This window comes from Megalops cyprinoides, chromosome 4, assembly GCF_013368585.1.
Source record: "Megalops cyprinoides isolate fMegCyp1 chromosome 4, fMegCyp1.pri, whole genome shotgun sequence".
NCBI lineage: Eukaryota > Metazoa > Chordata > Actinopteri > Elopiformes > Megalopidae > Megalops > Megalops cyprinoides.
The window spans coordinates 22,107,513-22,167,127 of NC_050586.1; the positions used below are offsets into that span (position 1 = coordinate 22,107,513).

The 59,615-nt window shown below is 42.0% G+C and overlaps 4 protein-coding genes across 5 annotated transcripts; 3 read left to right on the forward strand and 1 right to left on the reverse strand.

Moving 5' to 3' along the window:
- The first annotated feature begins 302 nt into the window (after positions 1-302).
- On the forward strand, positions 303-34,835 carry gak (cyclin G associated kinase). 2 transcript variants are annotated; one of them, XM_036526351.1, is made up of 29 exons: positions 303-638; positions 5,451-5,512; positions 6,889-6,948; positions 9,306-9,420; positions 9,631-9,773; positions 11,182-11,307; positions 12,532-12,621; positions 13,007-13,142; positions 13,775-13,887; positions 15,651-15,747; positions 18,696-18,819; positions 19,941-19,946; positions 20,930-20,979; positions 21,230-21,378; positions 21,848-21,970; positions 22,427-22,560; positions 23,164-23,358; positions 24,124-24,241; positions 24,533-24,612; positions 25,571-25,764; positions 27,654-27,812; positions 28,578-29,057; positions 29,463-29,621; positions 30,109-30,240; positions 30,681-30,767; positions 31,539-31,775; positions 31,924-32,072; positions 32,687-32,863; positions 33,078-34,835. In XM_036526351.1, exons 1-29 carry the CDS (start codon positions 497-499, stop codon positions 33,177-33,179), a joined length of 3,939 nt encoding a protein of 1,312 aa, XP_036382244.1. In that variant the 5' UTR covers positions 303-496; the 3' UTR covers positions 33,180-34,835. The 2 variants fall into 2 exon arrangements, with proteins under 2 accessions (XP_036382244.1, XP_036382245.1); XM_036526352.1 differs by lacking the exon at positions 19,941-19,946.
- A 2,642-nt stretch (positions 34,836-37,477) lies between these two features.
- On the forward strand, positions 37,478-44,198 carry acaa2 (acetyl-CoA acyltransferase 2). Its single transcript, XM_036525893.1, has 10 exons — positions 37,478-37,569; positions 38,915-39,081; positions 39,765-39,893; positions 40,109-40,225; positions 40,614-40,761; positions 41,149-41,324; positions 41,470-41,599; positions 42,096-42,166; positions 42,803-42,957; positions 43,506-44,198. The coding sequence occupies exons 1-10, from the start codon at positions 37,554-37,556 to the stop codon at positions 43,588-43,590; spliced, it is 1,194 nt and encodes a 397-aa protein (XP_036381786.1). The 5' UTR covers positions 37,478-37,553; the 3' UTR covers positions 43,591-44,198.
- Positions 44,199-47,243: 3,045 nt separating this feature from the next.
- Positions 47,244-49,691, forward strand: rpl6 (ribosomal protein L6). The gene is made up of 6 exons (XM_036527256.1): positions 47,244-47,413; positions 47,684-47,782; positions 47,912-48,055; positions 48,765-48,813; positions 49,021-49,205; positions 49,502-49,691. Exons 1-6 carry the CDS (start codon positions 47,267-47,269, stop codon positions 49,652-49,654), a joined length of 777 nt encoding a protein of 258 aa, XP_036383149.1. The 5' UTR covers positions 47,244-47,266; the 3' UTR covers positions 49,655-49,691.
- Positions 49,692-52,204: 2,513 nt separating this feature from the next.
- On the reverse strand, positions 52,205-58,935 carry polb (polymerase (DNA directed), beta). Its single transcript, XM_036527123.1, has 14 exons — positions 58,744-58,935; positions 57,343-57,400; positions 57,107-57,173; positions 56,796-56,870; positions 56,569-56,627; positions 56,162-56,211; positions 55,613-55,664; positions 55,450-55,504; positions 54,781-54,853; positions 54,437-54,507; positions 54,150-54,236; positions 53,819-53,883; positions 53,374-53,513; positions 52,205-53,166 (listed from the first exon to the last, which is right to left on the reverse strand). The coding sequence occupies exons 1-14, from the start codon at positions 58,802-58,804 to the stop codon at positions 53,072-53,074; spliced, it is 1,008 nt and encodes a 335-aa protein (XP_036383016.1). The 5' UTR covers positions 58,805-58,935; the 3' UTR covers positions 52,205-53,071.
- Between the last annotated feature and the right edge of the window lie 680 nt (positions 58,936-59,615).

A 59,615-nucleotide genomic window follows, 5' to 3' on the forward strand; every position in this document is an offset into this window, starting at 1 on the left:
AGAGATTGTTCCTGGTATCTGTCCATTTCAATGAAATTCTCCTGTCCACACTAAGACTGATTTAATTTAATTTTGTTTTATGTCAGAGGCTGCTATATTTCAAGAAACGTTTTTTTTAAAATTCTATATAGATGTCGCCAATGATTCCTACAATTAAGTCTGTATTACATTTGAATAGCCTAAGTCTATTCAAGGATACAAAGGATCCGCCGGCAACCCGTTTCAGTTTCGAAGTACGAAGTACGAACTGTTCGTGACATCATGTTACGTCATGGCCGTACGGAAGTGCAGGGAAGATGATGGCCGTCCTACACCAACAGGAAGAGAGTGTTTATGCAGAGAGGGGAATCGAGAACTAGGCTCCACCATTTAAAATCACCTAGCAAGCTAAATATCGTAATAGTTCATTTTACGATTTTTTCCCCCAGCCTTTTATATTTTTTGGAATTCTGTAGGATAGAGTTGCGCGATCTCCCTGTGGGGGACGCCGGACAAAATGTCCCTCTTCCAGTCAGCACTTGATTTCCTGGCAGGGCCGGGCTCCTCTGGAGCCGCCAGCCGGGATCAAAATGATTTCGTAGGGCAAACTGTGGAACTTGGTGACATGAAGCTTAGAATCAAGCGGGTTATTGCGGAAGGTAAGAATTTTTTACAGTACAATTATTCTCCTAATTAGTTTGTTCATTGCCCAGCCTTAATGTTATTTTGTCTGCTGCCAAACGCCAGCTAGGGGAGCTAACGTGGCTAGCAAGCGAACGAGTGCTTGCTGCGTCTACGTGGGCAGGTATGCAAGACAGATATTGTATTGGCCCGATCAGTTTTGTTTCAGCAATGTATACTACCTCTTATTCATGAATATAGCTGACTGGAAATGTAAAAGCAAAGCTACAAGAAACAAAACTCTCAGCTAGTTACGTTCTACATCATCAACAGGATTTGTGTTTGTTTGATGACCATCACTAAATGCATTGTTGCAGGCTTCTTTCTAGCGAGCTCGCAAGCGAGGAACAGTCTAGGCAGCTAGGCTCATGTGACTTTAAAAATGGCGATTTTATCGACATGTTTACGAGTTTAGTACTGGAAACACTGCAGTTTATGTGGATTTATGTGCTTTTAACAAAAGTTAATTCAATAAATGGACTCACAGGTGCAGTGACAGTGGAAATTGGATTAAAAGTGGAGCGGCCTTTTGGGGCATAACCAGCTAGTGTCAAGGTAGTTAGCTTGCTAACATAAAAAAGGTAGAAAGCAAAACCCCGCAGTGATTGTCCTCTAGTGAGTTTGAATGTTTTGGGCATTAGCTTGCCAGTTTTGGCCTACATATTCATATGAATGTTATTAATAAACACGCAGCCAGAGCGTAGAATTTTTCCCCCAATAAGAAATGAACAACTGGTATATTTGCTTTCTTTTCCATGTCAGATTATTATTAACATGGCTGAGAGGTTGCAAATTCAAGAAAGTAAACCATCAAGTGGTGAATGAAGCTTGGCACAGGGGAAATGGCTGATTTGTTCTGCTCGGTTTGCTGGTGGCAGGGCAGTGTCTGTCACTGCTGTGTGACAGAGTGACTCTGTGATTCAGCTTGTAAGACTCTGCTTGTCACAGGCTCTGCCTGTCACATCAAAGATGAGGGTCCACACACTAGCTTACTCATTTGTTGTCTTTGCTGGTAGTGATTGATAATGTATAAATTTCACCCGAGAGGGTCATCAAAGCATCCATAGTGAGATTGTATTTTTTTTTTTGTTTTTTTTTTAATCACACAGTGTGATGTATATCTAAACTGGAAATGACACACAGGGACCTATATCAAACAAGTATACATTGTGCTCAAGGGACAGGCAACACACTCCATCTTATGCTTCTCATTATTCTTCAAACACTGAGTAAGGCTGAGAACTCTCTAGTTGTTGAGATCTTAAGTGATTTTGTGATTAGGCTAATTTTGTTGTGTTCCATCATGTAATAAACCCACTGAGGTTTCTGTTTCCAACTTGGGGCTAAATGAAAGAATATGTAAAAAGCATGAATCGCTGTACTACATATTGTTTCAGGGTGTACTGTACATGTTGTGCTGTTCTCATCTGCACTAAGGAGGATTTTTTTTTCTTTCTCAAACTAGTTGTTTGACCCTGAAGGCTGCAGTTCATTGGGTTTTAAACCACTGTCACTCTCTAGACAGAGGAAGGAAGATAATTTGGTGATTGGTTGAATCTGGTAGTTGTATCTTGACTATCTTGAATTGGGTAGTTTGGCTGTAAGGAAAGCCTGCCCACACCCCAGGACCAGTGGTGAATAGTGTTTCCCTGGATCGAAAGCAGACAAATGTGGTCAGGTTTTCTGCTTCAAACGGGGGACATTGATCAAACATTAGTGCAGAAACCAAGTGGGTCCCTCTTTGAAATTTGGTGAGTGGATTCTTTGCCCTATGCCCTCCTTGTCAGAGGTAACACACCTAAAATTTTGCCTGTAATATTGGCTGGCTTGATGCATAGTCTCAAACATGACATAAATGGGTGGTCACTCACTGTAGCAGTAGGCTTTTTGAGCTGAATTTACAGTCTTCCTGTTGGGCACGTAGTCCACATAGCATTTGTGATCACACTCTGAGTTGTGGAGAGTTTCTGGGATTCACGTCACATTATTGAAGAATTTGTTCATGGGAGTCATTGAGTGGAGAAAAACTTGAATCACCTGTTTACCCAGGTGTTATGAAACCTCTAAAATATGCTAGAGTTTGACTTTTCAAGAGTGAACATGGAATGATCCATGACTGAATCCATCACAGATCAGCCAATATTTTGGGGATGTGTACACTTCTTGGCAAATATTCCAAGTACTTAATTTTATTTTAAATTTATTCATATTTAAAACATATTCCCAGATGTCTTTTTAGATAGACCTGTGTAAATCTAGCCTAATTTTTGGCTGGCATTTTTGAAATATTTCCAGGTCCCAGCATCTCAGGTAATAATGTACATATAAGCCTTTTTCATGACGGCAGGCCATGAAGACATGCAGAAAAATGCTAATGTCATTTAAGGGGGGCACCATCCTGAAATCACAAAAATACATTTTTTGGGACATTATCAGCAGGAGGAAGAATGCATGTCGGCATATTATCTGAATCATACAATGTTCACATTTTAATGCTGGTTATAGCCCTAGTTAATGTGTTCCTTGGTGATGAACTTCATTCTTTTTTTTTAATTCATTCTAATATTCTTATTTACACATCATCTGTTGAGCTTTCCACCGGACATTGCACAGTTCTAAACGGCTGAAACACTAAAATGCCGTAGCCTTTGCAAACAGTTCTACGCAATCAGTGAGAGCAGTGGCTGATGACATTCTAATGAGTTTGCAAGTGCTTCAACAGATCCAGTGGGGTGAGGCATCAAAGCTACTGACTGAGTGCTCTAGTCAGGATTTAAACCAGTAGCCTCCTGGCTGCTGTCTGTACCCTGTTGATTGAAGATTGTTCTGTGTCACACACTCTGTAGAGAACATATTTCACAATCATGTTGCCCATACCAGCCAACCCCCCCCCCCCCCCCCATTTATCCACAAGCTGCCTGCAAAGCCTTACCCACAATGCCCCACCATAACCTTTAACCAACAACATATGGTTTGAGTAAAGTTTTCGGGTGGACTCTGTGCTTCCAGAACTTGCTAAATAAAACTCAGACTCTCCTGTGTCACAGTAGAAGTCTGGGATCCAGAACATGCAGAGGAATTTTGTTCATATGATGTTGAGTCCAGGGCACCTAGTACTTTTTGCTTGCACAAAATGGAGGACTTAGGCCTAAATGTTTCAAATATGGCTGCCCCATTTTCTTTAAAATAGGTGCCTCATAAACACACTACCCTAGCCTGAAGCTTTTTCATTTAGACAGGATGGACCATCTTTCCTTGAACATTTTCTACTCTGGCAAAGAATCGAGCCTAATTTGCAAGGCCTAAAGTGGTTCTGCAATGCCTCCCAGTATCTGTTAATGGATTAATAACCCTGGGTTCCATCAGTCTGCTCATTAAATACTACAGCTAAAGCATGCCAGCCTTCAGCTGGCTCTGTCTCAGTGTAGTATAAAAACATGCTAATTTAGGAGGTCTCTCTGTTTATTTGCCTGAACCTGTGTGACGCCATTTGACTCCATGTAACAGTGCTGCAAAAAGTGTCAGTCTCACCATGTAGGATGGAATACTTTTTGTGCACCAAGTGTATCCAAAAACAGTGTGCAGAATTTTAAACCTTCAGTGTTTTTGGATTAGGATGCTCATAAAGGGGGCGCTTTGTTGTCTTTTGAAGCTGTTCCCCCTCAGCCTGATCTGAAAAGGGAAGCTCAAAAACGTGAGACATGAAGGGCCTTTTCATTCTGGCCTGCGCAAGACAGCCCTTGCAATTGAGTCCCCGGTCGCCATGACTACCTTGGCCCGGTTTAGGCCGCTCCAGAAAAGCTTCCAGCTTTGCCGCAGTGCCGTGTGACACCTGAAGCCGCATCGGCCGCCTCTCCGCTTGTTGTGTCTGAACAGATGATTCTTTGTGGGCTCTTGATTGGAGCTGAACAGCACCACACCATTTGTTACGCAAATAAAAGTGAGGCTGTATAGGCCTGAACTGCTTGTGCTCAGATCATGTTCACCTTACCTGTGGACATAATACGATAAGATTCCATTTTACTCCACGCCCAATGATAGAAAGGAGAGTTGCAATTCATGATTGGAATCCAAAACTCATCCAAAAGGCAAGATTTGCAGATCCAAGAGCAGGTCCAAATATCGTGGTACAGGAAAAAAGCTGATCTGAGTAATCACATCAGTTGTTTCTTGCTGACAGCAATGAAAGTGCTGTGTTGGATAGTGTGTTCTTGGACAAGGACCTGCCTACAGTGGAGGTATTGTTATCAGATGAGTAGAAGAAGCCCTGCCCCAGGGTAGGGTGGCAGTAGTGGTAGTTCTCTTGCAGAACGGCACACCAATGACAGCCCTTTTCCAGCCACTCAAGAGGCCTTCCCTTCTACCGATGTGTGGGTCTTCCATTTAGCAAGGCAAGGCCTTACCTTAAGTTATTCATTAACCGACCAGGCCCCCTCTTCTAGGGAAACTGATTTTACGCACGTTCTCGGTCCAAATTATTTACACATAAGCCTTTATTGGAACACTTTAAGTGCAGCAGCAGATATCTCCCTTCAGGATTCAAACTTATGTCACACTTCCTTATCTCAACATAAAACATTTTTAGCAGTGGCCCCACCTCACATAAAAATGTCATGGTGTTGCAATAATATGATGAGTTTGGGGTAAATTAGCTGTCTCACGCTTTCGTACAGATCATGCGTTTTGCTGATGTTAAATTACAATCATGCTCTAAGCAGCTGTCTGTTTCCAAAAAGGAGGTGCTTTACTGCTGGTTGATTAAGCAAGGTTTTTTTCTCTTTATTCCACAGGTGGGTTTGCTTTTGTTTACGAGGCCCAGGACATAGGCAGTGGAAAAGACTACGCTCTGAAGGTAACGATACCCACCTTCAACCCCAGTTCCCCCAATTATGGATACATAACCATGGTAGAATGTAACTGCTTATTTGTAAAAAATGTTTTTCCTTTTAAATGACGTAGTACACTCATGGGCACAGTGTAATCCTTGCCTAATCATTTTGGTTAATGGTTTTGACAGTTTTGCTGCAGGTGGTTGCATTGGATGGTTGCAGAGAATGTTGAAATGTTCCACGCTAGTTGGCCTTGTTATCGATGCTAAGGGTGGTTTTGCTTATACCTTTCTGAATGCTGCAGATTATTTTACTGCTGAATACTGGGTTCAAAATTTATGTAGGTGAATGACTGCCAACTTTAGTGATACTTGTCATGTCCAATTATAGCAGAAAAGACAGATTATTTCTAATGTGTAATGAGACATTGAAGCACAGTTTCATAAGATAACAAACTAATATTTCACAATTCCTGTTGTGCCACTTTCACCATTTAACAAATAAGCTACATTTACATTTACATTTATGTACTATACTACATACTACATATACTATACTGCATATATAGTACTTGCAATGAGAAACTATGAAAGAACATTGTGGGCATAGATATTGGTTAGCTGACCGAGATATAAGGCCATAAGCCATATATGGCACACTTTAGTGATGTTCCATTAAGATTTGTTGGGAAAACTATCCCCTATTGACATGTTACACACTACGATGGATCTGTTACTAAGATATATACACAGTATACCATTAACACTGCCATGGGGAGCTCTGATACCCATCAGTCATGATGATTTCACAAAGACAATGACTTTGGTGGTGACCAGTTGCATTTCCAGCAAACATATCATGCCTGAGCATGATGTGCAGCTTTAGAGAGCTATTGTGTAGTTCACAAGTTTAGAGCAAGCTCAGATGGAGTCCATGGACCATGGTCGAATTCTTTTGAATACTAACTGCTTGCATCAGTGGAACCTAAAATATGGCTCAAGGGTGAAATATGAGCCATGGCACCCCTAGGTTTGGTCTCTTCAGAGGCACAGATGGGATTTCTGTGGGGAAAATATAGCCCTGCAAACATTTTTGCTTTGATATATCTCTGCTTTTACAAATATTCCCTCTAAGGCCCATTGGCTCACTGCACTGTGTGTTTGGAAGGCACACCCAAAAGCAGTTCTACTAGTGTATTTACCCTGGAGCTTTTACTGACTTTCTCCAGACAGCCTTAAATTAATATCAAGCTCCAAATAGGTGTGCATGCTTTCTGTCCACTGCCCTTTGTTCTAACCTGAGAACAGCTCCTCAAGCTGAATAAATCAATATTTTGCCCATCTTTTCTGCTTGATATCACATTGGTGCAGTAATTAAATTAACCTATGTGTCTTTGCAGAGGCTCCTTTCCAATGAAGAGGAGAAGAACAAAGCCATCATCCAAGAGGTGTGCTTCATGGTATCCTTTAACCAAAAGGTAGACAATGGGGAACCTAAAGCCGTGTTCTGCAGTCATCTTCATGAGAGCCGAAGCATGAAGTTGTGCTTTTCCACAGTTTTTTTCCTGTCGTGTCGAATGAATAACCTGCCAAATGTAGAACCAAACCACTCCAGTTGTGGGAACTTACAATCACATTGCTGTGTGCTTTATATGACCAGGAGACAATAGTTTCTTAGCCATCACTCACTAAAGCTAGAATGGCAGAAGTGCTTATCTCACTGCTTAGAGCAGAGACCAGCAGAGACCGTTGGCAGTAGGGATTTGACAGACAGCAGTCATTTCCTAACATCTACGGCCACAGCAAACTGCTGTTTTGTGACTCTACTAAATTACAGTGTGAAGATATATTTTAGCTGGATAAACTCGGGGCAGATCAAAGATAAATACTTCAAACTGTTAGCAACCGGCTGCCAGCTGGACACGGAGGTGGTGGTAGGGAGGTGTTCCCAGTCGGGAAATCCTCAGGAGGTAAGCTGATTCATACTAACACCCACTCAGTCACTATTATAGTTAACAGGAAAATATTGCAATTAATATCTGCTTGCTGTCCATCTTGGATTGCTGAATGAAAGCGGACCAATGTCAACTCTTTGTTGTGTCACATATATAAACTCCCAGCATACCTGTGTCCAATGTCCATATTACATTGTTGTGTTTCATGATACAGACCTATAGTGCAGTTACAGACCTGTTACTGGTTTAAAAGTGAAGTATTGCATTAAATCTCTTAGACAGAATTGCTCATTGGATTTGCCTGCCATCGGTGTCTCACTGTTGGTCCAATCTGCCTCCCCTCTGATTTTTTTTTTTTTTGAAATGTTGAAATCAGGGGGTGGTATATGTCATCACCCCAGGTCTCCGCAACAATTTCTGAGCCAGATGGTGTCAGCTACTAGTCAGCGGTCCTATAATGCATAACACTTATGACACACAAAATCTATGACTATTTCTACCAAGCTGTCAGCTGTTACTTTCCATTCATTGTGTTTCTATTTTTTTTTTCTGTGGTTCTATAGGAATCTTTGTAGAGGGTTGTTTATGTATTTTGTTATTTTGAATGATTTTTTTTGAATGACTAGCTTTTGGCAGTATGCGCTGAGCATGATTCAACAAAAGTTTGTAGTGATCTAGAAATTGGCAGTTTGTAGACACTAATAAGAGCAGTTATCGCACATAAGCAACTGCCCACACCTCAAATGTTAAGGTAAAGTTTAATTTCAGGATGAATTTTGAATTTCAGCACTGTAAAGAGTGTGAAAAAAGCTAAACCAGGACCAAAATGGCCTAAGACACCTGCAGCTGCCACTGCATTACATTACCATAGCAGGCACTCTTATTTAGAGCATCAGATATATCTTATAACTGAACAGAATGTTAAAATTAACATGGATATGTACTGAGGCAGTTTGGGTCAAGTGCCATCCTCCAACTCAGAAGTCTGCCTGCTTGGAATTAGGTGAAATGTAAAGAATGCTCTCAGTTTATAATATCTTTACATGTATTTTCATACATTTTCTTTTATATCCATTTGTGTAGTACTGAATCATAGCCTAGCACACCAGCTTACTTCATTGGCGCAAAATGGATTCACACCGCGAGCTTTGCAGTTGTTTACAAAATTTGGTCGTTCTTAACCACTGTTATGATGAGTAAAGGTATGTGCATAAGAATTTTCTGAAGACACTGCATATTGTTCTGTTTTCACACCCTCCTCAGCTGCGATGTTTGGAACGGTAAACTCTACGGTCTTTGCCATTTTTATAAAAGCTCTGAGGTTTCTATGGAAACTGTTGGAATCTCCCTCATCCCCCCAGCTCAAGTTTACTTTGCCAGGCCCCTGGTGGAGGAGAGCACTTGGAGTGTTTGGCCTCCCCTCTGTCCAAACAGAAGCACGTTTTGCTTTTTCACTAGCTTGCTTACTTCACTGGTGGTGAAGGTATGTTCTCACGTTCACACATTTGCGGACGCCAAAAAGGCTGGTGCAACAGCCAATACAAAATGATACATGAGCAAGCCAGAGGCAGTCTGTCGATTTTACACTGTTCGTTCCTTGTGCACTTTTCTGTGCGAAAAGTGGCTTTTAACCCATGTTAACTCTTGTAACCCTTTTAACCCAGCAAGTGTGGACTACCTCTTAACAGAGCACATTTTGGTTCGTTTGAAAAGCCAGCCCCTCCATATTTCTTTTACCCTTAATACAGTTAGGTGTAACTTCCTCTTTGCTTGATGATATACCAAAAATGTAAGGGAAGTTGACATAATGCTGCATAGCATCAGGCCCAGCAGTCACTCTTTCCTTCACTCCTGGCACTCAGAAAAAGCTCTCGGGTCACCCCAACGTAGTACAGTTCTGCTCAGCAGCCTCCATAGGAAAGGAGGAGTCGGACACCGGCCAGGCCGAGTTCCTCATTCTCACCGAACTCTGTAAAGGTAAGAAGGTTACCACCTTTTTCGCCTTGTTTAATCTCATTAATGATTTACTCAACTGAAAGGGTTGTCCGAGTAATATGTGGTTTCACATTTTCTCTCTCGGGGTTTTTCCTGGAGCAGTGAAGTGACATAAACCGTTTCCTTCATTCCCGCTTCCTGTTGCTCCCCTGTCTGTGCACTCCTTATCTCTCCTGGCATGCCCTCTCCCAGGTCAGCTGGTCGACTTCATCAAAAAGGTGGAGCTCAAAGGGCCCATGTCATGTGACACCGTGCTGAAGATCTTCTACCAGTCCTGCCGGGCAGTGCAGCACATGCACAAGCAGAAACCCCCCATCATCCACCGAGACCTCAAGGTAATGCATGCGCCATCCCCGTGACAGTGCTCTGCAGCATTTGTCCTCCGGAATGAAAGGACACTTTTTTTTCTGCTCGGCCTGCTTCCTATCCAGTCTGATGTGCGTGTCTTGAATTCATTAACAGATATTATGATGTCTCCTTTCCTCTTGTATGACCCTTGGAAACCTGTACTTTGCTGAGCTGTGCAATGAACTCAGTAACGTTTGGAAAGGGGAGAAAGCTGCAATATGGTGCCCTCTATGGGACTCGAGTGGAAACACAAGTGGTGGATGGTGAAAATATGAATGACCTTTCAGCAGTACATTTTATTTAGAAGAATCAGTGATAGAAGTATTATGATTAATTTTAATCCTAATAAATAAAAGCCAAATTTTAACATTTTTGATAAGATGTGGGGCAGCATGATATGCTTTGCAACACATGGGTGACATCAGGTCTCTCAGTGCATAACCATTTTAGCCTTTTCAGGCAGGCTAGTTTTGGAGGTTGGTGGCTTTCCCACAAGACACTAACCTGCTTCTGCTAAGACCTGGAGTGGTCCAAACTCCTCTGCATCTGCAGTTATGCTTCTATCTATCTTCTATCTATTAAGACAAAGTGTTCATTGCAATAATTTGGTTTGATTCTTATATGTTTTTTGTTGTTTTTTTATTGAGTTTGTAAGTTTTTTTCAGACAAACAAAAAGTCAAGTCATTAACAATAGTAATAAAGAAAGAAAAAGGTACATAGATAAAAAAACATGTTAACAAATACTGTTTTATTATCGTACATGATTTGGGATTTAAAAGTAATGTTTTGACTTCTTCAGGAAGCAGGTAATTTAGCGAGGTACTGGGAAGTATCTGTACATATCTCTTTTCTGTGGTGTACACACACTATTTTATGTTTTAGTGAAGAAATACACTGATTTTGTAGGATGGATTCTCTTTCCTTATATGGTTTTTACTCATCAGTGCCAGGATAGCTATTGAAAGCATGTGGAGAAAAATGCTGAGGCAGAACCCCGGTGCTTCCTCTCTGTCTTTCCTCGGATTTCACAGACTCATAAATGTTTTCACAATCCACCCTTGGACTGACATAGCAGTGAGAAACCGGAAGAGAAACTGAATGAAAATATATCAAAGAGATAGAAAGAAGAAAAGAGAACCATTTTGTCCCATGGGCCATCGTTTTATGAATGTAAATGCGTAAATTTTACTCATTCATATAGACATGGTCCGTGACCTGCAAATAACCAGCAAATCAGATGCAAAGCTGTGCTCCAGGGTACGAAAACAACATCGTGGAACTGTCAGCTGAGATTCTCCTGCCCTGTGTCCAAATCCCCAATTGTACTTTTAGAACTCTTTCACAGCAGCACATGCTGTTTGTCCTCAAATAGCTGACGTACGCCTTTCTTCCAGATTGAGAACCTGCTGATCAGTCACCAGGGCACCATCAAGCTGTGCGACTTTGGCAGTGCAACCACAGTAGCGCATTACCCTGACTACAGCTGGTCGGCACAGAAGAGGTCTATGGTGGAGGATGAGGTGGGTGGACCTGCGCTTCTCCAGAGTGGAGTCTTGGCATTCACCTGATAGTCCTTTAAATTAAACTTTACATACATGTCAGGGCAGTTCAGGTATTTTTATTCTGTTGATAATTGTGCAAAAATGGTTAAACTTGAATAAACGGCCAATAAAATGTTTCTTCACTCATTGATGTTATTGTTATTACCCAAGCAGTTGTTATAACATTGCCTCAAAAAAAAACTGGACAGAGGCTGAGTTTAAGATGAAAACTGTCCTGGTTGTTATAGTTGGACTGCAGTGGAATTATGGCCCTGTTGTTTTTTGGTTACAATACTGGAACTTAGTTTATTTGGAAGCAGTCTTTGGGTTCTTGCCAATATATGCATTATCGACAAAAGCTAATAAAAATGCTTCCATCTTAAATCACTGACTATCAAGATTGTAATAATAAAATGGGTAATAAGTTTTCAGTAGTTAAGGTGTTTGTAGGAGTGTGTTTGTAGGAGTGATGCCAGAGGTCCTGTTGCCGTACGAGGGAGCAATTGAGTGACAGAGACCCACATACAGGAAACCACTGAAATCTGAGGGTCATCCTAACTGTGGGACTTCGATTTAATGTATTATTTTATTTTTGGTATTTTAGTCTGTCATTTTTCTGTATTTGTATGCAGCCCCTACTGGCTCTACACCCAACAATATTACACTACCAAACATGTGCCTAGTATGTCACTGTATGTGTTTGCTGGTCAGTGTTTACTGTAACAGAATTGGCAAGCCCTGCAACTTGTCTCTTAATGATTTGTAAATGTGCCCCAATAAGTCTCCAAATTAGTACAGTCGCTGAGGTTGGTCATTTCCTTGCCAAGTGATGGTTAATCGAATTACGACCTGCTGGTTTACCTCAGGCTGCCTAGCCTGAATCAATTACCACTTGTCAATTCATTAGAGGAGGAAGCCGCCATAGAAAACCAGGTCCTGAGTCCTGACTATTATCTTGTGGATTTGCTGCAGAAATTTGATGAGGAGCATCCAGGCACTTCCTGATCATTGTTTGTACTTAGATAAATTTAGATATTTTCCCAAATCGCTGCTTTTCAACTTTCAGCCTCCATTCCATGAAAGAACGAAATGTGAATTGGACAAAATATCACATGTTGAAAGCATGTGTTACTGTGTGTGTATGTTTAAGAAAAGTGGTAGAGGGAAGGACCTTGTCCTAACGCTGTTCTTCTGCTTTACTAGATAACCAGGAATACCACACCAGCATATAGGACCCCAGAGATGATAGATCTCTACTCTAATTTCCCAATCAATGAAAAACAAGATATCTGGGTGAGTTGCTATTTATTGTATATTTGCTTGAAATTGCAGAACTGAAATGAATGCTTTTGTGTATTTTGTGTGTGGGGTTTTTTTTAAGTCTGACTCAATGCCTTTGTTATGATTTTCAGTTTTTAATAAAACTATCCAGGTTGTGCTCTGTTGAGTGGGAGGTTCAATCAGTATTCATATAATAGTGTCCTACACAATCTTACTGGAGTGGACAATGTTAGGGCCTTGTTTCCAGCCAATACAGCAGCAAATATGCACTGCGTCCCTGTTTCCTGTCCCAGCATGGGCTCTTGCCCATCTGAACGGAAACATCACAAAGTATCACTTAAGCTTGTAAGTGGCCATTCCTTGTTGACGTGTTCGTCTGGCTTTCTGCCCCTCCCAGGCTTTGGGCTGCATCCTGTTCCTGCTGTGTTTCAAGCAGCACCCCTTCGAGGAGGGGGCCAAGCTGCAGATCGTGAACGGGAAGTACGCCATCCCGCAGAACGACAACAAGTACACCGTCTTTCACGACCTCATCCGTAAGCCCTTTGCGTGTCCGCCGCTTTCTCCCCGCTGTTTTCCCAAAGGAACATCCCAGCAATTTCCCAACATTTTGACACTAAACATTTTTTTTATATGCTTATCCTGATTTGTAAAGTATAAGTAGGACTATATTTGCTGTGCAATTACGAGTTCTTCATGGAGGAGTTTGTATTTGTGGCCCACTCTGCTGCTGTGTGGGTGGTAGTGGGAAAGTAGGCTGACCCAGTTGGCAGATTTATTGAAGAATGCAACAGATTGCTTGTGGGGGGAAGTCGTGATCAGTGATGTTGATGATTTTTAACGAGGGGAGCCAGTGCTCAGATAGATCATATAATCATTGTGCTACATGTTTTTGGATGGACAGTAGAAACACTGCGGACTTTAATTGACTCAGGACTGCTACATGCATAAGATGACCATTGTCAGCTGTTTACATGGTGAGCAGCAGACAAGCAAGAAGTTGTTAATCTTTAGTCTAAGCCCGTGGTGTTGAAGGTAGTGTGACGACATGTCATGTGCTCAGATGAAGACAGCGGTGGCTGTGTTCAGAGTCTCAGATCGTGCCCTGGAAAGGCGGGTTCAGTTACGGTGCAGCTTCGGTGTCAGCGCACCTGTTTGTCTTCCTCAGGATCCATGTTGAAGATCAACCCAGAGGAGCGGCTGTCCATCACTGAGCTGGTCAACCAGCTGCAGGAGATCGCTGCTGCCAGGAATGTCAACCCGAAGTCCCCCATCACCGAGGTAACAAAACTTCACAGGCCCGCCCCCCACCCCTGTCCAGCAGGGGACGTGTGTGTATTTATAGCGCAGGTCGTTAGGTGTTAATCTCTTTTCAAAGGGAAGACGCCCTTTGCCCTCATCTCTGGTTTGAAGATAAATGATTTTTATTCCAGCATTTGGAATAAACTTGTTTGTGCTTTGAATAAAATAGGGTCAAATCTTTTTTTAGCTTAAGATATTGATCAGCCTGTTCTAGCTACAGTGGACCCTGAGAGTTAAAAACACCCGGGAGAAGCAGGGGTGATTTTAGTGAATTATATATGAATGTTGACCAAAGTACTTATTGTACTCTAAAAATAACCATTTGTGTCAGAGGGGTACAAAAGATGTCTGTATGTGCTCTTTAAATAAATGCAGCCCTGGGTACCGTGGTGATCTTAAGGTTAGTTCAGAGGTCACTTTCCCCACCCGCAGCTGAGGGGAGATTGACATTATTCGAACCCCATCTGGTCTGTGGTGTGGCAAACAAGAGTTAGACATTGCAGAGTGTTCCTGGAGGCATTGGGAATTTGCACTGCTGTGCTACAGGTGGAGGGAAGGGGGATGACATATAGTGAATGATTTGTTAAGTTGTTTGATGTTTATAGCGAAGGAACCCTCATGGTCAAAGGTTGATGTACAGTATGCTTTGAAAGGGTGACTCATGAACATTACCCTCAAAAACTGTCTTTTCTGAGAATTGCATTGAAGTTTTAATGCATTTTTATATTAATAAAAGAAAGGAAAAAGGGGATCTTGGAACACTTGCAATGTTTCATCCATAATGTCAAGCACCCTGCTCAAGGTTAAAATGGCACCATTCTACCACTGATTCACAGAGCTGACCCAGAGTGGCCTTAAATTGCTTTGCTGTAAAGAATACCCCACACTGCTATTCCATCAGGCTGTAACACTTGGTTACCTTCGGTCACGAGCTTGGTTTCTTCTTAGCATCACCAAAACAACCTCCCCCACCTCCTTCCAAAACAAAATGGTCCTGTCCTCTCCATGCAAATGTAGGCGCTTCCCTGTATCACCATGGCCTCTCTGAGGAGCCATTCAGTGCCCGCCGTGCTCCCTCCTCCCCCCAAAACAAAGGGCCGCCTTATCTCCGGCCAGGGCTGTCTGCGGCGCCATCTCTGACCTAATGGCTGGTGATCTCACGCGATCGCAGCAGGCGGGCGTGGAGAGAGAGAGAGGGAGATGGGGATGAGAGAGAGGGAAGGGGAGGGGGTGCCTGCTCTGCATCCCTGGCCCTCTGACCGTACATCACCGCGCCCCCCCCCCCCCCCCCCCCCCCCCCCCAGCTGAGACAGCTTCATCCTGGTAGTGCGGGAGACCCGGCCGGAGGAGGAGGGGGGATGTGGTGGTGGTGGGGGGGAGAGAAGGAGCCTCAGTTGTTGTTGTGTGCTTGCGAGCGCAGTTTAAGACGAGCTGATCTGGGTTAAGCTGGGGTTTCTCACTAGGCTAAGGAGCTTAGCCCCACAAGAGGGAAGACGCAGACAGGTCTATTCGGAGGAGCCAGAATAGGGAGCTCTGGCCCCCCAAGGCGACACTCGCGGTAGACCTGGCGAAATGGTGTAGACCAGGGGCGCTCATTCTGGACTCCTTGCTTTGCTTTGTCCGTTCATCTGCTTGTTTGTATTCCGTCCCTTCCCACCAATCGTGTGGGACGCTTTGGCCCGATGAGTCTGCTGAATGCCTATTGCTGGAAGCCCACTTACGATGGCTATGAATCGTTGCAGTTGCTGGAGCAGAACGGAGGGTTCGGGAACAACGGGGCCCCCCGGGGCTCCCTCAGCAGCCCCCAGCCCCCTCAGATCAACAACATCCACAACGCAGGTAAGACACTTTCGTTTCGGAAATCACAATTTTTTGTCGCGTCACTTGTAGTTGTATTGGATTGTATTTTGCATAATGAAATCTGCCTTACTTTTACTTTGGGTTTAGTGTGCTTTTGAAAGGAGCAGTCAGTGAAAGTCTCAGTAGAAGCATTATTCAGTCTCTGTACAAGTTATTCCGTGTGTGAGGGATAGGGGATGTTGGGCATGTTGTCTCAGCCCTGTAATTCTGCAGTTAAACTTCTAATGTTTGGAGTTGGTCATCTTATTGAAAAATTGCATATTTTATTGCTTGGCGGTTTTTGAAAAGGCATAACATTGTACAATGCAGACACATTGCCTCCTTTTCCATTTCCTCACAGACTGGTTGTCTGTCAGTAGCTGTATTGCCTCTCCATATGCACGGTTCACTCGTAGCTGCCACTGTGTGAAGTGAGGTCTCACAGCGCTAGACTGGAAAGTCTGTGAGCAGTCCTGCTGTGTTTGCGATTGCATTTGTAACAATCCACAATCTGGGGCTCTGAAGAAGAGCTGGAGAGAGCTCAAACAGTCATGCAGTGGGTAATTGAGTTAGGTGTCCTGGGAGGGCCATGAATGTGCATCTCTGCTGGGCTGAGCCGAAACTTCAAGGCCCCTAGGGTCACCAGTGTCTCGGTTGGCAACGTTTTTGCTTTAAGTGCATGTTGAGCCATACGGAGTTTGGAGGTCTAAAACAGGTTGTGCGGTTTTTCAGCAATTACAGTGACATTCCACAGGAGCAGAATAAACTGATGGTGGAGTTTGTTCCAGTGGACACTGGCTCTGCCACGGTGGGCACAGGGATTTGTGGGTGGGTCACCACTCTGACACCTGCAAGGTGCCTGGGTAATGTCATTCGAGATGCACCTCTCACTCACTGAGTGCCTACTTCTCTGTAGTGCGCAGTGTGAGTTGTTTTGTGAAGAAATAACCCGTGCGCTATGTGCAAGTGTGTCAGAGGATGGCATTCGCCTCACTTCAGTGCTGCCGCACAAGAGCAGAGCTTGCCACAGTGAGACCAGCCCAATATACAATTTGCAATTCCAAAACAGGGTTATGCAGATGGGAACAAATAAGGCCACGCCAGACCGCGAGAGAGTATTGCCCTAACTGCCAGACCGCATCAAAAGATACATCCACGGGATTGGCTGCTGGACAAGGCCTTCCCATGTCCTCATCCCCGTTCCGGCCGCTCCGTTCTATGGCCTAAGAGCTCCAGCGTTCCCGGGCCCATCCCCACCAAAGCCACTTACCCTGCGATTTATTTCCTCCATATGTCTGGAATTGCTGTCAAGGCCAGTTGACATGTGCTGGCCCTCACCAAGCAATCCACCCTGGCAGCTTAATTTCCGTCTGTGCCCACAGCTGCTGCCGCCACGCGTGCCAGCTCTGTATTGCTCCTGGCACGCCTGGCACAAGGGAACTCACCTATGCTTTTATATCTTACATAGTAAGCAGCAGCGCAGCACCTTAGTCCGGCCTCCAACACAGTGAAGGCAACTAGGCGATGTTCTCTTCATAAGCAGAGCGTATCGGCCATTTTCTTTGTTTTTCACCAGGCTGTACATTGAGCAGGACAAATCGCTTTACCACTTGGAAGGTAAAGCTGTATCAGGTTTCCTGCTGTTTGTGTTTTGACAAGTTTCTGTCTGAATATCCAGTGGATCCAATTTGAAAGGGTTCTGCTGTGGACGACTGGTATTAGGTGAAATGTAGTCAGAAATGTCGCTGGCGTTGTGAATTCTGAACAAAAGGAATGTGAAATATGCAACTGATCAGACCCCTCCCCCACCAAGTCTTACCTTTTTTTATGTGATTTCCTACTTGGGACTGTATGATGAGGGGCTGCAGCCAAGAACATAACGATGAGCCCATGAAGTCCTGGGTTTGTTCCATTGTCCTTCTGAAATGAGACATCTGACCCCTGAAGTCATACTTGTGCCCACCCAAGTGGAAGGGAATATGAAAGCCTTCTGTTTTGCGTAGGCTACTATGCAGTAGCCTGGCTCCATGCTTTGGTCCATTGTCTCATCTTGGCTCAGCAGCACAAATAAGGCTTAAAGCACCGAGTTAGCCTCAGTCGCAGCCTTAATAAGCCCTGAAATTTGTAGACGGGCCATCAACTGTAATTCCCCACAGCCTTGTGCTCTGTCAGTGGATAAGGGGCCCATGTCTGTCAGATGTCCAGAAAATCAATTTGCTGCAGTTGTTGCAGGACAGGACAAGTCTACAGTTTTCAGACACTATGGACCTTCTTCACTCTGTTTTAAAATGCAAGCTAGGGCCAAGGCTACACTCTGAACCTCTCCCTGCTTCCCTCCGCAGCACTGCTGTGTGAGCAGTGCCTCTGCGGGGACTGTGGTGCAGGCAGGGATTTTGAGTGCACGGTTAGCAGGAAGACTGCAAATGGGAGTGCTTTGCGCATTACTCCATTCCACCCGGCCCTGATGAGATGTCAGGGGCTTCATTCTTTACCTCAAGCCTTAAGAGGATTTTCCCTCCAATATCCAACTATCTGCTGTTGGAATTCCCGTGTCTTGATTCCCATGAACACCAGGCCCTGTTATTTGCAGCACTCCATTGAGTTTTTACACAGAGTTTTCAGTCATTTAGCAGTCTGTCCTGTCACAAAAACTAACCCCCAACTCCTGCAGTTTAAGACACCTAATTAAGGAAAACAACCTTGAACATACCTGTGGTGTAACAGCCCACTGAGAATATCCAGGGAATGGTCTAACCTAAGCACTGACTGTAATCCCCTTTTCTCCTATCCTGCATATCAGCAATTTACAACTCCTATGACGACATTGTATACATTGAAACCTATGAAGGGTCACTCTTCTTTGTTACTTTTACATTTTAAGGAATAATTGTAATGTAAATGTTTTGCATATCTGACTTTCCTAATCTCCTACTTTGTGTTTCCTCCAGGTCTATATGGGGATAATGACCAGTCCATGGGCGGTGGGTTCCTGGACATCCTGAAGGGAGGCACAGAGCGATTTCTGACCAACATCAAGGATACATCATCCAAGGTTATCCAGTCAGTTGCCAGGTAAGGTCACACACCAGGAGGGTGGGGCGTGACTGCCGTGAAAGCAAGAATGTAGGAGTAAGATGTTCAAGGATTCGGCCTCCAAAGTAAAAGGCACCCTTTTTGTGCTGGGTGAAGTCTGTCTGTCATTTTTTCCCCAGTGTTTAAGGTTTTAGGAGGTTCAAATGCATTTAATGTTCTTTATTTTGTAAAGAAATTGATGATTCTTTTGATTTTGGAAGCTATCTGTGTGCCTCTGTGAGCTCCATCATTCAGTCAAGGCAGCTATTGTTTAATAATCCGTTGCTAAAGAATTTAACCACTACCAGCTACTAGCTTGTGTTGCTGCGCGTAGTTCAGCTATCAGCATGTTGATCTTGCTGTTGAAATATTCAGTGCCTGTTCCAAGGCATTTTCGCCAAAGGTGTTCATTTCTGTGCCCAAGTCTCGGCTTTGATGGTGCGTTAGGCCCAATGCCTTAATTTCACTGAGAACACCTCTCAATCAAAGCCTTGAGATCTATTAAGGCCTTGGGAGCACTTTAATTTCAAATAGAATGCAGAGTTTTGCTTGCTGATGCTGATAGGCATCGCTTGTCAGTAACAGCTGTATAAAAACAAGTATTGTGTATAGAACTGCAGTGAATCCAAATTGAGTCCATTTCAACTGCCTTTTTTCATAACGCTATACAGTCTATAAAATGTATGGTGGTACAGTTATTAAAAGTATTAAAAGTACAGTAATTAAAATCATAACAGCTCAGCATACTGTGAGAGAACACCACTGGTACAGTTACTTGATTTCTAATCTCATGTTGAAAACTTGGATTGCCTAGATGATCTCCATCACCTCTCTCCCTGTTTTTGAGTACAGTGACATTATTAGAGGCAAAGTCCACATACTGTAGGCAGGCCACGTAACAAAGGAACATATGTTTGTTTTATTTGGGAAGGGCACAGACTGTCATGGTACACTGAAGCCAAGGCACTCCCCCAGGTCTCCTTAGCCCCTCGCCATTTGTCTTTGATTTATCAGTTTATCATTTGCCCATTTGTTATGTTATGTTGTTGTTTTTTTTTGTTGTTGTTTCTCCACACCACCTGCACAACCTCTCACGGTCCTTTAACCACACCTTCTTGCAGCCCCAGGTAAATATGGGTGCCACCGTGTGCCTCTGTGTGTGTTCCGTGTGTCTGCTCATTAGGCTAACGAGCTCGGCGTGCCTCAGTAACCCCGGCTTGTTGGTCGTGCTCCCAGCATTACAATTAAAATAGCCACGTAGTAACAGAGATTAGATCTAATCCCTGCCTACTAAAAAAAACTAGCTTCTTGTTTGTATTCTGCATAGCATGTTTGTGTTCCTCAAAATAAAACCATATTGTACATCCAGTCAAGATTCTGTGTGGGGTTCAGTTATGTTAAATAAAAAGAAATGGTTGGAATGTGTCCTGGCTTCTCATGCGTTACATTCTGTATCAAATCCTTTCGCGTGGGGCTGATGCAGTGTTATTGTACTTCTTAAAATTACCAGAAATAATGTGAGGCAGTTCTTATCCAGGGAGTTCTTTCGGGCTTTTTATTATTTGGCGTGAAGAAATGATTACAGTTTTGTCAATTGAAATATTTGAGGCATTGCTTTAGATCATACCAGACTATCACACTCCACATAAAAGCTGATTGCTCACCACTTTTAAGGTGAATCAGTAGATCTGTCTTCTGAACAAGGAATGAAAAACAAGCAGGTCTCAGCTTGGGAAATATCTGAAATAATTTGTTTGAACAGAAGGTAGTGTATATGACCCTGGACATGTAAACTTACATGGTGTACATGTAACACTGAGTGTGTGGTAAGGATGTGATAATGGAACCTTTGTAAGAATGCTGTATGGGGGCTGCTACATTGATACCATTGTCACAGAAATGCTGTGCCAGAAATAACCACCAGCTGCAGGCTGAGCTGATGTGTCGCTCGGTGACTAACTGAGGAACATTTCCATTTTACGGAACAGGGGCGCGTTCCAAAAATTTAGACAACCGTTACTGTGAGAGGGAACATGGGAATAAGAACTCCTCTGTCTGCTGTGATCTTGGACTGATTTTTGTTTTGTTTTTTTTTTTCCCCCCCCTACAGTTACGCCAAAGGCGACCTGGACATTTCCTACATCACCTCTAGAATAGCAGGTGTGTATGTTCACATTTAATCTTGGGTCTTTTTTTCTTTTTAATTCATTTTTGTAATCCATTCATAAATTGATAATTTGACCATTAACTGAAAATGTTAAGATGTGAGGCTTCATTGAGGCAACCATTTGATCAAAGTGGTCATTTGCCTTTAGCCTCAGCTTAGCTCCTTTTTGTGGTGCGTGCATGTCTACGCAGGGGCATATCTGAGTATGCGATGTAGTAGTCTCTTCGTCTTTTCTCGGTACAGTCATGTCTTTCCCCGCGGAAGGGGTCGAGTCAGCAATTAAGAACAATATTGAGGATGTGAGGCTGTTCCTGGACTCGCGGCATGCGGGTCACTATGCTGTTTACAATCTGTCCAGGCGCTCCTACCGGCCCGCGCGATTTCATAACAGGGTAAGGCCAACCGCCAGAGGGGAGCAGTGCCATCATCAAACTCACCTGTTCTCTTTCACTGACACAGCCAGTGGTGCTGTCATTTGACATACTGAAAGCTGGTCCAGCATGTCCTGAAGAGCTAAGTTAATATATATAGTTTTATCGTGTTTATTAACTCCAAACACCTTAGAAGTCTAATTAATTTCTACTTATTTTTCTACTGTGGTTAAATGGGTGGGTGTTTTTGCAAGCTATAGTGAATGTGAAGAAGAAACTTGGACCAGCATCATTTTACAATTAAGATTAATAATCTTAGCAAACCTGTTAGTTTTCTGTCTTGTGTTGTACTCTGCTTCTTATAAGTCGCTTTGGATAAAAGCATCTGCCAAATGAATAAATGTAATGTAATGTAAATGGCACATCAGGGCTTCACCCTCGACCTTGGCACTGAAGGTCAGCCTCTTTCTTCCCTCTTTCTCTGGTTAAGGTTTCAGAATGTGGCTGGCAGGCAAGGAGAGCGCCCAACTTAAGAAACCTGTATAGCATCTGTAAGAGCATGCATCAGTGGCTGAAGCAGGACCAGAGGAACATCTGCATCGTGCACTGCTTGGTGAGCAGCTGTCTGTCTCTGCCATGCCTCCCAACATCTCTCTGTCATGCACTTCCTTTTGCCTTCTTTTGTTACAGTCCTTTGCTATTCATTGACTGAGGTTGAAAGTGATCCCTCATATATTTTTGTATATAATTTTTAATAGTTCAAAGGTGTTTAAATGAAGTTTTGTTGAATGGATTTCAGGGGCCCTTTTTATGTTAAATGTCCATACATAAATATTTAAACATTCAGTCTGATATTGACAGCACCTGGCACACAGGCATGTGGCAAATCTTAGCACCACCCTGCTGTTGCTATGGTTGCAACTCACAAAGGGAGGGGACGTTCTTCTTGTAATATCCTACATAATACAAGTAAAGGAAATAGTTTTCCCAGAGTGTCCTGCATATCTGAACTATCAATCCAAAATGTCGCCAGCCGCTTGTTATCTAAGATGCCTCCTGTTGTCCCCAGGATGGGCGAGCGGCCTCAGCAGTGGCAGTGTGCTCCTTCCTGTGCTTCTGTCGGCTCTTCACCACGGCAGAGGCGGCTGTGTACATGTTTAGCATGAAGCGCTGCCCCCCTGGCATCTCACCCTCCCACAAGAGGTGGGTCTTCTTTTTCAATTAGGCGCATCCTGAAAGCTTGTATTGGACAGGTGGGACATTGGTCTATGTGCTACAACACAGGGGGAGGCCTGTAGTAGTCCCAATTTTGTGTCCTCACCACAGTACCTCTCCTTAATGTAGTCCGGTAGCTGACTCCACATATTTTTTTGACCAACTAGTTAGACCCCCTTTCGGTCTATCAATGTTAAGGCCCTCCTTAAAGATCCTTTGATTATGGATTATGGAAAATAGTACTCTGATTGGGATTCAGCTGAAACTGTTATCACAATTTCAAAATGGTGCTGGTAAGTGTTACAGTAACACCACACAGAGCACAAGTAATCACTGCATAAATTACAGCATTTCCAGTGAAAGGATTATGATGTGGAAAAGGAGGAGGCACAGTCCCGCTAAGCAGTTTCGACATACCAATGACATGATTTACAAACAAATGTGAACAAACAAGATCTGGACTGGGGCAGAGGTCACAGACCCCATTACTAGACTGTAGAGTCCACCCACTCTCCCTTGGGAGCACTGAGGGCATGTTGACTGATTGGCTGGTGGTTCCTTCTCACCCCCCCCCCCCCCCCCCCCCCCCAGGTACATCGAGTACATGTGCGACATGATGGCAGAGGAGCCCATCATCCCCCACAGCAAGCCCATCCTCATCCGTGCCATCGTCATGACGCCTGTCCCACTGTTCAACAAACAGCGCAGTGGGTGCCGGCCCTTCTGCGAGGTGTACGTGGGGGAGGAGCGTGTGGCCACCACCTCCCAGGAGTACGACAAGATGAAGTAGGTCACGTGACGTGCAGCGTCCTGCGGGCCACCGTATGGTGTGCATTGCCATGTTACTTTTTTACTCCTTTGCTGGTGCTGTACAGTGCTACAGGGTTTGCAGTTCGTTCTACTCTGCGTTCCATTTGTTAAGATGATCACAATCTTCAAGTAAGAGGTGGATACATAATGTTCCAAATTCAGCCTGTTGCTGAAGTAAGCTAAAACCTGCTGAACTTAAGGATTTAGATACTAGATTCCCTCCCTGTTCATAACCATGTAACACTGTTCAAAGGGTTCTCGAGAAAAGCCCAGTGGACGAAAGGTCATTTATATAGTTTAACACATGGATGGATTTGTGTAGTTTAATGTATGGATTTGAAGTTCTTCGACACTAATCTTTCCCAGTTGATCAAAATCCTGCCACTGCTCCATTCCCTTTACTGTCACTGTTACATATCTGCTGTCTTTGCCTATCCTCACACTTTGTTATTTGCACTTCTGCAACTGTGTTCAGGCTGTATATAGACTATGACTTCCCAGCCCTAATGCTGGGGCACGACATTGCTTGCTGCTTTTTCGTTCCACTAAAGCCTTTGGCCACATGGTTCAACCAAACCTCCACTGGACTGAAGTAGTTTGTTCTCTTTCCATAGCTTTGAGAGAGTTTTAATGAGAGCTGGAAAACATGCTGGATTGCAGTGCAGAGCTGGAATACTGTACAGAGCCGGAGTTAAGAGTTATAAATGGAGGCTGTTTGTTAAGGGTTGTTCTTTGTTGCAGGGACTTTAAGATGGAGGACGGACGGGCAGAGATTCCTCTAGGTATCACAGTGCAGGGAGATGTGCTCATTGTCATCTACCACGCCCGGTCAACACTGGGGGGCCGTCTTCAGGCTAAGGTATGAACAAGGGATAATGACTCACCTGTAGAATAGCGATACACAACACAAACTTAAAACAAAAAAAAACTTCACTGCCCAGAGCTAAACTAAACTAGGCAGTGATTACTCAAATGTATTTTTGGATGTGTCCAGTTTTGGACCTTTGGAGCTGTTGAACTTTATTCTAAAGTATTCATGTTTTCAGTTGTTTCAGGGGCTTATTTTTCTGTATCCTAAAATGATAGTGTACTATAAACTCAGCTCCTCATCTTATAAATACATGTCGTCTTTGCTGTCCCTGTCATACAGATGGCTTCTATGAAGATGTTCCAGATTCAGTTCCATACAGGATTTGTGCCTCGAAATGCCACCCAGGTCAAGTTTGCAAAGTAAGCACCACCATCCTCAAGAGCAGATTGTTGCCATTCCTGTCACAGCAGATTGAAATCTGGAGTTCTGCAATTGCTTTGGATAGTAGTGCCCCCAGCAGTAATCTGGGTCAGATAATCCAACCCTAATCCTCAGACTGAGCATTTATTTCAGAAATGTGAAACTTCTAGGATCAGTGCTTCGTACATACACAATTTTTTGTCCTACTTCAGAGCTTCAGAAAGTATCCAGTTTTCAGGCCATCCAGGTCACTTTTTGTCAAGTTAATTGGATGAGAATTATCTTGAAAAGTTTTTTTTATTCTGGAACTAGATTCACAAAACTAAAATAAATCATAAGAAGAATCTTTTAAAAATACTTAGTGTTCATAATTTCGGGGCAAAATAATTCAGCCTGATGTACATTAGAGAACAGCCTGATGATGATCTTTTCGTATCAAATTTTTGAAGTTTCTTTTTGTATACAAAGTAATAATGCGTATTTTTTTGTAATCTTACAAAATTAAATATACATGTGACAACACTGCCATTAATCAGTCTATCTCTGACCATTTCACTGTTTGGCTAGACAATTTAGCTTGTTAGTCTAATGAGGGCAGCTAGAGAGAAAGGTGACACATGGCCAAGTAGATATGTTGAGATTGTCAAACCACTATGTTGAATGAACTATGTTGTTTTATTGAAGAGTATGTTACCGATAATTAATGTTATGGTCTCATCTGTTTCCTCAGTCCATGTTTATGTTATTTCTCTGTTTGCTCCTCCAGCTTGGCAGTTTTCAAATGACCTTTTACCCACTGACACAGCCAAGGTTTATTCACATCGCGCTCAAGGGCACAGTGACCTTATCTCAAATGAGTGCCGTGACTCAAACCTCACAACCACTTTGAGTCCGGTGCCCGAACCCCCTACTTAATACAAGGTCCTCAAGTGTGAACCTTTTCTCTTTTACAACCAGGTATGACCTGGATGCCTGTGACATCCAGGAGAAGTACCCTGATCTCTTTCAAGTCAATCTTGAGGTGGAGGTGGAACCCCGAGATCGCCCAAGCAATAAGACCCCGCCTTGGGAGAACTTTGCCACCAAGGGCCTCAATCCCAAAATCCTCTTCTCCAGCCGTGATGAACAGCAGGAGATTCTCACCAAATTTGGTGGGTTTTCACGTCAGTTGTTCAATCTGTCTGTCATAAACATTGTTTGATATGTAACACAAGCTGCTGCTTCCTTATTTAGCTAGCTACATAATATGGGTGTTTTGGCAAACTGTAGTATTTTAATTCAGGGGTGCCTTGATTATAAATGGACTATGCTCTAATAAACCCATATTTCTTATCAGACAAATAAATCATTTATCTCTTGGTGAGACAGCTTGATGAGGCAGCTAATGAGTTATAAAAGGGTTTGTGAAAGTTTGTACAATTGCTTGGCATTGTTGCATCGGTTGTGGCATCGGTACATTTAGAAAATCCTGTTGTATGTAATTCTGTTTAATTTAATTTGTCTTCAGTGACTCTCCTGAAACTATCTATCGGAAATATGATTAAGTAGCCACGATCTTAAGGGTATACTGTTTAATTTTACACTAATTTAATTATACGCTATTCAGTTAATTTCGGTTTTAGTCACCTCACTTTACGTTGCTATGCGAGTCACCTGAGTTCCGACTTAATGCCGACTTCTTGGGCGGTCCTTTATGACGTCGCCGAGCAACCCGAAACCAGCAGTTTTTAATAGTAATTTAAGAAAGAATGAAATCACACGCATAAATATACGGTTGAGGTGGTGAAAACCAGTGTACAGATAAATGTGTGGTTAATCATACAAGTAAAAATGTAATAAAAACATCCATGAGAAAATCCACTGATACGAAAAAAAACATTGAAGTTCAGACAGGCTTCAAAGACAGGTGTGACATTATACCACTAATGTTACGGGTGACTACTTTACGAGCCGCAATTTTTTCTTTATTATGAATCTTCAGACAGTAGACCATTAGTCGGTTAGTTATCAGCTTTTTATATGGTGTGTTCATAATGAAATGCGATATAGGTGACATTCAGTTATAATTTGGCTCAGAAATCTCTTATACCCAATCAAACAGGTATTTAGAAGTGTGGTTACATTAGAGGTGGACGTTACGTGAGCATTGAATTTTATGGAAATCAGACTGGTATTTAATTTACCGTTAGGGGTGCACCGAGTTATCTGCAACGTAAACAGCCACGAAGCCGAGCATAAAACTCTGCCTGAAGCCGGAAATGATTATGCCATTTCCAGGGCGATTCGTGTCGGCTTTACTTTGTGTAGCGACGATATATCTCGACGGTATGCTTAAAAATATTTTAGAGACTAAGGTGCGTAAATATTATATGTGTCCTGGCAACTTTGCATCTCATTCCTCTTGTAAATGAAATTAAACCTTCGGCAAACCGGTGCGCCGTGCAGTCACGGTATACGGAAGAATTATGGATTGTGTAGGCTAGCAAGGAAGAAACTGAATAATTTTCCGTCGTTCAAATACCTAGATCGATTGCCAGAAATTCTCAGTACTCTTTGCTGTATATACTCTGTTTTCGTCATTAATGTCAGCGCACTAAGGGATCGAACACCCGCAGTGAGCAAAATCCACTCAACAAGTCTAAGCAGTTTATGTGCCAGAATAACGAAAAAGTGAAACAGTGAAACTATAGAGAGATTCCGACCGTGATGGAGCGTTTTACTGATCACATCACGCTTCTTCACGAGTCTTTTTCGCTGAACAATAAAATGAAGTCATTATACAAGCTTTTTGGATAAGCTCACTGTCATCGGTTGATCATCGACCGTGTGTGAACAGATATGTTGTCACAGATATTGGGTTCATTGATCACAAGCTGGCTGGTGGAACCTCTGTCCTGACTTAATTTTTATTAATCAATACTTGCAATCCATAGTAATCATTTGTTGTGGTCAGAAATACTGGTGCACTGCTGTTACCTGGGGAGGTTTGGAGGCTGGGGAGTGTGTGTGAATCATTCAGCTGATGCTTCTTCCCCTTCAGGCAAACCAGAGCTCCCACGGCAGCCTGGGTCCACCGCCTTCTACGACGCAGAGTCACCCCATTCAGACCAAACTGCGGAGGGCTCCACAACTGAGCCTGAATCCCCACAGAGCACTGACACCAACGCTAACAACTTCTTCCAGACCCTGGACTGGGATGGTGAGACGCTGCACGCTTTGAACACTTATACTTGTTTTCAAAACTGAATGAGTGTTCAGTAAATAGTAGCTGAGTTTTATGCACTTCTTTTTATTTTTCCAGGACATTCTGGATGAAATTAGACCCATTTTAGCAGGACTAAGATTAGCAGGACTAATTTTGCTGTATGGCAAATAGCTCATACAGCAAAATTTCCCTTTTTGATGATGATTATCAAATTTTAGAAACATGTTTGTTAGTCATAGTTATCTTAGCCATTATCATATCCATTTTTGCCTAACTAGATTTCCACTTACTTTTAGACTTCATAATGTTGAATACAAATGATAGATTTTATAGAAGCGGTCAGATAAAAGCTCTTGACGTTTTCCTTTATATCAGCTACCTGTAAATCTTGTTTAGCATTTATGGATGCTGTATTATGTTGCCAAGCTGCATGTCACTTGTGAGACTGTGGTTTGTGTTTTATGTGATGTATGGTGTATGAAACTGCACTGAATGTTTGGAGAAGCCTGGTTTTTGGTGTACCTCAAAGGTAATCATTTTATAGGTATCCATAATTAGATAGGTTGCAAAGTCTTCAAAGTTAGTTGTGTCCGTACAGGTTACCTGTCTTTTAAATCTTAACCATCACAGCACCTGAGGACTCCAGTTCCTGGTCCAGATTTGTGGACATATTTGTTGGCATAGTGACTGGCCAGAAGTCACCCTAGATTTGAATCTCTGTGGTGATGGCTGAATTTTCCCCCACCCACCCCTCTGCAGATGGTAGCGGGCGTCAGGATGTTCCCGATGGGCAGGCATGCCCCGGAATGATGGAGGATCAAGATGACCTGAGTGATCCCTCTGAGGAGGAGTCTTATTCTGCGGGCGGGGGGCGGGGTGGGCCCAAGCACAGCGAGGACAGTGAGCCCTTCTCCCGGGAGCCCAGCGAACCCCTCTTCGACGCAGAGTTTCAGAGCCCGCCCCAGGAGAGCCAGTCCAGCGACAGCGTGGACCTGCTGGGGCTGAACTCGGATCCTGTCGACACGCCCGCCCCTGCGCCCCCTGCTGGAGGAGGGATGAAGTCCTCTTCCAGCAACAGCGACCTGCTCAACGACCTCTTCGCCCCTGCTCCCAGTGCCCGACAGAACAGCACCGACGACCTGATCGGAGGTGGGGTGGATGAAGACCTGTTCTTCAGTGGCCCCTCTGGGAGCACCCAGGGTCCCCCAACAGCTGCACCAGCCTCCTCTGCCCACAAGTGTAAGCAGATACTCCTGTCAAATTGGGGGCCTTTTACAGAAATGCATGCAGAAATACAGACAATTGTACCACACCGTCATAGAAATAAAGAAAAAAGAAAAAATGCATTTTATAATATTAGGAGTGCCTTGCCTTGTCACTACACATCCAGCACTACACAGATTTGCAGGTCTCCTCAACTAATGTTAATTAGCACTGAGTGGATAATGGAGCATTGAATTCCTTTATGTAGTTGAAATTGGGTTGGAAATAATGCCTTCTGTCTAGTAGTCCTCCAGGAATGTTGTCCACTGAAGTAAATGAGCTTCTCAGTTTGTTACATACTGCTGTTGAAGTGACACAGCTTTGGCTGAAAAAAATATTTTGGCTCTGACTGTATTTCTCTGTACCCCTCCTTACCTACAGCCAATGACTTCTTTGACCCATTTGGGATGGGTTCAGCAGGCGCCCCTCCACGTCAGCAGTCTGGCCCGGACTTGTTTGGTGACCTCCTCAGTGCTGACAGTGCTGCTCCTAGCTTCCCAACGCCACCTCCCACCTCCAACTCCAGCTTCTTCAACCTCAGTACGTGGCTCCACACAGCAGTAAAAACAAAAACATAGTCGCATCCTTTCATTAGATCAAAACATTTCTTGAGGGAATGCATTTACAGTTCTGTAGTATGAAAAATTCTGAATTATAAGTAAGCATTGCAATAATTGCTCTCATGGGATATCCCCATACCATTATGACTGAAACATCTTATGACTGACTTATGAGATAAAAAGAATATATCGTTTATATCATGGTGAGTGAGAAAACAGATATTGAGCAGTAGCAATTACCTTAATACCTTATCATTTGAGGAAAATGACATGAGTTTTACAAAGGCTTTTATTTTATGTAGATCTCACTGCGCTTTCACTTTTTGTGCAATTAGTCTTCCACCAATCTAGCCAATTGTGCTGCAGGGTGGAAAGTCACTTGATATGGGATTGTCTCTGTCCTGTTAGAGTCACTGGCTTTTAGGTTCTGGGGACATGACATGAGGCCTGTGTATTTTGCCTCACAGATAAGCTCGCAAGCGAGCCCTCAAAGATGACCTCCTCGGCCAGCCAGCCTGACCTGCTGGGGGGCTGGGACAACTGGGCCACCAGCAGTAGCGCTGGGGGAATGCAGGCCCCCAGCAAGCCTGCGTTTGCAGGTAAGCACTCCGGTTTACCCACCACTGAGTTATACTCATACAGGGTCCTAGGCTAGGAAAAGAAGTGTCTACAGTGACCTGGAACTGTCACTGTAGATGATATTTGGTATGTGACAAGTATATGCTGTGGCATCTATGCAGCAGTGGTTAGGAAACTGAACATTTTATCAAATGGTTTCAAGTTTGAATCTATGGTGCAAAAGAGGTTCTTAATCTAAATCTTTTTAATACCCCACGAATTTGAATAAATGTGCTGGATAAATGTGTATTATAAGCAAGTAAATAATATAAAATTTGCTGGGTTGTACAGCTGTATCTCTCAGTCACTGATTCAGATTAAGATTCAGGTTGACAGCATGAATCACAACAGAAACTGAAAAGTCCAGGCTACTGTAGAAAGAACACTTCCTTGTAAAACCTTTTTATAATCTGACCCTCAGCTCCGGGTATCTCCTCCATCTCCAAGACAAAGTCACAGAGCTTTGACCCCTTCGCTGACCTGGGTAACTTGGGACCCACCCTGACAGGTAAAGATGTGTTACATTTCTGTCTGTGGTGCTGTGTGCATGTCCAATGAGAAGACTGTTAGAAATCACACATCATGCATCTAACACATAGAGGTACCTGAGAGATTTATAAATGTGAAGGGCAAATATTAAAATCCAGACAGAAAAAGATGAGCACCATATGATTTAAGATTTAAGACCGATTCTAGAGTTATTTGTTTTTACAAGTTCAGTTGCATTGCTGAATGGGGAAAATGGGTTCTGTCATAAGCAGTCATTGAAATAACAAATATGAGGGAAGGAATTTAGAGATTTGAAATTAGATTTAGTTGATATTAGACATTTTCTTGACATTAAAGTAAATTGTACTTCACAAAACAGACTGGATTTGCAGTCATTAAGGATTTTTCATTCATTATGTAATTAATTTCGGTTTTTCTAATAGCATTTGTGTTATGAAGCATTAAATAAACATAAAAAATAAGCACATTCAGAAAATTACTACATGTTTTTACATTTAAACAAGTTAGGTGGTAATTTATGTCATAAAATTGCAGTGGAAACTACAAAATTGTTTCCAGACAGATAATGTATTCAAGAGAAGAATGAGGAGGGCAGAAGATTGTCTAATGTTGGCTGTGATCAAATTCAATTCAGATTTGTATGCATAAAGCGTAACCATTTGGTTTAAAATTGCACATACATGCTACCTTGAGTCCAAAGACAACATTGAATGCAGCTTGAACTGTGTATGTGCCCTAAAGCAGCAAAAGTATTTTTTCTTGATTTTAGGTTCTTCTAGTGGAGGTTTCTCAGGCTTCAACACCAAGGCAGCCCAGCCCAGCAAGAGCGGTGGCCAGTGGCAGCCTGGATGCCCTCCGGCAGCCCAGAGCAAACCCTGGGCACAACCGAGCGCCCCTCCTAAACCACAGCCCTCCAAGCCACCCCCTCAGACTAAGCCCAACTACAACCTCAACTTCAGTGTGATAGGGGGGCGTGAAGAGCGAGGGGTCAGGGGCCCTGGCTTTGGTGAGGATCCTGTCCTGCTGATATCTGACTGGCTAACACATAGTGTTCCAACAGTCTTGCAGTGCCCTTGTGGGAGTTTGCTTTAGCATCTTCTTTCTTTAAATTGCTGTTTTACTTTGGCTTTCTTTGTGGTGACCTTCTCACATAGGACCGAAGCCCAAAGTGAAGGAGGACGACTTTGAGGACCTCCTGTCCAGTCAGGGTTTTGCATCCAAGCCAGACCGGAAGGGCCCAAGGACTATTGCTGAAATGCGGAAACAGGAACTCTCCAAAGACATGGACCCCCTCAAACTGCAGGTCAGTGTCAATGGACAGAGGGGGGGGATTTCATTTGTATTTGTACATTATGAATATTACACAAATATGCTTATGTTTACAAATGAATTACTCAAGAATATTACGTTACATATATGAATATTACTTATGATAAAAACACTTGGAAAAGCACCACTGACTGTCTCACGGTTAGGATCATTTAAATGTCTACCTGAAATGCCGTTTTTACCTTCTCTCAAAACTGACAGTAGAGGTGTTCTGTTACCTGGCAAAGAGTGAGGAGATCCCTCACAGCTGCGGTTGAAACATTGAAACAGTAAAAATGTGGAGACACTGTGGTAAAATTGTATATGAGACACAATTGCTTGATAAAAATGAGTAAGAAAATTTTGGCCACCACCGACAGGGGGAAAAAAATGAATTTCCCATCAAAGCCTATGAGGTCATCTTAATGAATCTCACTGCTGTCAGAATCTCAAAACCGAGCCACCTTGTAACTGAATGTCTTAGCAGTTGAGTTCTAGGCCACCTGCACAGTACCATGCTCTCCTTTAAGGCTCTTATGATTCAGCATGTGGGTGAGGTTTTGATATAGATGACTGAGAGTGCTTGCGTTTTCTCTCCCCCCATGGCAGATCCTGGAGTGGATTGAGGGGAAGGAGCGGAACATTCGGGCCCTTCTCTCGACATTACACACCGTGCTCTGGGAGGGCGAGACGCGATGGAAGCCTGTGGGCATGGCTGACCTCGTCACCCCGGACCAGGTCAAGAAGTTCTATAGGAAAGCAGTGCTGGTGGTTCACCCTGACAAGGTAACAGTGACAACACTCAAGCAGATGTAGGAATGACTTCACATACCACTTCGACTGTTCCATTTTCACTGTTTTCTTAACTGTTGTGTGCATGCCAGGAGCCTTTCAGTGGTGGTCTGGTTTTAATTGCGGAGCATTTTAAGCACCTATCCAGAGCCTATCAGCCTGTTGAATGATTAAAATTAACTGTTTGCATTTGTGGGTTTAATTTCAGGCAACGGGACAGCCCTACGAACAGTATGCCAAAATGATTTTCATGGAGCTGAATGATGCTTGGTCAGAGTTTGAGAACCAGGGTTCAAAGTCCCTCTTCTGAGGCTGTCGCTTCAGGGACCGTGACCCAGAGTGGTCAGGTACCCTCCCGGTTAAATCAGAGGTACCCTCATTTTTCGGATGATAGGAAACGTGCTGCGGTTTGATATTTCTGCCCCGTTAAAGAACACTGCCACCGCGTGGGAGGGGGGGAGCACATGCGACAGATTGGAGGCTTTGACATTTGTGAGACAATCACAGAAGAGGCGAGAAGTTCGCCCAGCAAAGCGGGATCATCTCCACTCACGTGAAAACGTGCGACTGCAGATTCATCGTGGAAAAGTCCGGCCTCCGGCAAAGCAGTGTTTCAGAGTCCCAGGACATGCCCCGTCGCATTGCCCCTCCCATAAGGGGGCAGGCACTCTCGCCCATCTGTCATGCAGCAGGCACACTGCTGGACTCCATGCACCCATCTCGGCGTGCGGCTTGCGCAGCCGAGAAGAACTGGTGAAGGTAAAGAACTCTAAATGCAGACAGCTGCATTACTGCTGAAGTAAATGGAAGACAAGCAGAAAAGGAATGTGTGAAGCAACCAAGCTGTTTCTTTGCTATGTGGAGCTGTGCAAAACTATTTTTCCCTTTTCTTTTATGTCTGTGTGATGATAGTTTTTCTATCACTTTAGTGTAAATAATGTGTTGATAATGTGGTTCATTTGGATACAGTTGCCACTGAGCCACTGATTTAAACACAGTGGTGTGAGAGGTTTGTGTCACTACCTTTATTCCTTTCTGATGTAACATCATGCCTTCCTTTAATTTCACATTTCCATTTTCTTTGCAATGAATGTTACAGGGACCTATAGAGTTGATCTTGTCTTACATACATGCAGGTATTGTGGGTATCCTTGCAAAGGCCTTCTTGCCCTTCATGTTTTGTTTCCCTTCTATTAACTCATGGACCAATCGTATACTTCGATTTTATTTATTTTTGAATCATTAATGTACAAGACATTTAATAGCAAAAATAAATAATATATGAGTTGAATGTTTCAACGAGAATAATTTCATGAGCCAGTAGTTCTGCTATTTTGAAATCATTCCAAAGCATATATTGACATGAATGTGCTTTTCTATGGACTGTGTAGGTTATAGAAATCTATGTTACCCTCCCTGAACATTTCCCTTTGTTCTCTTAACAGTTTAGCAACTGAGATATGAACATTTCCCCAATCTTATAATAATCAGTTGTTCTTGGTCCATCATAAAACTGGTTCATTACTTACACTAAGGTCCCCATAGCATTTGTCATTTTGAAATGGGCTGTTGTGAAGTGCTCCTGGTTTAAACTCTATCATGTTAGTTAAAAAAGCTTTACAAACCTCACTTTACCAAAAGGAATTGTACTAAAAAGTGAATGTACATTTCAGAACAAAAAAACATCGTGCTGGCACAGGGTCATAGACCGAAATAAACTGTACCAAGACAGCTCAAAGCAATTTAGTAATAGACTTATGCATGCTGTTGGTGTGTTTTAATGTCACAGCCTATGAACAAGTTGTTGTTGAAAGACAGAATCATGTGGTCCAGGAAAGGTCTTTGTTGATCATATTAATTGTTGGTCTGCCAATTTTGTATTGTTTCATCTGTCACACATTACAAGTGGCTTAACTGCTAGGTTAAATTGGAATTGTGTATGGGTGGGAAGCCCCCCCCCCCCCCCAAAAAAAAAAAAAAAAAAAAAAAAAAATTAACCACTGGGTACACTAGAAATAATTCTCACCTTAAATAATTTAGGCAAGGAGTTGCAAGTACAGCAACTGAAAAATTATATTGAAGCCTTAAACTTCCTGACATTGTACTACTCAGCTGCTAGGAGACTACCTTTCAGGCTCAAGCACATCCATACCATATTGTTACAGCGGTATAGATGCTTATTTGCAGAGAAAATTGTTTATAGCACTCCTTGGATTGCCATTAAATTATTTAAATACTACAGTAATAATAGACTTTATTTTAAAGTGGGGATAAGGATCTTAAATGGATCTATTCAGCATTTTAAAGGGTCCACTAACATAGCATTTTTATGGATATGGGTCAGATAACATTAAACTGACACTATCCAATCCAAAGGGCAAACCATTGAAGTATGAAGAGCTCACATAGGTTATTATAATGTGCTTTTGTGTATTTCCATTTGTGAATTTCTAGATTAATTATTCACAGCAATGCAGTTTTTTCCTCATTGATGTGCTGCAGTTTTCATTTTTTGTGTTTTATGTTTTATTAAGGAACATCTCAAAAAGAACACCAAACCCTTAATTCATGTATTTGGATAACCACAGGATCTGTGAACATTGGAGTCATCAAAAACCATCATGTGCTCAATTATGATGCAAACTAAAATCTTCAGTCTACCCAAGAAGGGATGCGTTTGACAGAATTGCAACATAAAAAATCTTGCTAACTTGTTTCCAAAATGACTCATGCTGTTGTGTTGCTTTCACTTCTGCAAAAGGACTTAATGAACCTCAGTCTTACTTTATTCACCTAAAGATGTGATTTTTTTATTATTATTGAAGAGTGATAAAAACATATGGTTCCTCTATAAATACATTGTGTGTATATATACTGGTATAGGGTTTAAACTATATTTCATTTCATGACATGAGAAATCTGCCAATCTTGTATGACATTTATGACCAATAAAACACAATCATCAAAAACCTGTTCTGTTTGGATTTTAAGGTATTAAGGTATTACACTTGTGTTGCTGTGACAAAAGAGTCGGAGGAAGAGCAATGAAGAGATTTGAGTCTTTCAGTTAATCTCAGTTGGAGAAGATGGTGTGCTGAAAGATGTGATTGAAAGAGATTAATGCAATAATCATTTAATATGCAATGACACTTGTACTTAGCAGCCTTTTCAGTGAAAATGTCTATTTACACAGAAAGGGTACAGATGTGTGTGTGGTGATCCCTGCATGTTGTAACAGCAGTTTGGCTCTGGTCCTGATTGAATGTTTGCGCAGCGGTGATTGAGTGCCAAGGTCAGTCATATGTCGTCATGAACTCACATTCCTTTAATGCAGTTACAATTGGTAGACTCTGTTCCTGATAAACACAAACATAGAGTAACCCCCACCATTGACAAAACTACAGCAAAGACATGAATTAACAAAAGAGATGAAAATGTGCAAGGAACCCTTTCATACCAATAATTGAAATCAGTAACATTTTAACGGTATGAACACCGCACAAGTATGATCCATAAACCCTGTGATAACTGTAGAGGCAGCACTGCCTTTGATGTCCTTTAAGGAACTATGAGGGCTTCTCAATTATATTTCATCTAGATATACCTAACACTTCAGTCTGTTGGAATATGTTGACTGCATATTGTTGCTGTATTTAGCTTAGACTGCTGTGAAACAAAATACATACACTTGTCCTACCTGCCAACATAATACTCCTCACCGCTGCTGGGACTATTTTAGAAAGCAAAAATTAGTCACCACAGTTAATTTGAGACCAACAGGTCTTTGAAGGGCTTGATGAATATGTTCAGCCGAGGTCTCAGAGAAGTAAATAACACAGTTGTAACATCAAGGAATGATGTCTCAGATTGCGCAGTGGACTTCTCATCACCGACCGTTGTTTTACCATCATGACCCTCTAGTTTACACTAACCCAGCTACGACTATTCCTGAACACACATAGATATTGATCTATTGGGGTTAACAACTATGACTAGCACGACAATAAATCGTTTTAATTAATAACAGATTCAATTACTAAGACAACGGTCTAGCTCTACTTTACCTACCTACAGCGACTGTAAAACTTGAAAATGTTTCAGCTAGCTATGGTTCATTATATCTGCATCCTTATACCTTCGCTTTCGCTATGTAGTTAGCTAGCTAACGTTAGCCAAACAGCAACGATTCCTTACCCCTGAGCTAAAACCGTTCTGAACCAACAGTGGAAAAATCTCCAGTCACCTTTTGGTTATAATCATTTCGGCACTCAAACTGAAAGATGATGAGGTCCGATCATATAAGGAAAATCAGAGATCACTTTTGAGGAGAGTCATTTCTCCCTGTCGGTTCGGAAGGATTTCAATTCGATAGATAACGTGTTTTACAATAGCACTTTCCATCGTTGGTTAATATTATCCTACAACATATATCTGTCACATTTTCATATAATAATAGCATGCATGAGCACATTTGATTATTAGTTTATTTTAAAAAACACAGACAACCATACTGCTGATTTCAGCCTCGATCGATAAACTATCTTGTTGAATGTTGTTATCCCAATGTTAAGTACATTATGATATCTAGGCAAAAGGTCAAGATTGACTGAGTGTGTCAAAAGCGCTGCACAAGCCCACAGACAGACACACTGACCTTTGAAGAGTTTGAGGTGCATCTGGCATTATGTCCCTAATCAGAGGTAAATCAACTGTTTTTTCCTGCAATGGCAGCAAGTGATCTGTTGTAACAGCTAACATGAGCGTGAACTTTAGTAGCAAAATAGGTGGCTAGCAAAGTAAGCTAGAGTATCTAGTCTAGTTAGCTAATTCAACAAAGTTAGCTACGTGCATGACTGATGCAGATATTTTGACAAAGTTTTAAAAGGCTGACATCAGTAAATTCGCTAATTTGTATGTATGTGTAATTTTAATTGCTGCTAGCCTGCAGTTTTTCCGTAACTTTCATGTGGGATTTCCATTGTTTGTAGTGTTACTCAACAAGCCTGTTTTATGGTAATGAACCTGCCGGATACAAGGCTGGCGAGCTATTTTGTGGAAATATATTTTGCTAGCTGTTTTTATTCTTAATTTAACTAAACTAAATTGGGTATTGTAAATAGTATTTTTGAAGATCTCTAGTGTACACTGAAATAGAATGAGCCCAAACCAGAATACGGAAATTAGATCTATCACCTTTGTCCATCATTGTGATGGTGATTAATGAGGGTAAAGGTGGCAGTATCACAGGTCACATGCAGATTTTCCATGCTGGAATAAGGAGATAATGTGGGCTTTTTAGTTCAGGTCAATCTGAAAAAGGATGCGATAGCCACTGGCTAGTCTTTGTACACGTTTTTTTGCAAACAAAAGGAGGCATTGTACATAAAATTATTTATATTTTGACCTCCCTTCCCTTGATTGTAACACATTGTTATACAAATGTTATGAGAGAATTTTTTTACCATGAAAGTTATGTACTTCAATGGCCACCTGTGGAGGTGCATATGGCAACTGATAACCCTACTGTAGCTCGGACCTGAGTTGGAATTGCAAGGTTGTTTTGATACTGTTTTCAGCTAACACACAAACCAATCTAGTTGCCAGCATGTGTAACAACCAAGCTACATGTTTTGAGATTGCAGTTGTTGAAAGGGGTTCAGTTCTCAATTTTTTGACAGCCTGTTTATTAGCTGCACAGCAATACTTAAATCATCACATCTCGATTTCAGTCTGCAACAGCGATATGCAAGTCTGTCATGGGGTGTTGGACAACTGTTCTTTCTCAACACAGTGGCTATTTGCGTCGGTGATTTAAACGGTGTATTTCTCCCATAGGCAAGGAAACTGTTTTTTTTTTTTTTTTTTTTTTTTTATGAAGACAGGGTTTGAGATCAGTTGACAATTTTTCATTGAATGTTACATGAGGAATTTAGCTTTCGAAAGACTTAATTTTACATGGTTCAGGTTAATAGCACAGCAATATCACAGTTTCTGCAAATATAGTATTGTTGGCTAACAAGGCCTCCTGTTTCCATGGCATTTTAGGTGTGTTTATTGTGTCTGCCAAACGGACACCGTTTGGCACCTATGGGGGGGTGCTGAAGGACCACAGTGCCACTGACCTGGCGGAGCACGCTGCCAAGGCTGCCCTGGCAGCAGGCAATGTTGCCCCGGAGCTGGTCAACAGTGTCATCATGGGCAATGTCATGCAGGTGAGCCCCATGTCACCAAGACAACCGCAGTGTTCAGCCAACAGCTTTGGAAAGTGGCCAAGCGAACATGTACTCATTCACTCAGAGACATGAAGGACAGTTGCTCAGCTCTTGGTGTCTGGGTGTTTTTGTTGATCATTATGTGTTTTTATGTTGAATCAACCTTGGTAGTGTCTTTAATCCGATGAGTACTTTCACATTCCACAACCTTACATACAGCTATCTTTAGTGGTGGCGTTTGCAGGGGTACAGTATCAGTGTCCCTTCTGTGAAATAGGCCAGCCAGTACAGAGCTAAAACCAGCACTGTGCATTGCTGCCTTCCAGCTGTTATAGAGGCATGTATGACATAATGAAGAATCTAAGCCTTGTGCTTCTTTGGTATCTTGTTGGGTCTGTCCATGTCCTGCATACTGTAGCCTGAATCAGCTTAATAGACCATATGCATTGGCCCACAGGTAGGACACTAGCAGTACCATTAACTTTAGTCATTCTTTGTGGTGCTGACTACCAAGCTGAAATCCTATGGATATCATTTTTTTCAGCCTTTGGTATGAAAGATCATCAATATGTCATCTGTAGTATATGTCAACTGTACTATATTCAACCCTTCTGTACACCCCCCAAACTGAATATAGGTGTGTTGAGAGGTGTATATTGATGTGCCATGTCCCTGTGTTTCAGAGTTCTGCAGATGCGCCCTATATTGCACGGCATGTGGGCCTGAGGTGTGGGGTGCCCATTCCTGTGCCTGCTCTGACTGTTAACCGACTCTGCGGCTCTGGTTTCCAGTCTGTCATCAATGGTGCTCAGGTATCTGGAAAGTTCCAGGGCCGCTGTTTTAATTGTATCAGCAACACATATTGAGCTGTGATATTCGCCTTTTGTATGGGACAGAGGATCACAGGATTATTGTTCTTTTAAAAAACTGGTTGGTCACACTGGAGTAACAATAGACGGGTACCTACACCCAGAACTGTGCATTATAAAAATGCCATGTTTTACAATGTACCTGTGTCTGGCTTCAGGAAATCTGCCTCAAGGAGTCAGAAGTGGTTCTGTGTGGCGGTTCGGAGAGCATGAGCCAGGCACCCTATGCTGTGCGCAACATTCGCTTTGGTACCAAGTTTGGACTGGATCTGAAGGTGCGTACATCTCTGAAATGGCAGCCCATTGTTTGTCCGCTTATAATGAATGCATTCCCAGACCTGGCTTGTTTTAGTACAGTAGAAAAGTAGTGGCAAAAAAGAAATTCCCCACCTCTGGGGTATAGAAATGTTCACCTAGGTCTAGGTGGCTGTCACTGATAAATGTTTGTCTTATTTTGGAAGACACTGTGGGATTCTTCTCCACAAACCTATTTCTTCTGCCATTGCATTCACTGAGTGGTAAACTCTTTTCCTAACCTTACCATTCAGTGCATTTCATTTCACTGTCATAATAATGTCTCAATGGTGGAGCTGCCCTCCACTGCTGTAAAAGCCTCCTCTGAAACTACCTGGAAGTAAAGGCCTGTCCTTCTGTCCCCGTCAGCTGGAGGACACCCTGTGGGCAGGGCTTACTGACCTACACGTCAAGATCCCCATGGGGATCACCGCAGAGAACCTGGCCACTCAGTACGAGATCAGCAGGGAGGACTGTGACAAGTACGCGCACCAGACCCAGCAGAGGTGGAAGGCAGGTGAGTCCCTGTGGAGAGGAGGTGTTGTGTAAAAGAGCTGCAACTCAAAGGTCTTACGGAAGCTTAAATCAAGTACCCTCTCACAAGCAAAGTGGAGCCTCAAAAAAGGACTGCAGTATTTGAATAAAGCCCATCATTAAACTGAATTCTCTGATTCAAAGTGCTTTGCACAGAACAGCAAGCTGCATGATGGGTTTGGGTCCATTAGTCATAAATGAGGTTTTTCAAAGGTCGTCATAATTTGTAATGTAATGTACCGTAGCTCAGGACTGCCTCTTGAATGAAGCATACTGCGGTGTGCATTGACAGTGCACCAGTCCAGAGCATGCTACGTTGGTAAATATGTGGATATGTGTATTATTGACCATATCCACTCTTGGATGGCAGCGCATGAGGGAGGCCACTTCACAGCAGAGATTGCGCCCATCGATGTGAAGGCGAAGAAGGGCAAGGTGCCCATGACTCACGACGAGCACCCCCGTCCTGAGACTACTCTGGAGCAGATGGCCAAGCTGCCACCAGTCTTCAAGAAGGGAGGCACTGTCACGGCTGCCAACGCCTCGGTGGGTGCAGGGAATGTACTGTGTTGGTATGGAGCTCTGTGTGTATATAATGGGGTTCTCAACATATATTGCTGCTTGTAAGATCCACAAGCCATCGAGAGGAGTCAGTTGTTTTATATCTGACAGCTTGCCTTTGCATCAACAGGGCGTGTCTGATGGTGCTGCCGCTGTGGTGATTGCTAGTGAGGATGCGCTGAAGCAGCACAACCTCACCCCGTTGGCCAGGCTTGTTGCCTACCACGTATCAGGCTGTGATCCAAGCATCATGGGAATTGGTAAATGCCCACTCTCTCAGTGACCTTCCAAGATGACAGTAGTCTTACTGCGTGCAATGTGATGCTTAATTGTCCCATTAGTGTCACCTGGGGTGTCTGTGCCAGTCGTCCAGAGCAAAGTGCAAGATGAGTAGCTGCATTTAGCAATACATTTACATTGTTGTCATCAAGTAGAAGCTATCATGAAACATATACCAGTTAGAGGTTGTGTTTTGTTCAAAGAGAAAAACGTAGATTTCACACATGAAGCATTGGGGTTGCTTGTATGAATTGATGAAGACTTGTCATGCTTGGCCGTGGCCAGTTAGCAGAGTACAGGAGGAATTCGATAGGAAAGTCTTCTTGTGTAAAATAACTCATGGTAAGAGTGTTTTGTGACCCCATGCAAAATAAATTCGCTGCACAGGTCTGTATTGCAGATGCGCTAAAGGGAGTCTTTCATAGGCTGTCAGTTTGTATTTTGCAACCAAAGATTCAATGTCCCTTCTTTCCTTAGGCCCTGTGCCAGCTATCACTGAAGCCCTTAAGAAAGCAGGGCTTTCCTTGAAGGATATGGACCTAGTGGAGGTCAGTAATCTTTTCTAGATAAATTTGATTCAAGTGATAACTGTACTGTATAAATAATTTGAGTCCCCAGTCCCCAGTAATATGTCCATTCATGCACATTCTCTCAGCACAAGAGGGAGTAGCTGTATACTGCGGCATCATCTCATACTCCCAGCTTCATTAATACAACAGAAAGAAATGCCGTTTTAGGTTGTCAGACTGTTCATAATGCTATTTTGACTATGTGATCAGTGAAAAAAATGAGTTTGAGTATGAACATGTCTGTTACCTGTTGAATATATCTAAATTTGATGTCCTGAAGTTTAGCCCTGATAATAAGGCTTGAACTCTTTGCTTGCATGTCATCCTTTCATCCTGAAGTGAATTCCTGTCAGATTACCAACTAAGCCCAGTATGTTCAAGATGATGATTTCTACAAATTAATTTTCTACTGAATACATGAAGAGAATAATACATTTTCTGTTGAATATAATGTTTTTACTCTGTAGTTTCATTGTATGTTTAATAATTTAAATAACATCTAACTGCACAGTGAAACATGGAGCACTTATTTAGAAGTTAGCTTAGAAGAATGCATTGTGGGTACCTTGTGGGTACCAGCAGGATGACCTTTGCTGGTGCTTTAACCTAACCTAGGTGAACGAGGCCTTCGCCCCACAGTACCTTGCAGTGGCCAAGGCGCTGGGGCTGGATCCAGAGAAAAGCAATGTGAATGGTGGTGCCATCGCACTGGGCCATCCACTGGGAGCATCTGGAGCCCGCATCACCGCCCACCTGGTCCATGAGCTAAGGTGGCCACCATGTTCCCATTGCTATGTTTAGAACTACAAATGGTGTCAGAAGTGATCACTTTGCAAAATGCACCTGCACATACAACTAGTTCAAGGCACACTTTTTGCAGCATGATAACATTTCTTAACCGAGCTGTTGCTTGCAGGAAATGTATACATCTTATGTGTGTATGATTAACTAGTATACGTCTTCATCCAGGGGGCATGTACAGCTTGCAAGTGTTCATTTACAAGGGTGTTCATTTACTGAAACTATACAAATTCCAGGTTGCTTTTGAGTCTAGCAGGAGTGCTCTAAAGAAAGAGTTTATATCAGGAATGCTTCATTAAAATGAACTATCCATTTCTCCATCCCATTGGTATGGCATTGAGCTTAGAGGTGTCATTTATGACAAAGACAATGGACAAAGAAATGGGCACAAAACTATCAAAATAATTGCCAGTGACAATGCAAGAACAGAATAAATGGAGTGTCTTTAACACCTCATTATCACTGTGTGTGCCTTAAACATGATTTGTAACTCCTGTCTCCTGGCTCTTTCTCCCAGGCGGCGTGGAGGAAAATACGCAGTTGGGTCGGCGTGCATTGGAGGAGGCCAGGGCATCGCCGTCATCCTGGAGAACACACAGTGAAGAGACACACAAGAGTCTATGCTGTACACACTCACACACCATACAGTACCTTGGAAGGACTGCATTTGCCCTCATGCAGATGAGGACAACATTTGTTACAGACAGCTGCTTTGTATGATTAATACCCTGCAGTCGCAACATGTTCAGTTTTTTACAGGTTTATGTAGGGAAGTCGTTGTATTGCCTTAACGATACTCACTTGAAGGGCTAACACTGTGCAAGTATGTGTTCAGGAAGAATTATCTATGGCGTTTTGTGAACGTACCCTATGGTTTGTCAGTATGGAGGTTCCAGATCAGAAGCCATATGGGAGTTGCTTTTTTCTTCCCACACAAAAAGCATGTACACGTCTATGACTGGGACATCTTTGCTAATCATAGAGACATATGTCTTGTGGATGAAGAGAAAAAGGACCTTGCCATTTGCCTTGTTTTGTTTGTTTTTTCCATGTTAGAGTTTGCATATTCACTCCACTACAGGGTCTCTCCTATCCTGATACAGGTCACATACTCAACTGAGTAGGCCTTAATGGCTGAACTTGCTGCATTGTATGGTTGTGTAACGAATCATTTGTTAATAAAGCTGGAATAAAAGCTCATGACATTTAATTCTCAGTGTTTGCTATATTAGAGTGTTCAAATGTTTGAAATAAGTATAATAACATATTCAGAATGATTTCATTTGGGGACACAAAGCTGATTGATAGCTGGGAGTTAACTGTCTCATTTCCTGGCTAAACAAGATCTGTTTGACTCCAACCGGTCTGGTTTCAAAGTGGGTTACTTAATAGAAACTACTCTGCTTTCCATAACTGAGTGACTCAACCCTACCAGAGCTACTGTACCTCCACATCCTCTGTTGTAATCTTCCTTAATCTATCTGCTGCTTTTAATACATCTGCTTGTAACATGATGTGACTGTCAAAGCCTCATAGGCTTATTGCAGGACCTCTGGGATCAATCCTCAGTCTCCTATTCTCCAACACAATTTCTAGGTTTGGTCATTTCCTCCAAAGCTTCTTCCACCATTGCTATGCAGATGCACAACTCTTTCTCAAATTGCACACCATGACAAGGATTTTACCTTATCCATCAAGGCATGCCTCAATGTTGTATCGAATGGGATGATCAGTAAACATCTCAAGATCAATCCCTCCAAAACCAAACTTCTTCACATGCCAGCTAACTCATCACCTCTACACATCCTCTCCTCCACCCTTTGACAACATGGCTATGTTATCATCCTAGTTCCCCAATAAACATAGGGGTGATGTTGTATATTGACCTAATATTCTTTGATAATTTAGAAGCAGTGACACGGAGCTGTAGATTGCTAACATTCAGAAGAGCAAGTTCCATCAGAGCTCTCGTTTAGATTCAGAATGCAGCTGCTTGATCTACACCCAAAGTAGTGTCATGTCACACCTGTCCTCATTGCTGTACACTGGCTACCTCTTTTGAGTTGGATAAAATTCCAAACTCTTGTTCTAGTCTACTAGGCAGCAATAAACACAGCACCCCCTTGCTCACAGTCTGTTCACATCCTACACTTACTATTGAATGGGTAATTGTGTAATGATCTGAAATTATTTTATGAGCAGATATTCATAATAAATATATATTTTAATCCAACTGCCAGTAACTTACTTTTGTAAGTCGCTTTGGATAAAAGCGTCTGCTAAATAAATAAATGTAAATGTAAATGTAAATGCTAACTGCCAATATCCACTAAAAATAGTGTTTATTAGTACCTTAAGCTTATAATATCTAAAGTTTACACTCAACCACTATTTCCTGGAAATTTAACAGGATTTTTTACAAGAATTTCAAGGAATTTTACAGGGAATCAATGTCAATGTGACAGACACACTGTGCTGTAGAAGACACCACCTTTCAGATGAGATATTAAACAGTCTGTGGTCATTAAAGATTCCATCACACGTATCACAAAAAGAGGGGGTTCCCTGCTGTCCTGGCTGTCTTGCAAATCGTTCAGTTTCAACCTGGCCATTTAATAACCGCCCAAGTCAGTTGAATAAATAATTCCCTCTCCCATGTAGTCATTGTAAAAGGAAATGGTTCTCAAGCGACTTTACCTGGTGATAGTAATAATAAAAATGTATGCTTTAATGAATAAAATTAAATGAAGCTGAAGCATGAAATAACAGGAGCAGCAGTGTTGTGCAAAATAAGCACCATAATATTACATAGTAGTAGCAGTTCCATTTGTACAAAGACACATAACGAACAAAATAAACAACATAAAAATACAAACAAAAATACAAAATTTAATATTATATAATAATATATTAATAATACAATATATAATATATTATATATGTATATTTATAAACCAGAACAAAGAACAGTTAGAAGCTGTGATCGAGCGAACTTAGCAGGATAGCCCTTGTGCAAATGCTTGTATGAAAGTTTGTGTACATAGTTAAATTACTTAAAATGTAGTGGTCAGAAAGACTGTAGGAATGTTTCCAAGAGTGCTCATTTAAACCATCTCAACAGGCACCATATTTGAAACAGCTGCAATATTTTCCTACTGGGATGCTCGGATTTGTTCTTCTTGTCCGAGAAACAGCATGTAATTGGCAGGCCGAGTTGGTTCAGGATACGGTGAAAACTACAAGTTCCAGCAGACGTGTCGTATACGTATGATGTCACGCCACGTCTTTATATACGTCAATGTCCCGTATGTCTGCCTTTTTTTCTGAGTAAAGGTAAGGGTGGCTTGCCTGCTCTCCAACTTACAAATTAAAATCAGTAATCATCATTATAAAACAATGATATATTCTTGTCATCATCGGTATAGTGACATTTAACATCTATTACAGTCATAATACGTTAATATTGCTTGATTTCAAAGGTCTTTTAATTGGATAAAGTAGCGTTTTGAAAGCGCAGGCCCAAAACCAGGGTGAGAGACTCTGAGGAAATGAATTGCGCCTGGCCGGCCTAGCTTTATGAAACGCGTAAACAGATTTATACCGATTTTGTGTATTTGTTATATTGTGTTGACGCTCTCGGAATTTTTCTTTTGTGTGTAATGCAAGTGATTTAGCTCGCTTGCTAGCTAACTGCGGATTTCCTGATCGTGGAACGTAAAGTAATGCAGGGGCTAGCCAGCGTGCAATATTTGTGTTAGCTCACGAGCTAGCCGCATGTCATGTTGTCTGTCAGTATTGTCCCACAGTGCTTATAGGTTATAACATTAAGTTATGTCTGGTATTTTAATGTAAAAGCGCAATACAGTATATGCAGCCAGTTAACTACCCACCTAGGTTACTCGTTGACGAAACAATGCAAAGCAGTAGGCAGTTAGCTAACGACTGTACACGTGATAATCAAATGGTAAAAAATTTCAGTCGTTTATTGTATTATGCCGAACCATCCTCGTAGATTAGCATTTTTATGTCCGTAGATGATGTGCAGTTGTTGACTGTAAATTGACGTGGTTGGATAACGTTACTTGCTATCTAGCTATCAAAGCAAGACACTTCTGTTGGACACGAACAAACGTACTTACTGTTGTAAATGATGTGCACGTCAGTTTCTTAGCAGGAACTTGCATAACTTTCGAGGTCTTGAGAATCTGTCACGTACTTTTTAACCACATGCACTTTCGAATGCTTTATGTTAGTGAAATGTCATGTCATTGTTGTTAGATGGCAGAGGGTGACAAAAAGAAGGTGGCGAAGAGGCACTGCAGCCGCAACCCGGTCCTGGCACGCGGGCTGGGCCGGTATTCCCGATCTGCCATGTTCGCCCGTAAGGCTTTGTACAAGAGGAAGACCAAGACAACTGAGACCAAGGTAAGGATGTGTGATCTTGTGTGCTACCTGGTCAGGACTTGTGGCCTGTATTCTTCCATGTGAATATGCAGGTTAGGTTTTTGTGTCAGACCTGGTTCTGAGGCCTGCAGTGTGTGTTCTCTTTGGTGTACTTTCACTTTAGAAAGCTGATTAGGAAATTGCATTGTATGAGCGGTGTTGCATTCTTGTGAGTAATGATTATTCTGTTGCCTCAGCGGCGTCATGTTGCCCCTGTTCACCAAAGGGTCCTTGTTGGCTTCTTTATCGCAGGTTGAGAAGAAGCTGAAGGAGAAGGTGCCAGCCACTGTCACAAAGACTGTCGGAGGAGACAAGAATGGAGGCACCCGTGTGGTCAAAGTGCGCAAGATGGTGAGCTCATACCCTTTTCTTTTCCCCATGCCGGTTGGCCATGTTGCTGACCCCACCTGTGCCGCAGCTTTTCAGTATCACCCAGGCACACCCGTTTGAGTAGTTTGTCTATGTCTCTCTGTCCTGCAGCCTCGTTACTACCCCACAGAAGATGTCCCACGCAAGCTGCTAAGCCACGGCAAGAAGCCCTTCAGCCAGCACAAGAGGAAGCTGCGTGGCTCCATCACCCCTGGCACCGTGCTCATCCTGCTGACCGGCAAGCACCGCGGAAAGGTGAGGGCGCAGCCTCCTACTCATACACGGTACAGCCCGTGGTAGCAGGGAATGGACCCCCGCATTTACCGCTAAGGTTCTGGACTGCAAGGAGGGCACACACCAGTACAGGCACGTTGATGTTTGACGTACTACATTTCTGGGTTGCGTGTTCACGGCTGTGCTGTTGAAGAATGCAGTGTTGATGCTGGGCAGGTCCCTACAGCTGATGCATACAAACATATGGACTGCTTATTTAACTTCAGAATTGTGTGGTACCTGTCAGAATATGCCGGAACTGGAATGTGTAGGGAAAGGTCTGGTTGTAGGTGATTGTGTGGAGGAAATGTAACCTGGGTGAAATGTAGCCTGTCATCAGAGGGTTTTTTTTTTTTTTTTTTTTTACAACCTGCTGAGTTGGAACTGTAACCACTTCAGTGCAGACCGTGAGTGGTTCAGTTTGCATTCAGAGCTGTATTGTGACAGTAGTGCTGTCAGGGAATTGTATTTCACTAACATTATGGCAATGTGGGTGACTAGCATGGAAAAGCCTTGCTGTCTGAAATACTAAAGGGGATTTTAGAAGCAGCAGTTGCTTTTGACCTACATTTCCGGTAGTCATTACTTGCCATTACTCACCATTCCAACATGTTTGGATTTCAGGCAGCATTTTACTGTTCCAAATGGAACATGGGAAGTTCAGAGTGTTAATATTGTTTCTCTCTTTCAGCGTGTTGTTTTCCTGAAGCAGCTGTCCAGTGGTCTCCTGCTTGTTACTGGTGAGAAGTGATTAGTTTTAAATATATAAATGCACATCCTTCATAATATTTAATGGATGCTATAGAGATAGCCATGCAGAATTGTTAATATTCTCTGAGGTTTACATTATACCTTGATTAAATGTTTGTTTTGATTGCAGTTACTGGTAATGCGTGGTATGTGTGCTTGGGTCTTAAGCTGTTTTCATGGCACCCTCCTCCCCTCAGGTCCCCTGGCCCTGAACCGTGTGCCCCTGCGCAGAGCACACCAGAAGTTTGTCATCGCCACCAGCACCAAGGTGGACATCTCTGGCGTAAAGATCCCAAAGACCCTCACCGACTCCTACTTCAAGAAGAAGAAGCTGAGGAGGCCCAGACACCAGGAGGGAGAGATCTTCGACACAGAGAAGGAGGTAACCTGTCCCAGTTCCAGTCCAATCTAAACACTGTAGCCACTCTGCCTGTTAAAACGAGTAGCCAAATCAGCGAGTGAATGGGTTTTCTAGCTCTGCGTTTTGATTCCAGCATAAGGCCAAACTAAATGCCGTAGTCACTGTTAAAATAGCCAGGTCAGTGAGTAACCTCTCCTCCCTGAAGGTGTACGCTTTGTCAAAGTCTGTGTGTTTGATGGATTCTGTGAGATGGGTGGTGTGTGTGTGTGTTTGTGTGAGAGAGAGTCTCTAAGATGGATCTGGCCTGTGTGTTGCAGAAATACCAGCTGACTGAGCAGCGCAAGGAGGACCAGAAGGCAGTGGACTCTCAGCTGCTGCCCCTCATCAAGAAGGTTCCTCAGCTGCAGGGTTACCTGCGTGCTTCCTTCAATCTGTCCAATGGAGTCTATCCACACAAGCTGGTGTTCTAAACACGTTGTAATAAAGTCCTGCAGTGTATTACTGTTACGCCGTCTGTGTGTGTTCATTTTTACTTTGTTTTGTGTAATGGTAGTTGATAGTCATTCTGCTGCCAATATTGTAGCAAGCTGGTAATGGTAACGGCAGCTTGATGGTTGCGCCTAGTTGAATTAATATAAATACAGTATTAAATGCAAGTATTGGCATTTCATCAGTGTTACGCAGAGTGAGGCCTCCAATCTAAAGGTGTGTTATTGATTTCCAGGGTCTTGCTGCAGTGAAAAATTGTAAGATTTGATTTAAATAGGGTCGAAATTTGTTAATGCGATATGCACATTGAAAACAACCGAAAAGCTAATTGTAGTGTATATCTAGGATATGTTCATAAAGGCCATTTGTTTTTTTCATTCAACATGGCATTCATGACATTTGAAATGTCATTTCAATATTAAAAGCACAGAAACCACTTAATGTGACAAAGCACTGCTTTGAGACCATTTTAATTGTGTAGTATGAGCATGACAAATGTTGGAGCAAGGTGGGTAACAGAAAAACCCTCTGCTCTGTAACATGTATTTTAGGAGGTGCTGTTGGTTATTTTGAAGATCTGATTACTAAACTGCATATTACATGTTGCCCCTACTGCCTTCCATAACACTACTCCAAGAACTGGATTACACAGTACCATTGTGCTGTAATAAAAGGAAAAGGGCAGTTCAGAGCTAGGGTCTCTTCAGCTTGTGTTTGTGAAGCAGCTTTCCAGTAGTTTTATCACTTAAGGCTTAATACTTTTATATACTGTAATGGACAATGCTATTCGTGAGTTTCAGTTCAGCTCTCAAAAATGTTGGATAAAAAGTTAAAATGAGCTGGTATGACAAATACATTTTGTGGCCCATGCCCTAAAATTTTACTGTATTTCATATCCTATCTAACCTTTTTTGCAAGGTTGACTGTACTTTATGACCTCAGAAAAACTGTCCATATATTTCACCATCTCTCCCCTAGTTGACACTGGAATCTACAGTTCAGCTGTTTCCACATTTTAAAATCTGTGGATGCAAATGATTAAATATAGATATCTGGTGTGATTTCAGCCAAACCTTTATGAAATGATGACAGTAGAAATGACATTTTAGCAAAGTAGGTTTTCAGACAGGTTAGTCCAGCATATGGGTGGGAATGGGCACAAGGCTGTTAGTGCATCACTCTGATACATCTTAATGGCAAGGTGGCAAATTGTTTTATTTCTCAAAAATGTACACATTATATAAAATCCCCATAAGTCATATAAAGGCAGTTCCATTTAGTATGTTTAGCTATTTTCACCATCAACACGTTACATTCACAATACAAAACAAATACACCAATATACAGCTAGCTAAAAACAGTAAAACGAGATAAAACTATATTTTCAATGTTGTACCTCACTAAACATTAAAAAACCTTCCCTGTGAATAATAGTGGTAGTTATTGAAATATGAGGAATGGGAGTCAATTGGTCTCACCCAGCAATATTCAAACTAAGCCAGGTCAGCTTTGATTATATAAATTGTTTCTCTGTCATTTTTTGATGTAGCTAACTCCACATATGTTACAAATAAGTCTGGAATTGACGCACCCTCAAACGTACAAGGTGATTTCCATTGTATGAACAGTCTTTGTCAATGTCTATGTTCTCCATAGACAAGCATTCTTTCGCCATTTTCCTTTTTGGCAATGTCACAAATGACACAATTTCCATCACTCATATCGTTTATGTCATTCTCGGAAGCATTCTTGGTTGACTCATCAGCACCAGCTATACTCTGATAAAACTATATAATCTGTCAAAACTTTGAGTTTAACTGTTTGGAAATACTGACCTGGAAACAGTTCAATTGATTGGCTCACACCCTGCATGTGATCAATGCGAGCCAATCAAAATCAAACATACAAATGTTTATCGAAGACAAATGATCATCCATGATAATGTGTTCCCTCACTGGCCACCTGTACCACCCTTCTGGTTACATCAGTCATAAATAACAAAAAATTAGATTTTTTTTAAACCAACAAAAGTTAAGATTCAGTGGATTTGTGACATCACTATAACGTGAAGCAGGAGCATAGTAGTGACAGCTTTAAAAAGGTTCAAACATATGATGCTATTGAATCAAAATCCAAACCATTCTCAGCAAATACACTGCAGAGATACCTGTACACGAGAAGTCTTACTGTATTGCACTGATGCTAAAGACTTATGCACAAAGTGAAATTTGCTCTCAGCAGAAATAAAAAAAACAAACAAAAACACAACATACATACATATTTATCACTTATGTATTGGAATTGTCCAGGAACTGGGAGTGCGTCCTGAAGCCAACAGTCAAAACTGCAAATGGCACTTTAATCGTTTTGTAGCAAAAGGCAAGATCAAGAGGGAATCCCTTAGTTAGCCATTCTATGTATTCCACTTGAAAATAATACTTTAAGGCATCATTCCTCAAATGGCTTTCTATATGAAAAATAACCAAGGTCACATTCCATTCACAGAAAAAGACATGAGAGATGATGTACATGTGGTATGAACTGTACACCTTTATGGTGGAAGTTCAAAATTTGGTCTAACATCTGGCTGTTGGGTTGAGAGCATTGATATTTTCTTGGGCCACTGAATGCTGCCCATTTCTCTGTTAAATATAAGTCTAGAATAACATGCCTTGGTAGAGCCTTCAAAGTCTACCCAGAGAGTAAACAGCTGGGCCTGAATGCAATGGCTGAGGTGGAATCTACCTTAATGTCAATACCAAATGGCTCAGCAGAGGTCTTAAGCAGGATGATTTTTCACCTGATGGCTTCAATAAAAACAAGGCTCAGCAGGTCCACCACAGCTGGTGGAAGCAATGCACCAGCTCCACCACAAAAACATGAGGGAAGGAGAAAAAAATCAAGACATGTCAGAGCCTCTGGTTCCAACTAGCAGTGCGGCAGTTTGTTGCAGGGTACAAACAGCCACCTCCTGACATCCACAAGCATGTACTGCAGTCTCTAAAGGATTTGCAACTTTGAGTATTTCTTGAAGTTAAGGGTCTTTTATGAGTTGCTTTTCTTTTGAATATATTACTTGTGAAAACTGAAGTATTTGAAATGGCCTATTAGCACCTTAGGAATTTTCTTAAACACAAAAAATCTACTAAAATCAGAAATTACAACACTGGTGTACTTAACTGTAAAAATCTAATGAATGAGCATCTAGAGGAAGTAAATAAGGGACATTTTATCTGGTTTGACAGTGGAATCAACAGTATCCAATTCTGTAACTTCCAATTCTGTAACTTACACAAAACGGCCTCATATTTAGCATCACCTCAACAGCATCTACACCTTTGTGATTGACGTAATGTCAAGTTTCGCTGGAATGTCTCTTCTGGTTTTGTCCATCTCTATCACTCGCTGCGGTCCTTGGGCTCTCTGTACTTCCACTGGATGTAGTCAAAGATGTCTTTCTCACTATCAACCAGGAGAGGCTCACCTGCCATACCTATGAGGAGAGACGCAAGTTTAATATCACCATTTTAGTCAGTACACTGTGCCTCTGTAAACATAAAAAACAACCAAGCAGTACATTTACGGAGGACACAAACATGGAAGCCTGCTGTTTAGACTTTGCTTTTGAGACTTGAAAGGGACTACTATTTCGAAGGAGATCAATGCTGCAACTGCAGACCTATGTTTAGGAATGGCTCACCAGTGACCCCCAGTGGACGAATAGTGTACTCATTCAGAGTGAAGCCCATCTCCAGCGCGTGAGCTCGCATATTCTTGTTGAAGATGTCACTTCCAGTGAAATACAGCACACCACAGTAATACTGATCCTTGGGGATTAACCTAAGGGACACAGAATACGAGAGTCAGTGGAAGAAAGAGGCACAAAGCAAGGAGAGCAGGAAAAAGGCAGGGCAAACAAGGCATGTCAAGTGAGAATTTAGCACAGTACAGTGTCTGTGCAAACAGAATGAGGAATGTTAATAAATAACTTATTATTAGGAGAGCTTTTCCCCAATATCACATGGTGGCCTATAATATTTAACACACCTTTGCCTTTATCATGAGCAAACATACATGGTTGATTAATGTCAAACATATTAGCATGTGATCGGACAGACCACCAGCCAGTCCTGAAGGCAGCGTACCTGATGTCAATACGCCGATGAGGGTATTCCTCCTCTTCATCACCACAGTCTAGCTGACATACTCCCTGCCATGCAAAGGACAAAGAACCTTATTATTTGAAAGACTTATTTACCTTATAGCCATACCAGACTGTAATTACTAGACCCAGTAATCACACATTGGTCTCAGAAAGTATCCAGTTATGTCAGGTTGTGATATCAAAACTTAAGCTGTTGTATATTGAAAACAACAATAAAGAACTACCCTTTGTATCCTCAAGTTTAACAAGATGCCATCAAAGTTGCTGATATAGGTAGTGTTTCTCAAATTTCTCAAGCTAGTGGTTCTCACCATGAACTTAGTGTCTCCTTTGGACAGAGTGTCAGTGATGAAGTTCAGTGACTCCAAGTGCTCCACCACAGCATGCAGAAGTCTGGGCTATTGAAGGATGAAAAGGGGGAGAAAGTAGACTTTTTCAGCTGATGTTTACTGTCCAAATCACATTAAAAAGCAGACAAGAAGAAAACAATATTTTTAACCTTTCACCAAGGGTTAATGACCCTTTGAACATTTTAAACAGTTTAAATCCAGCACTCCATCCCCTCATCAGAGTATCTCATTTTTGTTCATATGATTACCTGTTTTTCAGACTGGGAGGTGAAGTTTGGATGGGTCAGTAAGATATCAATATCCCCACTGGATTCAGCTCCTGGTAGAGAGAAAGCAAGCATAGGACTAAATGCACTAAATAAACCATGAGAAAATGGGACGGTCCCTCTGTTGCTATGGTGAGAGGCAAGTATACTTGCAGCTTCAGTGAAACAATTACTGTGGCAATCTAAAGTAAACACACAGAAAAATAGGACCGGGACAATAACTGTGATGATACACTACCAAAAACAATATGTCGGGGACCGTGACTAACAAGCCAGTGAGACAATGGGACTAAATATGTGATAACTAGAAGACTGTCATTTCTCACCCCTCCTGTAGCTGCCACAGATGGTCCCAATATATTCAGGGTCTAATTCCTCCAGTTCAGCAAGGATCAGTTTCTGTTGGAACAGATCAAAAAATTACAACTCTGAGCCAGGTAAAATTACATGACAGTGATATTTTAATTCATCTCACTGCCATGATAAGTTCAGAACACAGCTGACCAAGGCCATTGGAAACAAAGTTATGAGCAAACAGGAAGTCAGAAAAGTTGCTGAACTGAATCACATAAAGACCAGGGTTGAGGAGCCCTCAAATACTGTCATATGAATCGGTTCAGCAAGACTTTTGTGCTGTTCACATACTCCGACACTCCTGGCCTTTGGACCCAAACTCTGTGTGAATGGTGCTGAGAGAATTTGTTACACTGTGCGAGATTACTAAAAGAGGGGTTCATTCTCCTTTTTCCACAACATTTTTAAATGATCTGTGAACTGCAGTTTACATTGGGTTGAAATTGTTACATTGTTGTAAAATTTGATGATCTAAGCAATTCAATTCAGAGAACCAGTTTGACCAAAGACAATTTTGATTTTGTCTTCATTCCTTAACATTTAACTGAGCTTGTTATCTTTTGTCACGGCACCATACTATATGTTGACAATCACTTATGACAAGCACTCCAAGACAAAAACACAAAATTGACATTACTCACTTCCATTTTCTCCATCTCAGCACGGGGGATCCTTTTCTCAAAGTCCTCAAAGTATCTGCATGAGTAGACACATCATTGTTATCTACTGTGATTTAAACAGTAACCTACACATTTTAATCAGTTCATTTTAATCAAAGTGGTTCACAGAAAAAAACACACTCACTTGAGTCCTATCTGCTGATGGTGATTGAGTTTGTGTTCAACCTTCTTCAAATCTATAAGAAAAACAAGGGAGCAGAAAAGCTGAGCATGGCTGAACCCAGTCTGATGGGGAGGTTTACTTGGGGTGGACATGATCCATGCGTGTATTCAGGTTAGATCTGCAGCGTAATCTTCATATGCAGTATTTAATGACTCTGCTACTCTTGTTTCATACAACACATTTTAAACGTGATAATGTTTTAAAATGACATTCACTTATTATGCACCTGCTTTGCTCCTACTGGTGGTTAGCATGTAAACTGACAAAATTAACCCTCCAGACCAATGGCATTAGGAAAGGGATAATATAGGAAAATAACAAGAAACAATACACAATTCATAAATGTTAATTTTATATCAATCCAGAGTAATATAATTTACTTAAGGTATCCACTCTTTTGAAAGCACATACTGACAGCCCACCAAAACTGATGTCATTAAAATTGCAAACTAGACCTGAAAACCAGAAGACAGATAACAGTAAATGTGTGCAAGTAATGTGAAAACAAACCCTCCAGTGTCTTCACCCCTTCCTCTACAAACTTTCGCGCTGCTGCTGGCCTACAGACAGACAGACAGACAGACAGACAGACAGAGAGAGAGAGAGAGAGAGAGAAAGAGAGAGAAATTGGGGGATGTGGGGAGGGACAAGGGGAGTGAGAGGGAGAAAATAAAATATGTTATGAAGGTTAATCTGTCAGTCTGTGCAAAATATTTTCAAAATAATCCCAGAGAAAGCAACAGACAGAGGCAACAGAGAACACTGATGAAAGGAGACAGCACACAGAGAGAGAGAGAGAGAGAGAGAGAGAGTCGTAGAGATATAGAAGAGCAGAGACAGATAGGACAAAAAGCAAGAAGCAGACAGACAGTAAAAGCATCAGACAGTGACTGTGCCACAAATATAGACGGACGCACCCAATGCCTGTGACTCTGGTAAGGAAGTTGATAGAGGAGCTGGTATCATCATTTCGAATCTGAACAGAGAATTAAAAGAGATCACTTTCAATAGAAAACATTCTGATGTAACGCAGTCTTCCCTTCAAAACACACTTTCTACATCGAAATAAACCCAAATTTCTCAGTAAAGGATAATTTTCTTGGATTTTGTTGAAAAAGCTGTGAAAGATAATACATCAATTTACCTTCTCCAGTTTCCTCAGTTTTCCTGTGGTTAGGAACTCATCAATCTTCTCTGCAATCTTAGCTCCAACTCCATCCTGTCAGCAGAAAAATATAGAAAATAAACTAGGGAGGTATAATACAGCACATACTGAAAATACTAACATACACAGTCAAAGGCAACTTTGAAGAGACATGATGTGCGATAAAAGCAATGACTGAAGAGTGTCTGTCAATGTATGGCTGCAACAGCCATTCAGTATATACCTAGATAAAAATATCTTTCTTGGAACGCAATGTGACAGAATTTAACTATCGTGTCAGAAAGTCTCACCAGTTTCTTGGCCTCAGCACCACTTTTGATCTTGTCTGGGTATTTGGCAATGACAGAGGCTGCTTTCCTATGAGACAAAAGAAGCAGTACATTTCTAAGCTACCACCAGACACAGAACAAATGATCAAATGACAATATTCTTCTGACTGTCTTAAATGTATACTATAAAGGCAACATTGTTTTGAAGCCGTTTCTGTCACTGCTGTGTAAATGCAGCTCCAGGTGCAGCATCTTACCTGTAGGCATTGTACTTATGGATTGCCCTGTTCACATTTCTCTCGTAATTGGCCAACTCTGAAAACAAAGAAAGCAAAGAGAGGGGACACAAGTATTGTTAGAATGCATCTGCTATTTTTCCATTTGCACTTCTCAGGCTCCAACGGTAAAATTTTGGACAAATGGTGTAATGCAGGTATGCTGGTTTTTGTTTCAGCCTATTATCTCTATACACCAGCAAGTTCATTCCTTTATTGGGCTATAGTAAAACAATGGATAAACGTACTGCCCTTAGCTGTCATTCATTATGCTATCAAATAGGTCTCAACAAGAAAATGTTTCGGCTAGTTAAATAATTAAGAACATGATGTTGACACGACAGCATGAAACAGGGCGGTACCAGGGGTTTGTGCACCCCTGGTACGGTGACCAGACGTCAGGGTTTTACCAATACAGTCCCGGAGTGTCCCAGTGTCCTGACCAACATTAAATGTCCCGGTTTTCACGTCAGTTAAATAATGTTTATATTTTTCCGAAAAGAAGTACATCATAAAAAAAGCCTTGTTATCACGTCAACGCAATGCTGTTAATTTGTGCTGTATTGTAGTCTTCAAATTGCTGCATGGTTGGTACACTAAGTTGTGCCGAAATGGCTAAATGCCGATAGTAGCGTTTTAAGGGGTGTGAAGCTGAAAATGCACGACTTATTTTCAGATTTTTCGGGTTTTAAAAATTGGTCTCCCTGACCCCCTAGTGTCACGGACCATACGCCGGATGTTAGCTACCTTTGTCCCAGAACCTAGGTACAACTTTTCCTGTAACGGTGCACAAAATGTTTTTGAGAGTACGAGTCATCAAATTAAGTAGCTAACATGAAATCTCTGACCAGCGTTGTTATAAACTAGAATAACTTAAAGTACAAAAGACAAAATTTAAAAATAAGCGAAGAACATTAAGACCGGGGTTAATGGCTGCCAAACAAACCATTCAATAGTATCCTCCAGTTGGAGGTTTAAATACATGACGGTTGAGGCTGGCAAATAAAGAATATTTTGGAACAGCTCAGATTTTGTACGGTAACGCTAACCATCGCTGTACAACAGGGCACACTGGAGAGCAAACAAGACACACGGTGAAATTCATTCGCTATTTCCAAGATTTTACTGGTTAGTACGTTAGCATGATCTGAAACTAGACTCTGGCCACGCTAGCAGACTGAGCCACCGTTAGCAATCTAGAGTTAAAAAGCAAAATGAAGTAAAATACTAAAGTAAAATTACAAAGACAATCGGCTGACTAGCTTACGGTAGCTAATACCCGGACAATTGTGTTTTGTAGATAGTAGCTGGCAACATGCACACAATAGTTGTCTAAATGGCTAATGATAGCTAACATTAGCTAGCTACTGTTTCACTGCATACCTATGAGAAAGTCTGTGATCCCTTCGTTTAACGTTTCTTGTGGGGCTTTCCTTTTACTCATCACTGTGCGCGCTTTGCTAAGCCCAGTATAAATACAAATAACTGTACTTTATTTAAGACACACTACTGTATGTAGACACACAAAACAGGAGGTATGGTCAAACAGTAAATCATCAGCCAACCGAACAAAAAGATCAGTATTGTACTGTAGGGCGGGGCGTGCGTAAGGAACGCCTGTACGTAAAATATGACGTCGGATTTCGAGTTTAAAGGACGGTAACCGTTTTGGGAAGAGTTCAGGTTGGTATGTTTAATTCACTTGTTTAATTCACTGAAAGTACAGTATTGGCAAATGTAATAAGCATTATAAAATGAAAGAACAAAGTTTACTATCGTATTGATTTTCAAGAGAAGTAGCCAAGACAAGGGCATACCCGACAAAGGAGCTGTCTTTGTGAAGCGTTTTCAGTTCTTTTTAATGATATCAGAACTTCAGATTACTGCATATTAAAACGAAGCTTCAACACAAGAGACAAAAGGAGAGTAGTTTTCTAGATTTGTTCATATCAGAGGGCGCACCAATATTCCTTTATAAAAAGAGTAACACTGAGAACATCACCCACATATTTACAATAAAAGAAAATACTAGGTTACATACTACACATGCACACATATATAGTAAATATGCCAGATAATACTGAAAACTCATGGAATAGTGTTGGTGGTACCTACAAGTATGTAAAGGCTCCAACCAGGAATAAATGTGGTAACCTAATTAGGCCCTTCCATATGAACTATGTAAATGCTTAATATGCAAATCAGCATTATGCTTTTATAAGCACTACATAAATGTTCATAAACACTTATGCCAA

What these genes read in the sequence shown, in the direction of transcription:
- rpl6 (XM_036527256.1), top strand. Translation starts at nt 47,267, where the DNA reads ATGGCAGAGGGTGACAAAAAGAAGGTGGCGAAGAGGCACTGCAGCCGC. An exon ending in CCGGCAAGCACCGCGGAAAG is followed by an intron (nt 48,056 to 48,764) that starts GTGAGGGCGCAG and finishes TCTCTCTTTCAG; the next exon opens with CGTGTTGTTTTCCTGAAGCA. An exon ending in TCTTCGACACAGAGAAGGAG is followed by an intron (nt 49,206 to 49,501) that starts GTAACCTGTCCC and finishes TGTGTGTTGCAG; the next exon opens with AAATACCAGCTGACTGAGCA.
- gak (XM_036526351.1), top strand. Translation starts at nt 497, where the DNA reads ATGTCCCTCTTCCAGTCAGCACTTGATTTCCTGGCAGGGCCGGGCTCC. An exon ending in TCATCCACCGAGACCTCAAG is followed by an intron (nt 9,774 to 11,181) that starts GTAATGCATGCG and finishes CCTTTCTTCCAG; the next exon opens with ATTGAGAACCTGCTGATCAG. An exon ending in CTTGGGACCCACCCTGACAG is followed by an intron (nt 30,768 to 31,538) that starts GTAAAGATGTGT and finishes TCTTGATTTTAG; the next exon opens with GTTCTTCTAGTGGAGGTTTC.
- polb (XM_036527123.1), bottom strand. Translation starts at nt 58,804, where the DNA reads ATGAGTAAAAGGAAAGCCCCACAAGAAACGTTAAACGAAGGGATCACA. An exon ending in CTGAGATGGAGAAAATGGAA is followed by an intron (nt 54,854 to 55,449) that starts GTGAGTAATGTC and finishes CTGTTCCAACAG; the next exon opens with AAACTGATCCTTGCTGAACT. An exon ending in CATCGGCGTATTGACATCAG is followed by an intron (nt 53,514 to 53,818) that starts GTACGCTGCCTT and finishes TGTGTCCCTTAG; the next exon opens with GTTAATCCCCAAGGATCAGT.
- acaa2 (XM_036525893.1), top strand. An exon ending in AGTTTGGACTGGATCTGAAG is followed by an intron (nt 40,226 to 40,613) that starts GTGCGTACATCT and finishes TGTCCCCGTCAG; the next exon opens with CTGGAGGACACCCTGTGGGC. An exon ending in CACCTGGTCCATGAGCTAAG is followed by an intron (nt 42,958 to 43,505) that starts GTGGCCACCATG and finishes TCTTTCTCCCAG; the next exon opens with GCGGCGTGGAGGAAAATACG.